This window comes from Felis catus, chromosome C2 (assembly GCF_018350175.1).
Source record: "Felis catus isolate Fca126 chromosome C2, F.catus_Fca126_mat1.0, whole genome shotgun sequence".
Classification (NCBI taxonomy): domain Eukaryota; kingdom Metazoa; phylum Chordata; class Mammalia; order Carnivora; family Felidae; genus Felis; species Felis catus.
Genome location: NC_058376.1, coordinates 88,600,742 through 88,672,830, shown reverse-complemented (window position 1 = coordinate 88,672,830; position 72,089 = coordinate 88,600,742). Strand labels below are relative to the sequence as shown.

General features: G+C 37.9%; 1 protein-coding gene and 1 long non-coding RNA gene across 2 annotated transcripts; both read left to right on the top strand.

Moving 5' to 3' along the window:
- Positions 1-12,596: 12,596 nt before the first annotated feature.
- Positions 12,597-59,696, top strand: LOC123380018. Its single transcript, XR_006585234.1, has 4 exons — positions 12,597-12,930; positions 21,592-21,759; positions 57,140-57,286; positions 59,434-59,696. It is a non-coding gene; the product is annotated as an uncharacterized LOC123380018 (long non-coding RNA).
- A 181-nt stretch (positions 59,697-59,877) lies between these two features.
- LOC101100407 (ras-GEF domain-containing family member 1A-like) lies at positions 59,878-61,774 on the top strand. Its single transcript, XM_045037325.1, is given in 2 exon segments — positions 59,878-60,427; positions 60,430-61,774. Coding segments are annotated over 2 exon segments (1,194 nt in total). The 3' UTR covers positions 61,074-61,774.
- Positions 61,775-72,089: the final 10,315 nt, after the last annotated feature.

The window sequence follows — 72,089 nt, the reverse complement described above, 5'->3', positions numbered from 1 at the left end:
CTAAGTACAATTGGTGATCTGCCTCTTCCTATTTTTAGAAAAATAGGAAAGATTTTTGTTTCTGGTTAAATATATACCATGTACTCGAATCAACTTTTGGTGTGTCACAAAATGGGAAATATCCCAGGAGAAGAGAGACATAATCTCTTTGCCAAACAAAGAGGAAGCAGAACAAAGATGTTCCATAGATGAGTTTATGGAGGGAACAAGTGGGAGGCAATCCACAGCAATGACAGAGTCTACCTCCAGGTGAAAGCAAGAAGTATAGGACTTTGGATGTTAATGATAGGGCATTACTCCTCATGACTAGTGAGAACTTGGAAGGGTAAGGAACCTTCATTCTAAAATACAAATCATAGAGGAATGGAGCCCAGGGGAGTGGTTTCCCCCATAACCTGCACTAACACATATGGAAGACACACGTATGTAAGCCTGAAGCAACTCCAACCTCTCCCTGTAGAAAATCTGGGTGAAAAGATGTAAAAGATAATTTAAAAGACAGGCAACTTCAAAATACAATCAATTTATATATATCCAGAGAAATATAAAGGATAACATTTCAAATATAAAACAAGAACAAACCATTACAAAACAGAACTAGAAATCTTGGAAGTCAAAATTGTAATTATACCATGCAGATATTCCTGCTGTTAATGCTTAAGCATGTATCATTCCCGTCATTTTCTCTGCACATTTTTTTCAAAATTCTTATGATATTCAATATACTATTTCTACTTGCTTTTTTCCCCCCAGAACAGTTTAGGAAACAGCCTATTAAACATGCTACTGGATATCTTTTCCACTAATTAATATATTTTTATCCATTGATTTTCATACATAGTACTTTTTGAAACTTTTTATTATAGAGGCTTTCATTAATAAGTCCACACTTAGGGCTTGCGCTTGGCTCTTTAACAACTTGGTGGCTTCTTCATTGTCTTCTTTTTCACATTAAGTTTGGCAAAGATGGGAGCACACACTTTCCCTTTAAATGCAGAGTGTTACTTTCATGCTTAATATTTATGACTCTTATAATTACTCTTATAAAAGATCCACTATTACTAGAAACTTCAGCTCGTGGGTTAATAATCCTGCATTTTAATGAGCTCTAGGTAATCATACTTTGAAGTCCAAGACTTCTTTTCAAAAATTGTAAACCGAAGTTCTTCTTTTTATAACCATGTAATTTTAATTTCATGTTGAAAAGCAATGAAAATTTGCACATTATAGCACAACTGTAATTTTAGAGGGAAAAATCAGTAATAGACTAGGTAATTTTAATTCAGGTCACTTCTGTACAAGGGTAGTGAAAATAAACTGAGAAAAATTTTCTTCACAAGCTAGAGAATTAATCTATTACTCACCTTGAAAAAAGAGCATATAAATAGGAAGACTCATGGAACAAGCTGGTTTCTGCTTTATGAAAATGGTTTTGTCAAAGTCAAGTGTCACTAACATCAAATAGAAAATAAAGATTTTAATTGCTAGCTTTCCTCTAACCAGGTCATATAGCCACACTGACACTACTAGGACTGTAGGAATTTGAGTTGTAGAGTGGACTCATTCAGCTATCTTTCTCGTGTTAAGCTAATTCCCTGCTGCCAGTTGACCTCCTCTGTGGCAAAGGTCTCTTCCACTTTCCTCCAAAACCTCACAATATTCTCCTGCATACTCCAGACTCAGTATTAGGCAGTTTCTAGGTATGTAAAACTGTGATCACGGTCCCGGCAAATTTAACTTTTCAATATGGCCTATTATGAGGGTGAGGCAGTTGAGTGCCTCCATGTTTCCTTTCCCCAAGTGTCCAAGCACCTGGCTTTGGAATGGGTGAGGGAGCCTTGGGACAAACTCAACACACCTGGTATGGTTCTGTCTTAGATTGTTATCTCCTTCTACTAGAAATGACATTATAAACAACTTGAGGCAGGACCTCAGGCTTAGAGATTTTTTTGTCTTTCTCTTAGCTTTGATCACAATGCCTTGCATATAACATGGTGGATAAGAGCAAGCACGGGGCGCCTGGGTGGCGCAGTCGGTTAAGCGTCCGACTTCAGCCAGGTCACGATCTCGCGGTCCGTGAGTTGGAGCCCCGCGTCAGGCTCTGGGCTTGATGGCTGGGAGCCTGGAGCCTGTTTCCGATTCTGTGTCTCCCTCTCTCTCTGCCCCTCCCCCGTTCATGCTCTGTCTCTCTCTGTCCCAAAAATAAATAAACGTTGAAAAAAAAAATTAAAAAAAAAAAGTTTAAAAGAGCAAGCTTGTGGGTACAAGTTCCATGGGTAAGTCTTGTGTCTCTTAAACTTGATTGTGTGATCTTAGGTAAATTAACTTCTGCAAGCCTCATTTTTTATCTCTGTAAAATTGGGATATGAATCCTCCCCATGTAATCATGATTGGACAAGTAATATAATCTACATAAAGATAGTGGCTTTAAAGACTTGGTAGTTATTATTAAGTAATAATGGTATTGACTTGGCTTCAAAATACTTGTTGGTGTATTGGAAAATTATTCTTTCTTCAAAGGATTTCTGCTCCTTAAGGGTGAATGTGAGTCAGAAATAGCAGTTATCTTTTGTTTAGACACTGTTGTTAGCATACTTTCCATATGTAAGTATTGGGAAGATTACTTATCACAAGAAATATTTGGGGAAGTCCATTTTTAACCATCCAGGCAACTGACAACATTCTCATCAATGCCTATAGTGCAGGATAGGAAGAAAGATCAGGTTCACAGTAAACAGACCTTTTCCTATATGAAGCAGCTGAAATCTTTAGACAGTTTGCTAAATAAACATTTTTTTGAGGTCAAATTCTAAAAGACACACATGTTGTGTTACCTTCTACTGAAAATATATGTTTAGTTTCCTTGAGCAGCTTCACTATCGGTTCACACATTATTTACCTTTTGGGGGGGGAAGAGATTTATGGAGAAATTAAAGCAAAATATTTCTACTTCAGGAGTACTAGATTTATAAATTGGCTTTTTGGTGAAAACTAACCTCTTGTCCCTAGTTGTTATGTTTATGATACTTAATATAGGGTGATTATAGCTTTGTGGCTTTCTTAAACATCAACAAACTAAACAAAACAAAAAATACATATAAAAAAATGAAGCTTACCGTATTCCTAAATCTCTCTGATGAGTTTGTGGTATGAATGAGACTGGATAAGGCTGTCACACATATATTGGAGATGGTAGCCCCTTGAATTAACACTCTCAAGAGGAGTGTTTTTAAGGTTTTAATTAATAATGAATAATTTACTAATGCAGGGTCTCCTATTTCTAATTGTTTCTATGTTAATTAAGTCCATTTAAAAAATAACTATTCTCATAGGATACAAGGGAAAGCACAAACATGAACGTTTATGCAAACTTTAATTAGACATATGGAAAAACACGTTAGCATTTTAAAAAGGGAAATGTACTTAAGGAATAAATACACAATTTCTTAAAAGCTTACTCATGTTGACCCACTAAGCAATGTCAAGAGAAAGTCAAAACTCAAACCACTAGAAAATTGGGTCTGTGCCACTAGAAAATTGGTGCAATTCAAAGTGTCAAGCAAGCAGCTATGAGCAAAATCTGTGCTTCAAATGCAATTACACCACAATAATAATAATAATTACTTGTTTTTATTATAATGTAACCTGAATTTCTCCAGACCTCACCAGCCTATGGATATAAATGAGGTCACCTTATTAGTCATTATTCAAATTACTCTGGCTCATTGCCTTCACCTGTATAATAGAGTTCTCTGAAAAGTCTTCCTCACTTATTTCTGCAAGTCCCTAGACGCGCTCACCTACAAACTTGCCCTTGCTATATCCTGCTGCTACTTTGCTGTTAATGATTCTCCAAGGACTATAGTCTCTTTCACCATCCTTGTCTGCTGCTGTTCTCCTGGGCATTGTGGGTGACTCCACTTTTCTACCAAGTTGCATTGTAGAGGCATTGAGCCAGTGCTGTACTCAAGGTCTTTGCTATTCAATGACAAAGTGTAGGGAGAAGAATGGCTCTTTTCCCATTGGATCATTTTCTCTAAGTGTGGGATCCATAGTGGCCTTGACAGGGAACAGCTCTTCTGTGGGACTTTGCTGCTCCATGTGGAATACAGATAGGAGTCTGATGGGGGCAGGGCCAGGACATAAACCTAAGTAACAGATCTCTTCAACATTATGGATTTCTTCTAAGTGATGTTCTCATGCATGTTGGCCCTCAAATATATTGAACTTTAAACATACCCACTATATCATCTTGTCCAGCCATCGTCATAATCATCATAACAGATAACACACTGAGCATTTATGGGGTGTCAAGGACTGCTGTATAGCTCACCTACTTCTTACAACTTCATGAGTAGGGAATTATTATTATCCTCCCTTTTTCACATGAGAAAACTGAGGCCTAGAAAATGTAACACATCCAGGGTCATGGAGCTAGAAGCTGGTGGAACACCAGATTAGGGAAATATGAATCTTAAATTTGACTCAAGATGGGGAGCACATTAGAATAATAATGGTATGGGGCGCCTGGGTGGCGCAGTCGGTTAAGCGTCCGACTTCAGCCAGGTCACGATCTCGCGGTCCGTGAGTTCGAGCCCCGCGTCGGGCTCTGGGCTGATGGCTCAGAGCCTGGAGCCTGTTTCCGATTCTGTGTCTCCCTCTCTCTCTGCCCCTCGCCCGTTCATGCTCTGTCTCTCTCTGTCCCAAAAATAAATAAACGTTGAAAAAAAAAAAATTAAAAAAAAAAAAAAAAAAAAGAATAATAATGGTAGCTACCATTATTATTTCCCCCTTATGTACCAAGTGCTTTACAGGTACTATCTTATTTAATCATCATGAACTCACGAAGAGGTATTAATCTTATGAAATTGTAGAGATAATCGGATAACATAGAATAAGTCATTTTCCCAAAGTCCCCCACCTAGAAAATAGGAGATCCGTAATTTGAATTTATGTATGTCCAATTCTAAACATCTTTGCTATATGTGAAGTTCTTACAGAAATTACTTTCACTGCCTTTATGTATGCTTAGGGATTGGATTTTATCTTCTTCAAATGTTTGAATTTCTGAGTTCAACTCTTAATGTAGCAATTCACTGCTCTGTATTCTTGAACAAGTTACTCAAGTGTTCCAAACTTCAGTTTCTTCATCTGTGAAATGGGGATGATTATAACAACCCACCTCCTAGGGATGTTGTGAGGATTCAATGAGATAATTCTTGTAGAGATCATAGTTTCTGGTACATAGAAACTGCTCAGTGCATCTTAGCTGATATTGGTATTATTAACAAAATAAGACACTGGGTAGAATGGTGCTAAAGCAGTCAAATTTTAAATATCACTTAGAAAGATCACAGCCATCCTATGAATCTTGTAAGAAATTTCAGATCTTCAATACCAAACAAATAGTCATCTTTAAAGTTAGTTTCCATACAAAGAAAGCAATTCTATACTGCTGAAGAATGGGGATTCTCTTCACAGGTTAGGATTGAGAAGGCAGGTTTGTGACCCTGCCTCCAGCAGAGAGATGGCTCAATAATAGTTGTAAATAGATGGTGATCCTTGTGGATGAGGAGGTCATGAGCTAAAAGAAAGACTTTGTAGATAATATTTTAGCTAAATGAGGAGAGGCAAGATATCTCTTGTGATCTCAGAAAGGGAATTTCAGCGACTCTAGTCTTTTTGATATTTGAGGAGCTTAGAGACATTCTTTACATTACTATGAAAACCAACCAGACCTGAATAGAGAAAAATAAAGGTTAAATTCACCTTTTCCCTTTTCGCCTTCTCTTTTCAACTTCTTCAATCATCTGTGTAAATATGATTGGCAGGGACTTCAGTGTTCGTGAAGCTATAAACACAGAAAGGGATGATTCTATAATATAAGCATGTGTATCAAAAAAAAGTGTGTATAATTATGTAGTTACAAGTGAATGTAAAACAAAATCTCTGACTAAAATATTATAATAAACTATAATCTAAAAAACCCTGCTAAGATAGTACTATTTCTTTTTTCTTTGTCTTTCCCTCCCTCCTTCTCTTCCTTCCTCTCTTCCTTCTTCCTTCTTTCTTTTTTTCTTTTTTGCCCAAATCATATTATCCTCTTTAAACTGACCTCACACAAGTTATTCAACTTTGTCTCTAGTATGTCCATACAAAATCTTGCCTCTCTAGTCTGGCTCTCATCTGCTTCCCACCATATTCTGTTCCCTTTACCTGGGATATGATTCTGCTCCCTCTAACCTGTTTACAAACTCAAAGACCACCAATTCTTCAAAGCCCAGTTCAAGTCTCCATTCCTCTAAGAAACCTGCTTGACTACTTTAAATGTTGTGGTTAGTAGGAAAAATATAGTCTGCGAAGTAAAACTTTTCTTGGTTCAAATCTTGGCTTTGTCATTTACCAGCTGACCTCAATGAATCTCTCTGTCTCAGATTTCTTATTTTTGGAATGACAATGTTTCATACAATTTTGTCACTATTAAACATAATACTAGTGACTATGTTTCTTAAAGACCTCTTGTGGCTCTAAGTTCTTATCTCACCTTTAGTCACAACTATATAGTTTAGATCCAGGCTTCCAGTTCTAGCCATAATAGACTAATATGTATCATACTTACCCTCCAATGATTATTACATTAAAAAAACTATATGAAACAAATATTTTCATATACATGGACAACATATAGTGCAGAACTGTGATCACTGGTAGAAGAGGTACACATGTGGTAAGTTCCATATTTACCCAGATTTTTCCATGGAGATACTTTCAAAATTACAGCCTCAGGTTATAGAGGCCAAAGAGAGAACAGTGGTCTTATGAGATATGGAAAACAGAGACCATAACATGGGGTTGCTGAGACAGAATTTGTGGAGCAGGGCTGTGAAGAAAAGGAATATTCTAGGGAAAGAGCTCCAGAATTCTGCACTGGGTGTTCTTTTGAGTCTTTGGCTGAATACTAAGATGTATACATGTAAGGCTTGACTCTATGAGGTCTTGAAAAGAATGGTTATTACTGTGTTTGAGATGAACAGTGTGATTCTAAAGATTTCCCTGTGCTAGGAGAACTTGGAGTCCGAGTAACCAGGTTGAAGCTTGGGAAGTCACCTGAGATCCAGGAGGGCCTTGCCTTAGGAAGAGTAAGAACCACTCTAGACCCAACCTAATAAAGTATAAGTGTAGGTTTCAACACGATCAAGATAATCTACCAGTATATTAATTTGCTAGCAACACAAGACTTAAAAGTCTTTAAAGAAGACAGTAAAAATCCAGAATCTCAACAAGATTGCTAGACATGTGAAGAATTAGGAAAATATGACCCATAACCAAGAAAAAAAAAAAAAAACAATCTACCTATGCAATTCATAGTCAAATCCATGAAAACCAAACATAAGGAGAAAATCTTAGGTGAATATGGGAAATAAAAACATTATTTTTAGAGAGTAAAGGTAAAAATGAACATGAGCTTCTTATCTAAAAGGAAGCAAGTCACAAGATGGGAGTACCCCTTCCTTTGTTAAGCATAGGAAGATGATGAAGAAACATCTCTAATGTATTGAAAGGAAAGAATTCCATCCATCTAGAATACTACTTGGAATAAAACAGTTTTTTGAGGGGCGCCTGGGTGGCGCAGTCGGTTAAGTGTCCGACTTCAGCCAGGTCACTATCTCGCGGTCCGGGAGTTCGAGCCCCGCGTCAGGCTCTGGGCTGATGGCTCGGAGCCTGGAGCCTGTTTCCGATTCTGTGTCTGCCTCTCTCTCTGCCCCTCCCCTGTTCATGCTCTGTCTCTCTCTGTCCCAAAAATAAATAAAAACGTTGAAAAAAAAAAACAAGAAAAAAAAAGTTTTTTGAAATTAAAGGTAAAAAAAAAAACAAAAAACAAAAAAAACACAAAACCCCCAAAAAAACCTGACAGAATTTATCACAAGCAGGTCTTACAATAAAAAATATTAAAGTTTTTCAGACTGAAAGGTAAAGAATTCAGACCATACAAAAAAAGAGTACTTGAAGTGATAAATATCTAGAAAATAAAAATACATTAATTTTCATTTATTTAAATGACAATTACTATTTAAAACAGACAAGAAAACCAAAATATAAGGTAACATGGGTTGTATAACATCTGTAGGGATGAAATATATGACAACGGCTATTGCAAAGAATGGAAGGGAGTAAATGGAGGCTGTCATGTTGTAAGGCTCTCATAAAATATGTGAAGAGGTATTAAATTCAAGATAGATTAAGTTGAGGATGCGCGCTGTAACCCGTACAGAAACTATTAAAATCCTGATTAAATTAGAAGCGATAAATGGGGCTACATAATATTTAATGTGTCCAACAGAAGGCTGGAAAGAAAACTAAGTAATAAAGAAGTAGAAAACTCAAAAGGTAGAATACTAAGAAAATAAGTAGTAAGAAAAAAGACACAAAACCATATTCATATTTATATTAAATGTAATTGGAGTAAACTATAAATGGCAAAGTTTGTCAGACTGGTTAAAAGAGCATGACTCAACTTTATGCAGTATAAAGACATAGATAGGTTAAGAGTGAAGTAACATAGCATGAAAAAACTATAAGAAACCTGGAGTGACTATATTGATATTAGACAAAATACATTTCAGGACAAAGAATATGACTAGAAATAAAGAGAGACACTTAAAAGATCAAATCACCAAGAAGGTATAATAAGACATAACAATCTTAAACGTTTATGCATCCAGTAACAGAACTTCAAAATATATGAGGCAAAAATGGACAGAATTAAATGGAAAATAGGGGTGCCTGGGTGGCTCAGTTGGTTAGGCGTCCGACTTCAGGTCATGATGTCGCCGCTCATGAGTTTGAGCCCCGCACTGGGCTCTGTGCTGACAGCTCAGAGCCTGGAGCCTGCTTTAGATTCTGTGTCTCCCTCTCTCTCTGCCCCTCTCCCACTCACGCTCTGTCTCTTTCTCTCAAAAATAAATAAACGCTAAAAAAAATTAAAAGGAAAATAGATAAATCCACAATTTGACTTCAAAATTTTAATAGTCTTTCTTTTAGTAACTGTTAGAACAACTAAACAAAAATAATCAGTGATGATATAGAAGATTTAAATATTAATTGAATTAACACAACTGATATTTATAAGAAATTGCAACCAACTCCTGTAGAATACATATTATTTTCCAGAGATCATAGAACATTCACCAAGATAAAACATGTACTGAGTCATAAAGCAAGCCATAAATTTAAAAGCATCTTTTCTCACTACAGTGAAATTGAATTAGAAATCCATAGAAAAAACATTTCCAAACATTTAGAAAGGAAGAAACATCTAAATGCCTCATGAAAGAAATCAAAATTAATATTTGAAATATTTTAAATTAAATTAGGGTATAAGTACAATGTATTAAAATTTGTGGGTACCACAAAAATAGTGCTTATTGGAAAATTTATAGCTTTAAATGTTAGATTAGAAAATAGCAATGATTTATAATCAATGCTCTAAGCTTCTCCTTTGAGAAGCTAGAAAAAGAAGAGCAAATTAAATATAAAATGAGTAGAAGGAAGGAAATAATAAAGATAAGAGTAGAAATCAATGAAGCGGTAAGCAACAAACAATAGGGAAAATCAATGAAACAAAACACTGATTCCTGGAAAAGATCAATAAAATTGATACACCACTAGCTAGACTGTTTAAAAGAAAAAAGAAAACACAAATTGCAAATGTCCATAATTAAATAGGGGACATGTCTCCCATCCTATTGACATTAAGAGAATAACAAATATTACAAATAATTTTTTATAATACTACAATTTAGATGACATGGAAAAATTACTATAAGATGTAAACTACCAACACTGGTACGAAAATAATTAGAAAATATGAATAGATCAGGGTGTCTGGGTGACTCAGTCAGTTAAGCCTCTGACTCTTGATTTTGGCTTAGGTCATGATCTCAGGGTTGTGAGATCAAGCCCAGGACCAGCTCTGTGCTGAACATGGAGCCTGCTTAAGATCCTCTCTCTCCCTCTCTCTCTGCCATTTCCCCACTTGCTCTCACTCTCTCTAAATAAATCTTAAAGAAAAAAAGAAAATCTGAATAGATCTATATATACCAAAGAGAATGGATCTGTATTTAATAACACCCCATGGCATGGAATCCACAGTGTAAGTTTTGGTCTGAGTCCAAAGAGCTGAGAATCAGGAGCCCTGATATCCAATAGCAGGAAAAGATGGATGTCCTAGTTCAAGAAGAGAGAACAAATTCACTCTTTTTCCTTTTTGTTCTATTAAGGCCCTCAATGAATTGGATAATGCTTACCCACATTATTGAGTGTGATCTTTATATGGGCTATCAACTAAAATGCAAATTTGTCCCAGAAACTACCTCACAGACACCCCCAGAGTGTTTTACCAGCTATCTGGGTACCCTGTAGCCCAGTCGTGTTGATACATAAAATTAACCATCACACCCTATGAAAATATAAAAGCTACAACATATAAAGCCTCTAAAAGAAATCATAGGAGAAAACACTCATGACCTTAGAGTAGATACACATTTCTTAGATGGTTACGGAAAGCATTACCTAATAGAAGAAAAAGCTGGTAAATTACACTTCATCAAAACTGAAAACTCTTCTCAAAAGGCATGTTTTTGAAAATTAATAGATAAACTACAGATGAGAAAATATTTGCAGTCCTATAGCTATCAAAAGACATATATGAAGAATTTCAACAGCTCAATTAATGAACAAAAACAAAGCCCAAAATAGGCAAAAAGCATGAACCAACACTCCAAAAAAGAAATATGTACAAATGGCCTGTAAGCATGTGAACAAGTGTTCAACATCATTTTTTTTTCAGGGAAGACTAAAATGAAAATATTGACAAATCAAATTTTGCCAAGGATAGGGAGTAAACAGAATTCTTAAACATTGCCCATAGAAGTTCACCACTCCTTGGCAGTTGCTTATAAAGTAAACGTATACCTACATTGCAACTCAAGGATTTTCCTCTTAGGATTTTATTCAAGAGAAGTAAAATATATACAAAAAAGATTTTCATAGGATACTTATGACTTCTCCATTCATATCCTCTTAGGATTTTATTCAAGAGAAGTAAAATATATACAAAAAAGATTTTCATAGGATACTTATGACTTCTCCATTCATAATAGCTCATAATAAGAAATGACCCATATACCACCAACAGAATAATAGACAAATAAATTGTCATATATGCATACAGTGGAATATTATTCAACAGTGCAAAAAAACTGCTGATATAGGCAGAAACATGGATAAATTTCAAAGCCACAATATTGAGCAAAGAAACTGACACAAAAGAGTACATAGTATATGATTCTATTTATATGATGTTCTAGAACAGATTAATACAGAGTAAGAGAAATTAGAACAGTCTTTGCCTCTGAAGAGAGTGAGGATAGGAATTGATTGAGATATGGCCAGAAGGAACTTTCTGGGGTGATAGGTCTCCAACTTGTTAGGAATGTGGCATTTCTGCAGGTCTATGCATTTGTCAAATTTATCAAACTTTATACTCCATGTAAATTATATCTCAATAAAAAGTCCATTTTAATTTAAATAAATAGATATCACATTGTATTTTAGTATGTTTAAAAGTAAATATTGCCTTGCTTTTTGGTACATAATTTAAAAATCATATAGGTTAGCACCTACATGTTTTGTAGAAATACCAGGCACATATAAACTGTGCCTCTGTGTTTTAACACAGCCAGGCTCATAAAATTGTAGTTGCAAAATGAATACTCATTGATTGATAAAGAATTTTTAAAAAATCGTATTTTGCATTATGGATAATTCTATTATATATTGGATTAGTGAGAGAGGAGAGGTCAATAGCAGTTTTAAATAGCCTAACAATTGAGTCCTTTACACATTTGGAGAAATAAAAGTAGAGAAGGTAAGTGTAGGGTCATTTTATTAGGTGGCAAGCATAGTATTTTTGGAATAGGTGCATGTCTTACTCATGGTGGGTTTTTCTGTGTCTAATATTGCCTGGCACATTGAAGTTTAGTGTATATTTGGGGAATTGAAATAACCAGCTTTCTATTGCAAACACTGTTTAACAAGACCAAATTTTATACTGCAATTATTTTTGCCAAATTTCTGGTTTTGTGTTCCAGAGTAAGTTCTTTAAAAAATAAACTGACTCCCCAAAAGCACACCCAGTTTTGAAGCAGGGAGATTTAAACTACACAGTGATAAGAAATAATCTTTTGGTAATTTTTTGGTTTCTCAACTCAAGGAGTGTGCTTCTACCTAATTCTTGTACATCATAAAGGAGTTAAGGGCAATTGGCCTGATGCTTTCCTCTTTCTTAGTTATTGAGTATGGTATGTGAAAAGGAAGAGGAAAAGACCTAATGCACAGATACATGGGTTCATGTTGAGTATGATTAGAAATGACATCGGTTAGCATAGTTTGAAGTTATTTCCAATTCTTTCTCTCCTTTATTGCGAAGTGAGCTATAAATAAGACAATATGCTCAGTGCTAGGGTCATAAAAAATGAGCAAAAGAAATTTCCGCGCTCTAAGAGATCACAGAGCAGTGGGGCGGGAGAGGGAAACAAGATGAATAACTGAACAGATGATTATTCATAGTCAAGTCTATTATTTTTTATAAGTTAATTTCTGTGTTAATAACTATTACCATATGTAAGGCATCTCTCTGAAACTTCACAGGTATTATATCCTTAAGGCAAATATTACTCTTAGAACAGTGGAAATGAAGACTTGGAGAGCACATGTCATAGACATGGGGGGATGGAATCAAGACTCGGACCGATTCTGCATGACTTCCTAGCTTATGATCCTTCAACCAGAATCCATTACCCAAGATGGACTTCAGCCAAGCTTCTCAGCCTACAGCACTAATGTGTAACTTCATAAACCATGCCCAAGGTAAAAACAACAACAACAATAACAACAACAACCACCAAAAAAAAAAAAAACAAAAAAACAAAACAAAACAGAAAACCTTCAAAGGAGCTTGTAGCTCATTTTCCCTTCCTTGGTAATTTTTTATTTTACACTTTCTTAAACTCCAATACATAAATAATCACCAGACACACAGAGGAAAAAAGTCAGGTTCATTTTGTGCTAGCCATATGTTTCCATTTAGAATTTCCGTGTGAGGAGACGATGGTGATTTAGAACAGCACACATGTGGTGATTTTGCGCATAATGTCACATGCCGAGTTCGTGTTCCACTGGCGAGCCTCAGCTGCTCATGAAGCAGTGCTTGCTGCTCAGTGGAGGAATGCAAAGGCTTTCTTTATCCCACTTCCAACGCCATGACAATTAGAGTAGGGGGTTGGCTTCGGCACTAAGAGTCTTGGGTGCTATTCAGTGTTACAAACATGCTGGCTCTCTACTCTGTTCAGAGGCTGGACAGGGGGTGGTTCTGGGCCCTTGGCTGTCCTGTAGCTTGCTTTCTGGTGCAGGGAGACCCTCTGATGACTCTGGGCATAGCTACGGCTGAGAAGTCAGAGTGCAGTGCTATTAAGAAAGTGACCTACAACAACTCCGAGGAACAGAGTTTGCAAGTAGGTGGGGAGTTGACTTCCTGGTAGAAAAATGAAGAGGCTGAACTTACTGATTCTGCTATCCAGGTTTCATTTACCTAGGCAATATTGTTTATTCCTCAACACAACAATGTGATGGATATGTATTTTATATATATAATATAATATTAATATGTATTATAATATTAATACATATTCTATAATATATAGAATATTCATAATATTATATAATGTTTATATATATGTATATATGTATATATATGTATATGTATATCTATATCTATATCTATATCTATATCTATATCTATATCTATATCTATATCTATATAGTTTATGTATTTATTTTGTGAGAGAGAATGAGAACACAAGCAGGGGAGGGGCAGAAACAGGGAGAGAATCCCAAGCAGGCTCTCTACTGTCAGCACAGCGTCCTATGCAGGGCTCGAACCCGTGAACCATGAGATCATGACCTGAGCTGAAATCAAGAGTCAGACACTTAACTGACTGAGCCACCCAGACGCCCCATATATATTTTTAATTTAAAAAATAATGCAAGGGTAATTAACAGTTAAAATCCTGTTGGAACATATACATCTCACCTCACACTGTCAGCTTCCATCCCCAAGAGAAACCAGAGTAAGTGGTTTATTCTATAGTGTTTTCTGTTAATTTTCCAGTTAAATGTGTGTACACTTCTTTGTGAATGCATCGTTTATTTTTATACAAATGGGAGCACACTAAATACCCTGTACTGGACCTGATAGTTTTTACTTAACATATCCCAAGATAATTTCCATGACAGTAGGTACATAGGGCTTTACCTCCTTTTTTTTTTTTTTTTTTTTTTAAATTTTTTTTTTTTTAACGTTTATTTATTTTTGAGACAGAGAGAGACAGAGCATGAACGGGGGAGGGGCAGAGAGAGAGGGAGACACAGAATTGGAAGCAGGCTCCAGGCTCTGAGCCATCAGCCCAGAGCCTGACGCGGGGCTCGAACTCACCGACCGCGAGATCGTGACCTGAGCTGAAGTCGGACGCTTAACCGACTGAGCCACCCAGGCGCCCCTTTTTTTTTTTTTTTTTTAAAGAGAGAGCCTGTGAGCAGTGGAGAGAGGCAGAAGGAGAGAGAGAGAATCTCAAGCACGCTCCACACTCAGCATGGAGGCTTACACGGGGCTTGATCCAATGATCCTGGGATCATGACCTGAGCCGAAATCCAGAGTTGGTCACTCACGGAGTTACCCAGGCGCCCCCTTTTAAAATACAATATAGCTTTCAGTATATACGTTGGAGTTTTGAGAGGATCCAATAAATAGCACTCCCCTTCCCCTGTTCCTGAGGTTCTGAACAATTTGAGAAGGAAATAGAGGCCACAGATAAAATTTTACTGCAGATAGAACCTGGGATTTATGTGACTAGTCAAGCAGGCTCGTTCATACCGAGCTTATGTATGTGGAACCCATTTATGTAGCTGAGCTCAGTTCCCAAAATGAAAAGGATAAAGCCAAGCCATGATCTACCATGCAGATAAGTTATGCTTCCTCCCCCAGGGGTAGAATGACTCAAAGGCAGGAGGGAGGCCACAGGGATGCTTAAAAATTCCTTTTCCACAGAAACCAGAAGTGGAACCAGTGCTGTTCTCGGACAGTCTGGACAAAGCATCCTTAATTTAGCTAGTCCCCTGCTGATGGATGTTTACGTTACTTGTGTCCCTGCTACTGGGCATGCATGTTTGTATTCTCTTTTAACACAAATGGAAAGAGGCTCCAGGAGGTTACATGTTCAAAGTGAGACCTAGTGAGAGGCAGAGCCAGAGATGTGACTCACATCTGACTTAAAGTCCAGGACTCTTCATTTTCTGCAGCCTGTAATTGTTCACCCGATTCCTAACATCTGTATGGAAAATTAGTAATAGTCTATGAGTCAATTTTAGGTAAATCCTCTTACTACTTCCTTACAATTCTCATGTGGGGAGGTTGAGGCAGGAAATATTCTCTCCATTTTATAGCAAAGTAAATGAAGTTTCAGAAAGGTTATTACATCCTTACCTAGCATCACTAGTTAATGGCAAGGTTTAAGACTCAACCTCTGTTTTTCTCCTTCTCCTCTATCTCAGAGAGCCCCAGGCAGTGACCCATGGAGTGCAGACCAAGAGGAGGGGGCAGAGTTAACAGATATATTGATGGCCAAATACAGGATTTGCTCCAGGAATGCCAAAGTATCCTCTTTCAATGATATGCAGATTATGTCCTTCCTAGGCATGCCTGTGTGTGATCTGTGCATAGCAGTGGCTGGGAAATGTTTAAAATAGATCCTTATGTTCTACTTAGACCTACTAAGAGAATGGAATCAGGAACCCGCATTTTAACGTGATACCTGGGGTATTCTGATGAAACATAGACTATGAATTATGGATCAGAGAAACCCTGCTTTGGGGAATTTTTTAAAATTTAAAACTTTTGGGGATGCAGTGAATGACTCATAATCACAAGAATTGCTTCTTGAGCCTATGTGTTATTGTAGAAAGAACATGGGCTTTGGAACTAGCTAAGGCTAAATTGATTTTTCATTCCACCATTCATTGGGTAGGTCTATTGGAGAAAGTTATGAGCCCACTGAATCTGAGCCAGCTTATGTACAGTACAATCTGTTATGAAGATTAAATGAGATGATATATGCAAAACCCTGCCCTTTAGATCTTCCATAAATGTTACTTGCTCTCCATTTCTTCTAACATTTTTTCAACAATCCTTCTCCTCTCCTCCACCTGTGACTTCTCTGAAGCGCATCTTCTTGGTCTCATTTATCTTCCCATTGCTATAGCTTAAAATCCCTGCTACAGAAAACAGCACAGATGCCCAATAGTGCAAGGCTTGCATTAATCGGGCTGCTACACTGATGGGCCTTATTGCTTGTTCTAGAAGATCCATGGAATGAAATGAGTAAAGCACAATTACCATGCCCCTTCTCACAGGACATGTGCGCTGACTCATTAACAAAATGTTAAATTGAAAAGTTTGTGTTGAAATGGGATTTTGCTTATATTCCCTAAATGTCTTGAAATGACCTGGGACTGTTATAGGCAAACTTTGGAAGTAGGCCTTTTCAGTTTTCTTCTGATGCCTCTGTTTTCTTTGTTTTCAGTCTACTCTGTAGCTATCGGCTCCAACTGAGCAGCTCTCCAGGGGGAGACCTTTCCTCCTTCTTGCCTTGGCTTCAACATGGTACCTCCTGTGTCTCCTAACCTCAGAATGCTTCTCTAAGAATAGGATGAGATTAAAAATAGCCCCCAAAGGGTTTTCATACTAGTAACAGCTGGGTATGCTAATTACACTCGTCTTTTGAAATGAAGCTTTTCAAGTCCTAGAATAAAATGAAAAGGAAAAGTAGAAATTTTTCATATCTTAGTAGTCTTAGGATGATATCAGGGGAGAGACTGAGGTTCAACTACTACCTGAGGGATTACATAACCTGGTGATGGAGGAGATGTCTTACAACTGTAGTCACCACTTTAACAGGCAGAAAAGCAAGCAACGTGAATATAAACAGACAAACATTCTTTGGGAAACAAAGAAACAGTGGAAAGAAATACTTAAAATCACAAGTACTAGATATATGGTCCTAGAACTTACTGATGTGAAATTATACTTTCAATTTTGCCAACCTCAATGTCTAATTGACCCAAACTTTTATCTTACCCAAAAAATTCATTCACCATGATCATTTTAAAAGAACAACAGAGAAAGTACATTTATAAAAATTATTTTTTTTCTAATATCAAAAGTAATATATATTTGTAATTGAATATTTAGAAAATATTTTATTGTTTTTTTTAATTGAACAATTTTTTAAATGTTTATTTCTGAGATAAAGAGAGGTAGAGCACCAGTGGGGGAGGGGCAGAGAAAGAGACACAGAATCCAAAGCAGGCTCCAGGCTCTGAGCCTGGAGCACAGACCTGGATGTGGGGCTCAAAACCACAGTGAGATCATGACCTGAGCTGTAGTCAGAGGCTTAACTGACTGAGCCACCCAGGTGGCCCTGGAAACCGTTTTTAAAAGAGAAAGTAAAAAGCAGAGTCCCCAGAGATAATCACTGTGTACATTTTGATGCATATATATTCACTCTTTTTTCCAATCATCAAGTCAAAGTTTGGGGAGTGAAAAGGGGAATTTTAACGTATATATTTTTATTTTGCTTAAAAATATGGAATATACAGGTGCTTTTCCAGATTTTATGCACATAGGAATCACCTGAGGACTTTGTTTAAATGTAGATTCTGCTTCAGCAAGTCTGGGCTGGGGCCTGAGAATCTGTATGTCCTCATGCAGTGTACGTGGCACAATGTGAAAAGTAGCAGGTGTGTACAGCATTCTGTGCATTACTGATTTCCTACCAACATATTTTTAGTCACTACAAATATTCCATTTACAATGTGTGTAACTCAACAATGTCATACCAGTGGCTGTTCCGTTTATTCGTTTATTTTTATCATATTATAGAAGGTACTATGATGAATTAAAAAAAATTTTTTTTACATTTATTTATTTTTGAGAAACAGGGAGACAAAGTGTGAGTGGGGGAGGGGCAGAGAGCGAAGGAGACACAGAATCCGAAGCAGGCTCGAGGCTCTGAGCAAGCCGTCAGCACAGAGCCTGATGCGGGGCCCGAACCCACCAACAGAGCCTGATGCGGGGCCTGAACCCACCAACTGTGAGATCATGACCTGAGCCCAAGTCCGATGCTCAACCGACTGAGCCACCCAGGCGCCCCTATGATGAACTTTTACACGGAGAAAACTTAACACACACTCACAAAGATTTCTTTGAAATAATTTCCTTGAAACAAGAATCATCAAAATTACTCCAAATTTTAAGGCATTTAATACATATTGCCACTACCTGATGGGGGGAAACGCAGTTTTGAAAAGTAATGTTAACTAACTAGATGTATTATGCTGACCTGATTTTTTTTGTTTGTTTGTTTGTCTCTGTATCTTTTCCCTAGGGAGAAGGCGTTCCTGTCTCCATGGTAATCTCACTGCCTTCTCTTGTATCTTTCTCAGTATTCTGCTACTGGTATTTGCTGCCAAGGGTGTCTGCCCCTCACTGGCCAGTGTGTTAGCCTCAGTACTGAGCACTCAAGAAATGATATCGCGAGTGGTGAAATGAAAGGATAAGTCTTTCAATATATAAATACTTGCTACAGCATTAGAGTAGGGGCAGTATCAACTTCTTTTCTAATACATGAGATACTGTGTCCACTAATTAAAACCCGAACATGAAAAATTGTTTGCTGCTTCTTAGAGAAAATCACCCACAACAGGCTTTGGTGTTAAAATGTTTCATTTTATAAAGCAGGCCATGTTTGTGCCTAGCTGGTTACGGTTTCAAAACGATGTGCACCAAAACCTGCGGGCTGGGGCGCCTGGGTGGCTCAGTCGGTTGAGCGTCAGACCCTTGATCTCAGCTCACGTCATGATCCCAGGGCCATGAGACTGAGCCCTGTGTTGGGCTCCACACTAAGAGTAGAGCCTGCTTAAGATTCTCTCTCTCTCTCCTTCTGTCCCTCTCCCCCAGTGGAGCTCTCTCTCACTCTTTAAAATTAAAAAAAAAAAAAAAAAACCCAAAAAGCAAAAAGCAAAATTCATTCTAAAACAAAAACCCCAAAGCCTACCGGCTGTCATTATCATACTGGGCCCTTTATTAACAGCATAATGTAACACTCATATAATAGTTTGTTATGATACTGCTAATGATATAATAATGCTAATATGTTTTACAAATCCCATGTGGATTGTGTTCTTATAATTATTCATAATGGATTTTTGCACTGTTTTTTATATTTGAAAATATTATATTAAATATTATTATCTTGATCATCAAGGATTTTTGACTCCCTTAAATTTCTCACCTGAAGTGGGAGCCTCACTTGCCTCATCATGGTTCTGGACCTAGAAGTTAACTGTAAATTCTTAAGATTTTTGAGCAGGCAAGTAAAATTTATAACTTGAATTTTGCACATTTTCAAGTGATATCACTTAACCAGGTAATATTTGCTTGACTTATCATTTGTGTATTCAATTACTTTTCTCCTTGGTGTTCATATCTAATCAGGTACCTATTTAAATTGCTGTACCTGTGGGTCTCTCAGGAATTGGTGCTTGCTTTCTGCAGGCAACAAACCGGAATATTTTTGAGACAGAACTATTCACACGAATACCTACTTTCTCAATTCAAAGTTATTCCTTTTGTTCAATTGCTGGCTCGAAATAGTTTTTTGACTCCTGTTGTGTGACAGGAACTGTGATAGGCAAGTGCTATGTAGGAAAAAATGAGTAAAACATGATATGTGCTTTCAAGTTGGTCCCCTTTGATAGTGGAGGCAGTCAATACACTAAGATATAATTAAATCCAGGTTTTAAATGGGAGCAGAGAGGAAAGACAGGGACACTTGGAACGCAGGGACGATGTGTTGGTCATGCGTAAATTGTCTCTTCCAGGAGTGGGTTTTATGCATCTGTTATATTCACAACACCCTCCCTCTCTCCCTCACTACCTCCTCTACCCCCTCCTATCTTTCCCTCAGTCTGTAGCCATTATCCTGGGAGGACTTAGATGCTTTGGCCAATGCTCATTTAATCTAAGTTAAGATTTACAAAACAAAACCTGGAGTGTATTTGTATGAGCAGGAAGTAATTCTATATTGAAGCCCATATGGTGTCACGTGTAGATTGAGAATCACCATGTCTGCTGAATTATGTTATCACTGACTTCGAAGTTATCATTGTGAAGCAGCAGCTATTGCCAGGAATAGTAAATCATATCTCATGCTTTATAAGAAATGGTATTATGGATTTTCCAAAGAACATGTTTTTAATAGAAGGCACAAGTCGTCGCCCATACCATATACAGGCAAAGTATGGATTTATTTGTATTATTTACTTTTGGCCATTTTAATTTGATTTCAAAATATTTATTGAACGCTCACGACATGAAAATGAATAAGCCCAATCCCTATCTTAAATAGCTTGAAATTTATTGGGGAAAAAGCCGTGTCCACAAGTATCTGAAGTCTGAAGCCAAGTGTCCTGTGTGTTAGGATGGATACAAGTCATTTGGAGGCAGTGAGGGGAAGGAACAATTAAGTTCAGACTGGTAATGGGGAAGAAAAGAGGACTTACCAGAGGAGGGGCATTTGACCTAGTTTTTGACAACTGTGCAGGTTTGGTTTTGTTTTGTTTCGGGAAGTAAATAAGCAAAGACATTTGATACCAGGAAAGTCATAAAAATAAATGTCACTTTGGGGAATTGGGAGGTAATTAGGTGTTGTTGTTGATCGGTGCTTCTTAATCCTGGCCGCACATTGGAATCACATGGGGAGCTTTAAAAATACTGGTGCCTGAGTTTCACCCCCAAAGATCCTTCGGTATGGCTTATACATTGGGAGTTTTACAAGGTCCCCAAATTATTCTAATGTGCGGCGAAGGTTGAGAACCTCTGCTGTAGAGAGTACTATACTTCATATGGTACTATGAAGCAGGAAAAAAAAAAAAGGAAATGAAACCTATTTTTCTTGGGCTGAATTATCCTTGTATAATTATCCCTGAATTATCCCTGAAAAAAAATGAGATCCTCATTTGCGATTACAGGAGACTTGCGATTACAGAAACATGACCAGTGTCCAGGACTCACTGTGAGAAAGGACAGGGTTGGAGGTGAAGGGGAGGGACTTAGAGTCAAGAAGCAAGGGAATAATATTTAAGAAAAGAGAAGTCGGTACTTCATTTTTCCTAATGGCTGTATTCAACCTGGATTCTGAAAGTATGGAAACTTGACCTAAAACTACTCCTTTTCCCCCTTTCTTCCCACCAACTATCAAATGTGTACGTGGGATAGGGTACACACATGGGAAAGCGAGTCCACTGAAGGGGGGCAGGGTTCTTTCAGGGTAGATGGAGGGAGAGGACAGGCACTGACATCATCCCTCACCCCTTCGATCGCCCAAGCTCAAGGCTTCCTGTCATCTTCCTCCCCAGGCACGTCCTATCAAGTCTGCCTGACAATAGCTCCCACGTTCTGTCAGATGATGGCCTTCTTCAGGAAACCTCTCCATCCAAATGAAACCTCTCCATCCAAATGAAACCTCTCCATCCAAAAGTTGGGTGAATAAAAGTGCCTGTGAAAGAATCTTCTTCTCTTAACAGGTAAATACTTGCAAGCCAGTGTTTCCTACCTTTTTGATGATTCTAGCACAACATGCTTCCAATCCATGCTTTCACACCCTGTTCTCCCTATTTCCCTCCATCTTTACCAAGTATCATGCTCGACGATGATCTATGTAAGGGTCTGGATGGCCATCCTTGTTTTATTCTCACCAGCATCTAGCACAGTGATGGATATAGATTTGTTAAATGTTGATTGAATAATTATCCTACATGCTTTCTAGCACATAGTTCCTATTTTCTTTGCCTGTCTGTATGCCTTTTTAACATGTGACCCCTGGATAACTCTTTGACATCAAAACCCTGGCATTTTGTCTCAATAGATCTGTAGAATCTAATTAAAGGTCAATCCTTTTGAATGCTTAGTTTTCATTAATGTTCTATCTCTCCACATTCCATAATATCTTCCCACCTCATTGTTTCCTAAAAAAGAAAGACTTACTGTGTGTGTGTGTGTGTACATTTATATATAGTGTATATATATATATGTATGTGTAAATGTGTGTACATATATATGTAGTAAATACATGAGCACTAATGAGTAAGCGGGCCCTTGCAGGAAATGTATCAACATGAACGAATTGATCTACCTCTGAAATATTCCACGATGAACCATCACTCATGTGAACCATCTTATTTCTACACATAGAGAAGTACTTTGCCAACCACAAGAAAACGATGCACTCACCATGATAAAGAATGAGTATGCATTTAGCTTCTTTTTTCTAATCTCACTATTTCTCTTCAGGCCCTACACAATGTCTCCTTTCTTAATGAGATAATGTTCTAATTTCCCTGCTTCCTAACTTATCATGTCTTCCCTCCCCATCTCTTTAAAATATACGAGTGCCAGATAAATTTTTCTTAAATATGGTTGTGGTAGTCATTCTCCTACTCAAAACTTCGCATTGGCTCTCTCTTTCTAACTCAAATATGTCCATCTGCCTTGGGTGTTCACAGGGACCTCACACCCTGGCCCAACTTTTCCTACCCAACTCTTCTCCTGCTCATTTCTATTACATCATGCTCAGCCAAATGTGCCTATGTGGTTGCACTCTCCCTCTAGCACACCCTTTGCTCTCACCTTGGCTTTGTCTTTGCTACTTCCTCCTTATGAACTGTCTGTATTTCCACTAAGAACACTTACCCATCCTCCAGGTTCGAAATCTCTTTTGTGAAACATTCCCCAATTCCTACAAATGAACATAATTCCTGCATTTTTTCCAATCTCTTCATTCAACTGTCTTTGTATTTCCCCAGATCCCTCAGTCTGGTTTGCTTTATAAATATCTATAATCATCCAACACTGTCTTCCTGGCTGATTCCTCTAGTACCATGAACTGAACTCAGTAGATGTATCACAGGTATTTGAGAAACATTTTGTGAAAATGCAGTGAAGGATTAGGGATGAAAATAATGGTGTACATTTTCTTGCGTCCACAGTATCAAAAAGGAGGCTGGATGGGGAGGCATAACAATTGGCTACCTAATATTTAGAGAGCTTTAATCCCTATAATTTTTATCTCTAAACTTTTTATATCTTTCCCTTGTACTAGCCATCGCCTTCCCACACCCATATACGTATTCACATAACCACATGGGTATAGGTAGGACTTCTGTTCAACATGAAAGATAAGCAGGACTAAATTCACTTTGATCATTCTGAGGTGGGCAAAAAAATCTAACATCATTTAGATGCAAATAGTCTTTAGTAAGGGAGAAAAAAATCATTAACATTTCTGCGTAGCAAACAAGTTATAATCTACTTAATATGCTACACAATTTTGTGCAGAGGAAATAAAAAATATATATGATTATATATTTAAGAACAAAAAAAATGTGTTCCAGCTATACCTGGTGGAATATGAAACAAAAAGTAATCTGGGAATACTGAGAGAGAGAGAGAGAGAGAGAGAGAGAGAGAGAGAGAGAGCACACTCCTGAACAGCCTCTGTTCTGTACACAGCAACACTATGAACATTTGAACATTTAGTGACATCTGGAGAAAAAAAGAGTAAGCCGGAAAAACAATCTGTCTTTTGTGACACATTTTTGAGTTGGATCCAAGGAGCAACTTTTAGGCACAAAATAGCAAATAAGTGTTTTATGTTGGAGAGATTATTTTGTTCTTCCGTTTCCAGGCTGCTCCTCTGTAACTACACCCCCTGTAACTGCCTGTGTTTGATTCAGAAACACTCCATGGGTTGAATGGCATGGCTCATCTGGAAGCTTCCCCTTGACAACCAACATTGCCGTGACCAGTTTTGCTACTTTTAATGATAGTCCTAGTGAACATTAGGTATTTTTGATGTGTAAATGTTAACTACTATCTTCTGTATTAATAATGAAAGAGCCAAGGGGGCTTCTTTATGTTATCCCGAGTAAGTCAAAGACTCTCCTTTCCAGCTTTTGGTTATCGATTTCATTGTGATAAAAACAGAGTAGTGAATCACCATAAAAACTAAAAGTTCCTCATGCGCACACACCTTTTAGGCTGCCAAATGAGACCAGGAGAGAATGAAGCATTCTCCCTATACTATGACTGAATTTATAAAGTGATTTCACTTTTTAAATCACCAGTACATTAGCTGAATAGACTTTTATACTATATTCCCTCCTCTTCACCGGTGTTCCTCTGACTGCCTTGATTCAAGCACTTGAACGGTGACAGTGACTACCACAGCCTCTGATGCATCCCTGCCTTCCCCCCTCGCCCTCCTTGATCCACCCTCCACCCTGCTGCCGCGGATGCCTCTGAAAGTAAATTGAATCATATAATCTGTTGAAATCATTCTGAACTTTCTCCGTAGCTGGCCATATGAAGCCGGTGAAGATCTGACCCTACCTTAGCTCTTACCATTTTCCCTTTCGCTGCCCTGGCATCAGTGCATTGTTGTGCTCTGCCCTTAATCTGTGGTGCTCCCTTCAGAGTTTATGTCCTCTCCCAAATGTTCCCTTCTCCCCTTGCTCCGGGCTTTTCCCACTCAACCATCCAGTCTATCCATCACCTCTTCAGAGATGGCTCCTTGCCTCCCCCACAACATGTATCCATAGCCTCTGTGGTTCCTCCCTCGGCTCTCACCCCACCACACTGTCATGGCACACTTCATGTCTCCCCAGCTAGACAGTGATCACTGAGAGGGCTATTTGCCGTACCTTTTTTATCTTTCTATCAACATTCCCTCATACAGGACCATTTACTACGGAGGTGTTGATTATGTGTTTGTTGAAATAAGATCCATTCTAATTGCCTACAAGTAACTCACATATTTTACACAACACCCCCCTCCCTGCCATTTCTCTTTTGAACTACCCCTTTTCTGCCAAATTAAAAGAAATCAGTGTGTGTGTGTGTGTGTGCGCGCGCGTGCGTGCGTGTGTGTGTGTGTGTGTGTGTAAACAAAACCATCCAGGGAGAATATATTCAACATGTTTATACAGGGTACAAGATCACAAACAACTCACTGTTTAGGTGATTTTTCTCATTTTCTCTTATATGACAGATATTGCTGAGCTCCTTAGAAGTACCATTTTGATCAGTTAATTTCAGTTGTTACTTTCGATTAAATTGATCAGCACAGACCATGCTTCATGGAGGGGTGATCAGGAAAATTGGTGCTTGTGGGTCTCTGATGCAAAACAGACTAACCTCTTCAGTATGTGATCTGGAGGTACCTTAAAAATGTTTTAGAAAGTTGTTCTGTAGCTGAGTTTGCAGTCACAGTCCACAGACTGGTGAGGAAATCACATACTTGGAGACTGTGCTCCAAGAAGTATTATTGATGGTGATGAAAATGTACTCAGAGAGAGCAATAAATCAGGGCCTATTTGACCCATTTCATGAGCTGCACTCCATGTTAGGTTTCTACAGTAAATTCCTCAATGCGTTCACCATCTTTCCCATTCTCCAGGATACATATGCACATGATACACACACACACACACACACACACACACACACACACACTTCAGCAAGATTTTGGTCAGAAATAATCCATCCAGGTGATATGGATACAGTCAGAACAGAGATTTTATTTTTTAACAAAAGTCCTACAATTTGCAGTCAGAACTGATGCAAATTGGGGAAAGAATTGTTGCTCTTTGATTGGGCAAGTCTACCACCAAATTAATAAGAAAAGCACTGTTGGTATTTTGAACACGGGGTATTATTATAATTAGAACAGTTGCCTCATTTGCAAAGGAAATAAAACTGTAATTCTTAGCAGTGAGTTATGGTTGACGGGTGAAGGAAGATACGTTTTCACATTCCATTATGAAAAAGATAACTAAGGACTCACATTTGTTATTATATATGTCCTCTCTCTTGGTAAGCCCTTCCCTTTAGGCACTAGGCTCCTTGAAGGCAGACATGAAAGTGTCTATAGCTACTGTACTGACACTGGTCAAAATTCTGTGCCCCATGCAAGTGGCTTTGTCTAGACTGGTACATTTGTTATCTTAAAAAAAAAGTGTGAACCTGGCTCAAATATTGTTTTATTTGAAGCACAATCTCCTTTGGAGTGGATCTATTTCAGAGAGGTTTTACTGAAGTATTGAAAAGGATCCTTTAAGGCTGTCTGATCTTCCCTTGACATGGCAGAATTATGGGGAGCCTTTGATGAACTGAACACCTGGCTAAGTCAGGCAACTGGGGGAATAGAAAAGAATGAAGGGTCGGGTGGGGCACAGAGACTGGAGTATGTGAAGCAGCCAGAAGCTAAAGGTGCAGGTACCTCCTGTGTTCCAAGCACCAAGAGAGAGGAGCTGTCTCATGCTTTATTTCATTTCATTTAATCCTCCACCAGAAGCTTGCAATGGAAATTATTCTGTCCCTTTTATATTTGAAGAAACATTCCCCTGGAGATTGAGAGATTTGTTTGTGTAGGCCATGCATGGCAGAAGCAGGATTCAAATCCACCTACTTTGAAGTCAGTGCTTTTCCTAACATCCCACAACATGTGGCATTACCCACAGTGACTTGAGAGTCACTGTGCTTGGGTTTCTCTCACTTAGTGTGTGGCAATGGACAAGTCACTTCACTTCTCAGGGTTTGGTTTCTCAGCCCTCAGCACAAGTAACAATGCTTATCTGTGTTCATCGTAGGGGTGTTGTAATGACCCCACAAAATAGCACATGTTAGAAATCATTTTGTAAATTACAAAGCACCAAATGTTATAAAGGGTTACAGCCCTTGACCCACACCTCTTTATTAAGAAAGAGTAAGGCAATTTGGGAGACACTGGTTTTGTGGTCTATGAACTTGCATTCACAATTACGTAAAGATCTCTGCTGCTAGGGTCGATTAATTATAGCTGCCATTTTGTAGTGCACGGCTTATCTTGCATACAATTAATTATTCCATAAATCAAATAAGCAAGATGTTGGCAAATGACATCTGCAGTCTTTGATCTGACAGAAAAATATATTATGCACCATAAATATCACAAGCCAACTTCTATTTTTCAGACATTTTGATGCTGGTATGCAGGAGCAGGTTGTTACTGTGAATGCTGCTGGTGATGGTTGAATGTGCCTAGACCTCTCAACAGCTCAGGGGACAGCTCTTTAAGTTCTGACCTCAGGTTAGCAGGCTCATTTAACAATTCAAGATGAAAGTGGGATAATTGAGACTTCATTGAAATAATTGCATCAGGACAGCTAACACCCTTTGTTCTGAGAACTCTGGTCTCTGAATACTACTTTACTTATCTTATGTGACCTTGATTCCTTCTTCATTTTTCTTTTATTTAAAACTTTTTAAAACAATTTCATTGAGGAGTAGTTGACATGTAACATTAGTTTAAGACACACAACACAATGATTTGATATTTGTATATATTGCAAAATGATTACCACAGTAAGTTACTGACCATCACTACACATAGTTACAAATGTTTTCTTATGATGAGAATTTTTCAGATTTACTCTTTTAGCAACTTTCAAATATGTGACACAGTATAATTAACTATAGTCGCCATGCTTTACATTACATCCCTAGGACTTACTTATAACTGGAAGTTGGTACCTTTTGATCCCCTTTCTCCTTCTGTTAAGAGTACCTGGAATAGTCCCTGGCACATAGTGGGTACTCAACAAATATCTATCTCAGGCTCCAATCTTAGGCCATTTACCTTCTGTTTCCTTAGCACTACTGACTGGTTGCCTCTCCCCTTGCAATTTCACTTGACCCTCAGGGTCTTACACCACGTACAGGCCCTGCTGTATCCCTCTGGATTCAACCTTAGCCTAGGATCCTGGTTATCTCATAGGCTTCCAGTAGGCTCACACTCTAAGAAGTTACAGTTCTGTACATATTCCTGTATCTTCACTGCTCTCTACCCTCACCTGGGAGCACTCTAGCCAGGAAGAAGAATGACCCTTTCTGTAGCAGTTGGACTTGGTTGAGGTTGACAGAATACAATCTGGATGGTTTGGTTTAGTGTATTTTAATGACACTCACAAAATACCTTTTTCCATTTCCCAATAAGATCAGAACTTCTTAATAGGTAAATTTATAATTTTATCTGTTGTTGACCTAGAGATGCACAAATAGTTTTCATTTCTTTAATTTGGTAAATTATTCATGGATTGGTGAGTTATAAATGATCTCTTCCAGTCTTTTACCATTCTATTATCCTTTGGTTGTTTTCTTTTATGGTTTATTTATTTTGAGAGAAGAGTGGGGAGGGGCAGAGAGAGAGAGAGAGAGAGAGAGAGAGAGGGAGAGGGAGAGATAGAGAGAGAGAATGAGAATCCAAAGCAGGTTCCAGGCTGTCAGCACAGAGCCCAACCCGGGGCTTCATCTCACGAACTGCAAGATCATGACCTAAGCTGAAATCAACAGTCAGACACTCAATTCATTGGGCCACTCAGGTGTTTCAGTTTTTTTCTCTTTACACATTAGCTTGTCACTTAAAATGGAAATTTAATTTATTTGAATCTTTCAATATTTCTCCAGAAACAGTAAACTTCTCTGTACAGCCAAGCATACCACCATGAAAAGGTCATACCATTACAATCTATCATGACATGTATACTGTATTTCATTGATTTCATTGATTCTAACCTGCACATCTTTTTACCAGATAATATCTCTAAAATTGGCCACATTTTACAACTGCAAGCCTCTTGTACCATTTCATGATCTAATGGACAGTATTTTTTTAGTTTTTTTTTTTAACGTTTATTTATTTTTGAGAGAGAGAGAGAGAGAGGTGGGGGAGGGGCAAGAGAGAAGGAGACAGAATCTGAAGTTGGTGCCAGCCTCTGAGCTGTCAGCACAGAGCCCGACGTGGGGTCTGAACCCACAAACTGTGAGATCGTGGCCTGAGCTGAAGTTGGGCACAACCAACTGAGCCACCCAGGCGCCCCTATTTTTTCTTTTTTATAACTATATGAAATAATGGTATATCATGCAACCAGTGGTGCCTTAGAATTGATGGAAAGTAACTTAAAGCTAATCATAGCTACAACTTTTAATTCACATTTGTTAGACATTGTATAGTATCTGATTCAATCTCATTCCATCCACCTTTTGCTGTGCTTCTCTGCACTGCATAAGCTGAAATGTTTAAAAGTTTCCCAGGCTTCAATACAGCCAGAGTTTGGCCTGAGAATGGGGTTTGCTAAATAAATGAGCACACAAAACTTGGAAGATGAAAATAAGAAAAAGGGTGTTTTCTTGATCCCTTTGAACGTGTATTTCTGGCAAACAGGGTCTTGAGGACAACATATTACCCTGCAAGAACATTCCAGTGGACTTCTCAGATGCATCCTGGTTTCCAGAGGCAGCTGTGAAGCAGCAGCAGAAGCTTCAGTGGGTTTCTGATTATAGTTTGTTGGTCTCTAAATCACTCTTCTGCAGTGTGCTCTCTGACTCAATAGCTATAGTGGTGGGATCAGAGATCCCCTGGTAGGTAAGTGTTGTGTTGTTCTGAAGGTAATTTCTGGAGGCCCAGCCTGTAATTTATTCTTCTATCCCCTCCAGTAATTTTATAAATACCCAATTCCCTGTATTGGATAACTTCCTGTTTAAAATACCTGGAGTAGTTTTTGTTTCCTTTATGAGGGTGACTAACAGTTATACCAGATTATTAAATACACTCTAAAACAAAGAAAGTTGTCAAAGACATTTTCTTTCGATCAATTATAGCTATTTTTTAGACCTGAGAAACAGGCGTCAGGGTTTGTCATCATGGTTGAAGTAAACAATGCAATGCAAATGATTTCCTTTAGAGAAATGACAGCACTTAGTATTTTTATAACCTCATTAAATGACTGTAGAAGAAGAACTATTGTTGCAATAACATCCTCAATTTCTTTATCGAAGGCAGAGGAGCGTAAGCAAACAAGTAGGTGGACACATAAATAAATCATTGTTAAATTATGAGCAAAGAACTACACAAAATACTTTCACATTTATCTCTTCATTTGTCACTTGAAGAAATAGAGTTTAAAGGAAAAAACTCTGCTATATAGGATATCAACATAAACATCAGTCTGACCTTAAATAAGTCATTTCATTTTGTTCTGACTCAGATCTTCTTCCTATAAAATATGGAGAATAAGACCAGTCACTTGCCTGGATTTCAAGGATATTGTCAAGAAGAAGAATATTAGATAATGTTTTTGCATCTATTTGGAAAAGCCCTTGTAAGTTTGGGGTGTTATTAAACATGGATTAGGTACCCTAAGTGTTATTCTCATTGCTAAGACTTCATAAAGACTCATCATAATTTGAAATTAAAAATATATAGGAGATTGGTCTAATTAAATAGAGCACATCTCTTTTAAAATTGTAGTTTCAGTCTGCACTGTGAAAGAGCTCTGTCCATAGACGCAATAATGAAATATATCCCAAGGTTAAACCAGGACTGTTCTGAAAGCCATTAGGGATCAGTTCAAAGCTAAATATAATTCACTAATAAATGTTCCTCATTTCAAGTTCCCTCCTCAGAAATGATTAAAAGATACATCTTAGAAGCCAATAATTTTCAGGTTAACTGTCACTTTTTATCTGAGATTTGTTTTCCATTTTTAGTTTGTAGATCTGTGATTTTTAAGCCACATATTAATGTGCTCAGTGAAAACTTTCCTCTAGGATGTATCTATAAGGCTGAACAAAGAGAGGAAAACTAGCAACATGTCTTTTGCTTAAAATGTTTTCATTTCTATGAAATCTATTATAGAATCAAACCGGTGCCTCCTGCTAGTACCTCCTGTGCGATTTTTTCATTAGTTGAACCAGGGCTGAATGTCAAAGGAGTTGATTTAAATATAAGGAGAAAAATAATGTAAACTTGAGTGTTTTTTGTTTTTTTCTTTTTCCAAGGTGAAAACAAATGTATTCCTTTCAATCTGCAGTTATGCAAAAGACTTACATACTTGAGTTATTATATCCATTTTTAAGTAGCAAGAATAGAAATTCCCAAAAGACTGCATTTCTATTGCTAATGCTTGCAAGGTAGTTTAATGTGATGGTTAGATGCACAAACTCTGGAGAGCTCAAATTCTGCCACACCAATTTATTAGTTGGGTGACTTTGGACAAATTACTTAACTTTTCTGTATTACTTAGTTTGGAAAAGGAGAAAATAATAGTATCTACTTTTTAGGGTCTTTGTTGGTGTTAAATGAATTAATACCTTTAAGAAGGGTCTTAAAATATAACCTGCTTCATGCAGGTGCTCAAGAAGCTATGATCACTTCTGTAATGGTATCACTTCCTACAATTTACAATACTGTCATACTTCCTTGTTCATAGAGCCAATCCTATGATCCTTGATCATGTGAGAAATGATCAAGGCCAAACAGAAATTCTTTTTTCTTCTTCAAACTCAACAGTTTATATTAAATAACAGAAATCAAAACAATATGAAAGAATTACGAATCACTAAGCTTAAGGATTGAGCTTGTCCTTAATGTTTTTACAAATATACTCCTATGACTTGATATGTAATTAACATATATGAAAAGGCAGTCATAGAAATCTAGACATCTCTAACACTGCAATGAGACGGATTTGTAAACATTCAACCACCTGACTATATTCCTCAGCTTTTATGCAGTGGGTTGCTAAATTGAACAGACGTGGATACAGCATTTTCCCCAAAAATTGTGTCCAAGAAAAAACGTATGTCCACCCCTTTTTAAAAAATATTTTTAAAGTTTTATTTTTTGAGAGACAGAGAGAGACAGAGCATAAGCAGGGGAGGGAGAGAGAGAGGGAGACACAGAAGCCAAAGCAGCCTCCAGGCTCTGAGCTGTCAGCACAGAGCCAGATGCAGAGCTCGAACCCACGAAGGCGAGATCATGACCTGAGGTGAAGTTATGTTCAACCAAGTGAGCCACCTAGGTGCCCCAGGTATGTCCACCTCTTCAGATGGCCCATAGGGGAAAAAGAATGGTAGACGGGATTCCACAGTCAAATAATTTAATTGAGGAAAGTTGCATATTAATGTTCTTTCTTACAAATTCACATTAGTGATGGTATATTAAGGTCTTAAAATAAAAAGACATATTTAATTATGTTTAACCATTTCTCCCAAATATTTGATCATAAGATTTTCACCCTTAATACTTTATTGAGAGTTATCAAAATATTGTTTTATTGGGTTTTCAAAATTCATGGACTATTTGGTTGCTAGATTAAGGCCCTTGTGTTGTTCCCTCCAAGGCTGATAATTCCTACTTCTGGCAATGAGATGTTTTATTTTTAGTTTCTTTTATTTTGTTTTTTATTGAGTGATTGACTAATATTTTAAACTGCTTTCTAATTTCCCTTAGGAAATTAGGTACCAGGAAGAAAGAAACTAATCATAAGGTATTAGAGGAGGAAAGATGACAGGGAATGTCCATACTTGGGAATCAAACCCTTTCAAATACTTTCTCTTTAGGACAATCTTGCCTATGATTTGGGACTTGAAGCCTGAGTCCTTTGGGCTTTGCTTCTTCATGGTTTTTCTTCAATTCTCTCTTCCTCACAGATGCTTTAGGATGAAATGAGGTGATAAATGTTAAATTCCTTTATTAGTAAAGAATTGATAAAAATATTTAGACTAGAGTTGCCATTCTTTTTGTTGGGATTTCAAGGACAGTGGTGAACAAGGCTGTGTCATTTGGGAAGTGACAGTAATTGCTTTATAGGGAAGTATTTCCCAGCATGGCTACAGTAGAATCAACCATTAAAGGGATGTTCAAATCATCCCAGGTGTGAATATAAAACCTTTCACTTTGCCTTTTTAAAATGAAAAATATTAATATGTTGCATTTCTCTAGATGGCTTTAGGTATGTGTAATGATTTTCTAAAATTAAATGTATCATCTCCTTTTCTCTTAGTTCTCATGGTTGAGTGGTTTGCTGCTCAGTGGTTCAATTTCATTTATATGGGAGTGGTGTTTCTCATATTCCTTTAGAGTATTTTTTTCTCCCTCCCATTCAGAGGCTGTCCATCTCATTACGGGGACTTCAACACCTGAGATGTCCAGAAAACCCTGGATATCATGTCAGAAATATTAAATACAGGGCTTCTGTCTGTGGCTTGCCCAGGTTCATGTATTTTGATAGAATGTAATGAAAGAGCACAATGAATTTCAAAGTGCCATAGATATTTAAAGTTTTAAAAACCTTCAATATTATATTCTAGATCCTGCCTATATTAACTACTTCTGGATAGAAATCAGACAGTTTGGAACATTCACTAAGTCTTTTGGCATGCCATTTAGAGCCTGGTCTTAAACTATAGTACATATTCAAAATAGTATGCATGGTAGGCCTGATATAATCTATTCAGTATTTAAAAAATATAGAAAGAAAAATGAAAATGGACTGCCACATGGTTACACATTGGGAAAAATAAAGAGTTCTAGTTGCCAGGCATGTATCTTTGGTGAATATCCTCTATGTGCTGAACTAGTCCAGGTATCGAGGACATAAAGAAGTATAAGACTTGTACTTGTGTTTTGAAAAAGTAGGTCATTAACAAGCATATAAGGGGAAAGGAGGAGAGAGCCCCAGATGTGGATAGAAGTAGAGAGGTGGAGGGGCGCCTGGGTGGCTCAGTCGGTTAAGCAGCCGACTTCAGCTCAGGTCATGATCTCACAATCCGTGCGTTCGAGCCCTGCATTGGGCTCTGTGCTGATGGCTCGGAGCCTGGAGCCTGCTTCGGATTCTGTGTCTCCCTCTCTCTCTCTGCCCCTCCTCTGCTCATGCTCTGTCTCTCTCTGTCTCAAGAATGAATAAATAAATAAATAAATAAATAAATAAATAAATAAATAAATAAACAAACAAACAAAAACATTAAAAATGAAATTAAAAAAAAAGTAGAGAGGTGGAAATACCTATGCACCACTCAGACTACATGGAATAAGGTAGTAGGTTAGAGAGGAATGGGAACTAAGTCAGTGAGTATTGTCCTAGGAGATGATGAAGGGTTTTAAAAGCTCTTACATTAATATGACGGATACTTGTCTGTGACAGTGCTTTAGGTAAAATTTAAAGTATAAGTAGCCTAGCTATTAAAATTTGGTTGACAAGTCATTTAGCTGAATTTAGAGGATTCTGAAAAAAATTTCTTTTTAACAGTGGTCTAGCAAATTCAGAGTAAATCTTCCAGTGCTTTTCAAGAGAATTCAGATATTATTGGAAACAAATATTTCTGCACATTAAAATAAAGCCAGTTTTTTTTGCAACATCCTTTCTAAATTTATAAACTTATGAAATCTTCATATTGCAGAGGAGTTTGAGGGCAAACTTTGTTGTTTTTACGTACTCACCCAGAATGTACACATCCACAAAATTCCTTAAGTTTCTGACAGCAGAAAAGAAAATGAATAATTAAATGCAGAGAATCATAATTGGAACATATTCAAGAAGTGGAGAATCTGTTTAAAACCGACAACTCATCAGATGTAGTCTACTCAATGGTTATATTTTTGTGTAAGCCTGAAAGCCAAACAGGCATGTCTGAAATCCCATGGGTAAAACACTACAGTTTAAAAAATGTTTTTTGGTTTGGCAAAAGCTCCTTTCTGGATTGACTGCATCCCCCAATAGAAGAACTGACTCCTAAGGAAATTCAAAATACATCCATGAAAATGGAAAATTATAAGGTGCCAAGCATGAGGCAACCGACAGCGACAACACATGCCTCCAGAGACCTTACAGCCAGAGGGGAGGAAATTCCAGCCAATGCTTCTTTTTCTTTACAGCCATTTAAATTCCAGTCTTGACCAGCAAATGATCCAGGGCTGTGTGAAGTGGAGAGAACACCCCTCTCAATTAAAAAAAAAAAAAAAGTGTTGACAGTAGAAAGATTCTTCTTTACAGGCAAACATAATTTTTAGGTGTTCCTTTCCACTGAATAAAAATTCCCAACTTTAAAAATAAAAATGCTTTGATTTGTAGATGAATCCAGACATTTTCATGTTCTGTAGACCTGACATACACCTAACAGAAGCCTCATGGGGTCAGGAAGTGATGGTATCTGCCCCTGGTGGCCAAATGCCAGAGGTGGAAAAGGAATTTCTCCCCTGCTCCTGCTTGTTTAGGTCTGAGGGAAAGGCAATGCTACAATTTGTGGTGGGCTTACTACAAGGCATTTAAGTCAGAGCCCATACGTTTAGGTTTTTTTTTTTTCCTTAGGATTTATTTGTAATAAATGCCTTATACTCATTTTGTTGTTTATTTGGGGAGAGGTGATTTTTTCCCCCAAACCTCTTGGGCATCATAACAATAGTAAAAGATTCATGAGGTACTCATGAACATGGTTCAGAAGCAGAAATTTTTTAAGCACCTGCAACTTAACTTCAATTGACAATAGCAAGGGGCGGCGTTCCATCCCAGCATTTCTGCAGAAATGGGAGTCATGGGCAGGAGAGCTCTAATTAAGGAGGAGCAGTGCATTGGGATGAGATCCAAGTTTTATATTAAGAATAGCATTCTGTTTCATCCTAATTAGTGTAACGTCTTCATTCCACAAACATGTATCAAACATCTTCTGAAAATAAGGCTCTCCTTACCTTCACTAAGATCTCCCCACATAAAAGAAAAATCCTAATACTAGTTAGATCAAAACTTATATTGAATTAACATATATCAAGAAAGGGTGAGAAAACAAAGCAGAACTCTTGGTTCGAATGGGCATAGGCTACAGCAAGTCCTTGAAGGCTCATATTGGAGGTTTCCCTATAGATTATTTTACTCCAGTGGCCTCACTTTAAAGACAAGAACGTGGAGCCCAGAGAAGTGAGGCCACTTCTTGAAACTGATATGTTCGAGTGGCAGAATCAGTAACAGACTCATTTTGCTGGATGTCTACCCAATTATATATTTTTAGTAACAAGCAAAAATCCAGCTGCTTAATACATGTCTACCCAAGGCAAATCTTCAGATCTTACTGTGTGCAGGGAGGCGAAGGGGCCTGGGAAGCAGGGAAAGATGGCGGAGGCCTGATATTTCTGTACATGTTGAGCGCTGGGTGAGGAACTTCCCTTCTTGATCTCTTAAAACCCTTGTAACAGCTCTGTGAAGTCAGTTCTGTTGCCTCCATTCTTCAAATGATGAATGTGAGGCCCAGAGTAACTACAAAATTTACCCAGACACACACATTTTTGTGAGTCACGGACTTAGGATCTGAACTTCTTTCTGCCTCCAAATTCTTTGCTCTTTTCACTTTTCACTGGACCTTAATTATTGCCTGTTAGAGGATGTTGTGCATTTCTTCACAAATGAGTCCAATTTTTGCCAGCCACCTGGTTTTCATGACTGTCCAGATTGATTGTTTCTTTTAAATTTATGTTTCGCAACTGCGGGCTTTTTTCCTTTCCATTTATCTCTCAGTCATGAGGTTGGAAAAAATGAGAACTATGCTGGCTTTGTTTGGACTGAGAACATTCCAAAATATTTGGCTGTGCCTCAAAACCCTGTTAAAATAATATTATTTATAACTTTCTGCTTGGTCAACTTTATTTTAGGTTTGGCTATTTCCCACAGGAGGCTGTTCTTTCTCCTTGAGGGTAGGTTTGCTGCTTGAAAGCCTTGGTCACACAACATTTTCCAAGTGCAGCTCGGATCCTTGCCTTCCTGATGAATGGAAACTTGTTAGACAATTGTCCCAACCACTCTGAAGCAGCTAATCACAGGATCTCACTGTCAGGAGCTGTGGGGTAGAGAACTGGTGGGGAGAATGCCATCTGTTTACACATGAGCCATCAACGCTAGTCACAGAGCATGGCCCGTCCAACCCCACGGTGGGTTCACATTTTAGAGCTGGACTTTGGTGTGGCATGCTGTTTCCCAGAATGCCTTCTGAGGAATATAGTTAATTTCTTCTACATTTCTCCTCAGTCTGGCTATTATTGTTAAGCAGATTCGTTTAGCTGCCTTAGCAGCTTGGGACCTTTCATTGACTTTGAGCAGATGATTTGATTTTCAGGCAGAGATGAGGGAAAAGGCAGCTAGCTGAATCATTACAATGGAACACCCACCACAAATAGCGGGGAGGCAGTCTTTTGACAGAGCGGATCTGAAAAGGGAGACCTGTCTTTGCCTCGATGTGTAATTGAAAGATGGCAAAGCGATGTGAATCACAGAGGCCAAGGATCTGTTATTTAGATATTTAAACAAATACGGTTTTTCTGAAAGACCATTCCCTTTCAGACAAAAACTATGGCCAATGAAGTGACGGTACCTTGCTCCCTGGAGCAGCTCACCTAAGGGAAACATAGGTAAAAGAGAGAGACTGAATAGTTAACCCCAAAATATGGTTGCATAACTGCTTAAATTCCACAACTTGCAGACTTGTGGCCTCATTTCAGTCTTTACAGACATTCCTATCCCTGCAGTTGCTAGTGGCCACCCTTTTATATTTCTCCCATCTCCCTGGATCCCTGGTAGCTAAATACCTATTTGATTTTCCCAGAACCCCAAGCTCTCTCCATAATAGGAAGATTTGGTGGACATCCTGTCAAATGCCAAGGAAAGCCTCTGCCAGACTGAGCATTAGAACATGGTGTTTTAATAGAAATGTGAAATATCAATGCAATTATAAATCAATGAAAACCCAGAGGGAAAGAGAATCTCATTTGAGAGAAGATCTTTAAGTTTTTTTCTCCCTCCTTTTTTTTTTTTTTTTCTTGTAAAGAAAAATGCAATCAGGGAAACAAATGTATGAGGTAAAAAAAAAAAAATCAACAAAGTATTCCTAGCTATTGCTGGAGCTGAGAAAAAGAGAGCCGAGTCATCATTCAGTGTGAGTGTGTGAAATGACATGTTTTGATATACTAGCTGGGGGGTCAAAATTACCTCCCCTCTTTCACTGATGTATTTGGACGTTGGCCAAAATTGTTATTGTTTTAATTCTTTTGCTCGTGCTTTTCTCTTATGTCTCTTTTCAAATTCCATATTTTCTCCTACTTTTGCCTTCTGCATCCTAGATATTTGGGAACTGCAGGGTACCTTTTGAGGTCTGAAAAGCTCATGCTAGTTCGCTTAACATAAATGCCATAATTCATGATGCAGAACCACATGGAGAACTGTTGTAACAAGGCTGCAGTGCCTCCACTAAGGCACATTGCCAAGTTGAGGACTAAGTCAGAGAGCATCACTAATGGGGGTAATGTGGTAGGGCATAAAAAGTTGCACAGAGATCAGAGGCAGCAAGTACATTTATCACTTACCATAGCCTGGATCCATTCCTCATCCTGGTGGGGTCATTTTTTTTTTTTTAATTTTTAACCTTTATTTATTATTGAGAGACAGAGAGACACAGAGTGTGAGCAGGGGAGGGGGCAGAGAGAGGGGGAGACACAGAATCTGAAGCACGCTCCAGGTTCTGTCAGCTGTCAGTACAGAGCCCAACACGGGGCTTGAATTCACAAACTGTGAGATCATGACCTGAGCTGATGTCGGCCACCTAACCAACTGAGCCACCCAGGTGCCCCATGGTGGGGTCATTTCTTAATGCTGGACATAGCTAATCTTTGCCGACCTTTTACAGAAATTCTGAACTTGCTTAGTGAACGTGCAGAAGCATGAGAGAAGGAAGGGCAGACGTTTGGGAGAAAAATGGACAATGGATTGAGACTTTTGAGCGAGAGAAAAATATGTTGGTTTTGACATCATTGTCCAAGAATCATAGTTATTGAGATAAAATGTTCACAGCCAATTACCCAACATTATGATGCAAATTAGGAGATGGTTTTCCAAGTGATGCAAAGATAGGAATGTATGAATATAAACAATCACATTGGTGGAGGTGGTAAAGGGACAGGGTCAGTGCCTCATCATCAGATGCTTTGTGCCAGTATGCTCATAGCTTTTCTCGATTCTTTTTCTGTGTCAATATGTGTTTTACAATAATTGCTCAAGACCAATAGTGATAAAGTTTCACAATTTATTTATCTGATTTCATTTACTCTTGAAATTTCTCTTATGTATCCAACTACAACTTACTTTGGACTTCTAGAAAGTTCAAAGGAAAGGAGAGTCCATGTGCTGACCTGTCACTGACTCTCACAACCTCACCCCTACCACCATACCTGCCTCTGTACATCACTTGCTTTTGGTTAATTAGCTTCGTGGAAGATGGAAGATGGTAGGTTCAGTTCTGGAATCTTCCTTGGAAATTCAGCCTTCCTGAGAAAATAAAAAGATATTTCTCAAATCAGGAGTTTGGTAATGTGAAGAAGTAGTACTTTTATTCTTCTTTTGACTTTTGCTCAGTTAGGATTTTTATATATTATTTTCTTTTACTAGAATTGTAATGTACTATAAAAACTGTACTAAGTGATTGTAAGCTATGGACTGTGAAGGGAAAAAGAGAGCACTGGTTTGATGTAAGAGAGATCCTCAGGGATCTAAGGAATGGAATATTCATAAAAATTATAATGTGTACTCATCCTTAAAAACAGCATTAGTGAAAGAATTAAACATTTTTAATATCGTATACGGACTTGGTTTTAGAGATTTGTTCTAAACTGCCGATAGAAGCAGGATGTTCCTTCAGCATAAAATGGACATAATCCTGAGCCAGGATGTTCCTACAACCTGAAGTGGACATAATCCTGAGTCTACACTAAAATTTGAAGTAAATAGAGCCATCCTTAGGGTGGAGGCAAATGGAACATAAGGATTGCTTTATATTTGTAATTTCAAATGGAAACATCACTTAATGAATACAAGCTTTGCCAAAGGACCACTTAATGATGTTTACTTGGCTTAAGAAAATAGTGTAAGAGACCCATTTGCCTTGGAAGGCTGGGAAGGAATTAAAATAGAGAAGCATTTGCCCTTCCAAAGGAGGTTTTCCACTTGTCTATATCTGGAATTTTTAGAAGATGATGCTGTATTCTCTGAAGTGACTGAATCATGCAGATCAAAATTCCCCATGGAAAATACATTTAGACATGTCCTAAATTATTTATAAAGAGGCTCAATATCTTTATTACTAAAGAGAGCATACAAGGGTCCTTACATAATCAATACAGATTGCAATAGTAAGGTGTCCACCAAAAAGTTAGAAATAGCATCACTTTCAATGAGTTAGTCTGAAAAAATCTACACATAACATTTGATTTGCACTCTCTATGGCTAAACCAAGAGACACCTGCAAATGTAGCACTGGAAGGTCTTGATAGCTCCTAAAACTCCAATCAAGGAGACCCATTAGAGAAGCAGAACCAGAGTATGATTGTGATATTTTAACCAGTTTTATGATAAACTTTTATAGAAAGACAGTATTAAAAGAAGAGAGATGGTTAACCTGGAATAATTACAAAGAACTGTCAAGAAGTAATATTTGTCAGAATATCTTCAGTACTCCCAAGAGGGAAAGAATGTTCTTACTATTCCTGAAGATTTGGCAGGCAAATTCTAGAGCGTGGAGAAATGCATCTGGCCTTTGTAGTTTAATGATACACATCAAGAACATCTATCTGAAGCAAGTTACTGATCATAATTTAGCTTCCCCTGCATATGTCTTATAGGAGAAGAATGTCTGACTGATGTAAACTTTCTTGTTTCCTTGGTAGATCTTTTTCTCTGTAGATTGGTAATTGACTTGCTGGATTTTAATGGATTAATTAGTGAGAGTTGGTTCCCCTGAGTCAGATCATTTCTAAATACAGTAACAACGGTGCATTTTAAAGGTAATGTGTTGGTGATCCCACCACACTCTCTGGTCTTCCCTAGGTGGCCTCCCTAATGTTTGTGTGATTTCATCTTGCCCTGTGCACTGAGTATTCTCAAACTCAGCAAAGTAGTTTCCAAGTGAAGAGAATAGAGATAGAGAAAGACTGGGGTAGCATAAAATACTGTTTGAGAAAAAAATCAAATGTGAAGGAGAAAGACACTGTGATATAAAAAAAAAGTTGGAGAAAATAAAAGAAGAAAAGGATTTTTATTACATACTTTATACTTTAATATTATATTTTTATAATTTCTAGGCTGCATATAATGAAAATTCATTGCAGTTGGAATACCAAAATAGAATACAATCAGAATATAAAAATAAAAATATAAATGCTTGATTCCTTCCAGTTCTCTGTCATCCTAACCTTAAATTTACATGAACAATCACTTTGAATGATTCAGATATGAACATTTAATCGGTATCTAGCATGCACAGGTACTGTGACAGATATTTTATGCACTGTATTTCATGGAATTTGACCAAAAAAAAAAAAAAAAATCTGGTTACTTCAGTCAAAACAGTATTTAGAAGGACTAGTTTCCTTTAATCTTGAGACTTTTATTTTTTTAATATTTATTTATTTGTGAGAAAGAGAGAAAGTGTGAGCAGGTAAGAGGCAGAGAGAGTCCCAAGCAGTCTCCACAGTGTCAGCACAGAGCCTGACATGGGGATCGAACTCATGAACTGTGAGGTTACGACCTAAGCCAAAATCAAGAGTCGATGTTTAACCAACTGAGCCACCCAGGTGCCCCTGAGATTATCTTTTAATTGACTTCAAAAAGACTACTTTAGTTCCCCTTCCCTCCCAACCCCCACAAATGGAATATCAATTAATTACTTATTTTATTTTTAATTTTTTTTTGTAATGAAAAAAGTAAAAGGTTTCACTGGATTCTTCACTTTACAGGAGAGTGACTGGTTTAGGGCCTCAGTGGACTTGGCCCTAAAGAGATTAAATACTTACCAAATAGCCCAAGACAATATCTCAAGAGCCTCAGGCAAGGGATAGTTTTTTTTCCCTAATAAAGAAGCAACATTTTTCCTTTACCCTTCCTTTGTGTCAAATATTTAAATTTTTTTTTTAACGTTTATTCATTTTTTGATAGAGACAGAGTGTGAGTAGAGGAGGAGACAGAGTGTGAGAGAGAGAGGGAGACACAGACTTGGAAGGAGGCTCCAGGCTCTGAACTGACAGCACAGAGCCCTACGCGGAGCTTGAACTCACGGACCCTGAGATCATGACATGAGCCGAAGTTGGACGCTTAACCAACTGAGCCACCCAGGCGCCTCTCAAATATTTTAAATTAATGTTTGTTTTTGTTTTTGTTTTGTTTTGTTCTGTTCTGTTTTAATATCTCTTGCAAGTTTTGTCAGTGCCTTCCTTCCCCCTGTTTAGCTAACTTGATTCCTCCATGGGTATTGTCTTTAGTTTCCTAGCAGAAAATCCCCCTGCCAGACCCAGTGCCTGGGGTCCGTCTCTGCCCTAGAGCTTTATGGTTCTTTTTGAACCATGCTGGTTTCTTTCTCCTAGTGCTACTACTTGTAGGTAGACATATCATATTTTATGTACTGATTGCTTTCTTGGTGATTTTGTAAGTTTTGTGTTTTCATTATTTTACATCACAGGATTCTTTTAGGCCAAATTATAGTTGTTGGGGAATGAGACCAATAATAAGATATTATTAATTTACTTTAACCAACCGTATTGTTTTAACAAATATAGCCTTAATTGTGGCAATTTCAAAAAAACCACATAGCTTTTGAATTGAAGTTATTTTGCAAAAAAAATAAGACTACTTATTATGGGGGGAGAAGCAAGGAATGATTTCATTCTCACTTTGAAACATAGTCAAATTTAAATTGCATTGGTAAAATAGAAATAGTGTGGTTTGTGAGTCAGATATCTGGGTTCCAATTCTGGCTTTGCTCCTAAGTAATATTAAGGAGATCACTTGAACTCTGGTTCTTAATGTCCTCCTCTAAAAAGGAATTGAACTAAATGGGATTGAGCTAAATGATTTTGGGGGTATCTAGAATTTCTAAGACTCTAAGTCACTGTGTAATATATCAAAGTCCTTTTAGACACATAAAATTATTCTGAAATTATAGTTTTATATTTCAGAGGCAACAATATGGGTCTAGTATCAAATAAATTGGTGTGGAGAAACATTACTATCTTGAACTCATGTACTGTAGGTCCAAATATATGCTAAAGTGAGCTTCAAATAATATCAATAAACCTGTCTGAGAAGACACACCTGTTCAATCTTCTGTTGAGAACAATGCTACCTAATAGAAATATAATGTAATACACACACACACACATACATATATATATATATATATATATATATATATATATATATATATAAAATTTTCCGGTAATCATATTAAAAAAGTAGAGAGTGAGATTAACTTTACTAATTGTTATTTAGCCTATATATTCAAAATATTACTGCTTCAACATGTAATCTACATAAAATATTTTAATGAAATACTTTGTATTCTTTTTAAAAAATTGACTCTTAGAAGTCTGGGAATACTTACATTTCTAGCACACCTCCATTTGAATTAACCACATTTCAAGTGTCAATAGCCATATGTGGCTAGCAGCTACCATATATTGGTCAGTACTTTCTAGACAAATTATTTTATTCTAATCACAACTTTAAAAAACATTTATTAAAAATGTATGAAAACACCTCTCCACATCTTTGTATTTAACTAAATCTCAATTCGAGAAGATCGTGTTTGTCCAGGTTTTGACAATGTGGCCAGTTTCACACAGCACAAACGGCAGGGATGTCAATCATCTTTTAGAGAATGTAGGTTGTGCAACGAATCCCAATTATCCAGCCTCCATGACAGGGGCTGTGATGGCTTTGCCTGGAATTTCAAAAATGGACTCAACTTGAAAGTGACATATTTCATCGTGTTCATTGCAAAACTGATGCCTTATCAGAAAACCTATTTTTCTACTGCCTCTAGAATACTGACCACTGACTGCACACAGATTTATGCAGGCTTCATATATCCTGCAGACAGTTCTTTCTGCAAGCCTCAAAGCAGAGAAAGTTAATCCAGATTTATGCTTTATTGCAAATATTTTGCGTGATGTGGAATGAGAGCTTGAATAGAGATGTTACATAATAATTAGCTTTTTGAGCAAAAACATTTAAACACACTTCTTTCCTTTTTCTTCCTTTTTTTTTTGTCTCATTTCTATCTGAAAATAGAAATGGGAGACAGTTTGTAAAGTTCTCAGTAGAGAAGGGTTATAATTAGGTTTGAATCAGATTCGAAGCTTCCATCCGTGAGGTCCCAGTCAATTAAACAGAGCTTGTCTCTGTGAAATATCTTTTAAGAGGAGGCATTTCAAAAGGAAAGATGTTTTCCTCACCAACTTTCCAAGTGTATCTGAGTCATATAACTTAGATTCATATAAAGTTCTTTGTAGAGACCTTAGAGACCTTCTAAAGGAATTAGTCTTCACTTCATAGCCATGAACACTTACAAGGAAATGCAAATGTCATGCATCCAGGGAGTGAAAGACTTCAGGATTCCCACCCTTGAATCTTGATCCGGTGCTAATTTTAAGACCTCAAATTCTTCAGGTACTTAATCTCTGGTGAGGTTATAGTTTCAAGATGCTTAAACATCAAAAGAGTTAAGCAGACACAAACTTTTAGAGTTGTCAGACTTGTAGATTTCTTCTGGTCCACAAATTCCTAGCTTTGATGAACTGTCCTGGAATCGTCTCTAGTGCTGATCATAAATATAGATTTCTGGATCCTTTCCTCATCCTCACCTTTGGATCTCTCAGAGTAGGTCTTGGGATTGTAGTTATCAAAGCCCTCAGGTGATCTCTGCTAGGTCAGGTTGGAGAACCTCCATCGTTGCATCCTGCAACTGAGAAAATGGAAAATGAAAGATTTTCAAGTATTTGCCTTGTATCCCATGGCTAGCAGATATCACACCTAGGATTCAGAGCCCATTTGTGCTTTCCCCTAAATGAGCCAGTATCTCTAAATCATATTCCATACCATACACTGAACTGATAAAAGGAAGGGGGAAAATCGGGCTTATTTTATACATATTGCAACAGTGAGGATTTTTTTAAAAATGGATTCACTTGAATTAAGCAGATTCCCTTTCCTCAATTATTTAATCAAGCTCTTCCTATCAAACTTTGTTATAGTGTTCTTCAGAGAAACTTACAAGCAAGTTCTCCTAAGCCCTTCTCTCGTTTTTAAGGTATATGAGGTTTAAGATAATGTAAGAAGATGCCCACATATTTTTTTGTGGCAGCTGGAATCATTTAGGTAGGTTTATGTAAATTTTATGCAAATTTAACACATTTTATGCCCCTAAACTTATGGCGATCATAACTATTTTATTCACCAAAAGTTGGCCTTCAGCAAGATCCTACTGAAGACTGATGATCTATGCGGCCTCCTTCTGCCTGGCTTTCTGTGACATTTATCATCATCATCCTACTTGGATACTCAAAGACTTGCGGTATGAATATAAGGGCTGAATATAAGACCTGATTTTCTTCCAACCCAGGCCAAACTATCTATAGTAGGCATTTAGAGGCTCATTCCTCGGAGCTGCCTTTCCAACTCCCCAGTACAACTCATCTTGATTCATTTATGCCACTGTTTAGATTACAATTTCACCGAGTAAAAAGACACACCCTAATATGTATGGAAAATATTACTAAATTGTATTAGATTTAAGAGTGACTGTTTGCCAGCAGCTAAATGTAGAAAGAATAAGTTCCTGACAATGCAACTGTAGAGAAAATTTTAAGGGGTGATGATTTCATTAATTTTCAGAGCTTTACAGCCAGCTGGCAGAGGTTTGTCTATACCATTGTGGCTGACTGCCTTTGAAATTACTTTCTTTTCTTAAATTAACCTGTGTTAAAATGATACAATAGCAATAATAGTGAAATAAAATTAGCCTCTTTATATAATCTTAAAGCATCTTAACTAACTTAAATAATAGTACCCTGAGTTTATAACTGCTGCAATGTACTCTATAAAAAGAGATTGGTATTAGGAACATTTATAGATCCTCATATTTTATCAATAGATAAATAACATTTAGAAAATTGAATCATATATACATGAAGTACAAAGAAGCCTCTAGCCTAAAGAAAGAATTCCTCATTTAAATCCTATATCCTGTATAGGATCCTGTATATCTCTGTATTAAATCCAATACCTACTTGTCTCACTTGTGGTGGAAAGAGCACCAAGCCTGGAGCCACCTAGCTCAGGTGAAGGTTCTGTCATTTTATGTATGTGATCTTAGACCAGTAACAGAACTTCACTGGGCCTCAGTTTGCTTATGGACAAAATGGGGCTATTAACTTTAATGTTGCCTTCTTTACATGGTATTATAAAAATAAAATAATAAATGCCATTGACAAGGGAGGAAAAACTTGACTCCCCTGAATTCTAAGGAGTTTGTCTCATGTAGAGAAAAAAAAAAGTCAGAGTAAGAAGTTATGCTGCAGTTTCTACACTTTTTATAGTGCCTGCAGAGGAAGGTCCTAGATTAGGACAATTGTGTCTGAGAGGTAGGAGAGAAGGGAGAACACGGGGGGAAAGGGGTGTCAGGGCATCATGAGCATAGCATTCCTCAAAAAAAAGGTGAGAGAGAACATTCATGTGAAATGGATGGACGGATGAACAGAGGGATGATAGATGGACAGACAGACAGACAGATGGACTGAGTAGGCAAGTCCCTGCACCACTTTTTTAAGACAACCATCAGTCAAGATCTACTTTGGGGTAGCTGCTCAGTAAGTCATGAGGGTGGCCCAGAATTCTTTCAGTTTATCATGTAAATTTTTATCATTATTAAGCTTTTGTACAAATGCCAAGTATTCCTGTTTCTTTTCTTAATGACATTTTTTTAGTGTATATTTATTTTTGAGAAAGAGAGACAGAAAGAGATCACGAGAGGGGAGGGGCAGAGATAGAAGGAGACAGAGAATCCCAAGAAGGCTTTGTGCTGTCAGCACAGAGCCCCACATGGGCTCAACCTCACAGATGGTGAGATCATGACCTGAGCCAAAATCAAGAGTTGGAGGTTTAACTGACTGAGCCACCCAGGTGTCCCCAAGTATTTCTGTCTTTTAAATATGGTCACTGGTGGGCAACCTGGCCACTTCAGGAGGAGCCCCATTCCACTACTGGTAAGAGTGACCTTCTTTAACTTGCACTGAAATCTTTTCATTCTGGTGACTGTTACGTTGGATCCTGACTCTAGCTTCAGACTCACAGAATACTTTTTCTCCCTTTTTTTTTTAACGTTTATTTATTTTTGAGACAGGCAGAGACAGAACATGAACGGGGGAGGGTCAGAGAGAGAGGGAGACACAGAATCTGAAACAGGCTCCAGGCTCTGAGCTGTCAGCACAGAGCCCCACGCAGAGCTTGAATTCACAAACCACAAGATCATGACCTGAGCCAAAGTTGGTTGCTTACCCGACTGAGCCACCCAGGCACCCTTCAAATTCTTTATCATAAGAGGAAATAGATCCTGGAGACATATAAGGCAAGGCAAGATCTCTTCAGTGTTTTGGTGTAATTCCAGATCATCTCATCTTGTTAGTGGAAGGCATCACGCAACCGGGGACTGCCTATTCACTGTAGAATTTTGTTTTATTGTATTCTGATGCCATTTATAGTAGCTTGCTTTTTATTTTCTGTTATAGACCTCTAATCTCATAGGATAATAATTGACTCTTTCAATTGCTCATTAGTTGAGTCTGGCCCTCTCCATATGAAGAAAAAAGATTTTTTTAAATCCCTGTTCTCATAACACTTTCTGGAGGGCATTTTTAATTTTCCAGACTAGCTGTTCACTAATCAGTAGCCCAAGAGTTTATGTGTTCTAAATGGTACCTTACTAATTTTGAAAAACTAGGATGGCTTGCAGAATTTCCAGAGTCAGGTCTCACAAAAAATCCAGCAAAGACACTAGTAAAAATGAGATAACATTCTATGCCTAAATTTAGTGACACACATTTAGCCAAGTTTATTTTTCACCAGATACTTAAGTTCACAGATTTTTCTAACAAAGAGTGGTTAAGATCTAAATTGCCGTACAACCAGGAATTTAAAGGAAGAGATTAAATAAAGTGACCTTTCAGTCTAACCCCTATTATATCTATTTGAGCATCAAATTGGGCAAATCCTTTTTACAAAGTCCCCATTCCCCCCCCCCCTCCCTTTAGGGCACATATTAGCTTCAGCATATCCACTAAGGTGCTAGACCAAAGGGAATTCCAGTCTTTTGATTCTTGGCCTAATTTTGTCCCTATATTGCTGGTATGGACATAGGGGTCCCTTGTGCACATTGAACAGAACTTAATAAAGATTTAAAAAAGGAAAAATAACAAGGAAACAAGGAAAGAAATTTGAAAAAAACAAACAATGCAGTATTTTCTCCTTTGGGGAGCTCTGGATATAAATCAGGGCGTGGTTAAAAAGTGAGTCATTATACTGCTGCCTACTCCTTTTGTGCCTAAGATGATGATACCATGGAAATAATGCTACCCGAAAGGCATTTATGTAACTATTAGCCTCTGAAACAATAGACAGGAGCAGTGTATTGTTCTGGAAAATGTTCAAGGAGGAGGAATCATTTTGTCCTTTTTAAAATTTAGTATCTATTTTCTTTCTGTATCATTTGGAGGAAGCTCCTTTTTTTCTTTTCTTAAGCAAAATAAGTGTTTTGCACTAGTAGGTAGTGAGTGAATTCTTCTTGCCAGCAGGAAGAAAAGCAATTTTTGAATGCCAAATATAGCTCCTTTGTGTGAAAATATCACATAGCCAGAGACATTTTAGAGAAGAAAGGAAAGATACATGTTCTGAATTAATATTTTTAAAATGTACAGGCAGAGGAATGTTAGCAATGGAACAGGAAGAAATTGACATAAATAGACTGAGAAGAAACAAATAATCTTATCTACAGTCACGGCAGCCCCAAAGTCTGAATGTTTATCCTATCTGCAATGCTCTTGGCATTTTCTGTGATCTCAGAATGATAATTTATCTTCCTAGTCCGTGTCTATAGGAGATAGGTGTTTCTAATCATCCTGTTTAGTTCAAGACATCTCTTCCTTACCTTACCTTCCTCTTCTTGTTTCTATGTAAGATTGCCAACTAGGTAAAGCATGAGGCACCCTGGACATAAAAGATGTCCCTAGCACTGGGGACAGAAATAGAACGATTTCCTACGTGGCTGTCTTTAGGTCTAAATCACATTGACACCTTTGGAATTCCATGCACCATGAGGAGTCTCTTCACTCATTATTTTCATACAGCAGGCAATCAGCCAGTTACAAAGAGTTTTGATAGAGATGGTGAGCATCTATTACTTTTATCCACCCAATATCCTTTCCTGCTTCATTTGGCAATGACATATGTTTTTCCTTTGACAAACTAACCACCCTGTCTCACATGATCTTGGTGACACTGTCAGTCCAGTTTTCCTGCCTTTTTGTGAGTGGACCTGTGACCCAAACTTGAAGAGTAAGACACTGTTGCAAGAATTTGAGTCTTGAGCAGAAGATTTTGACACAAAAATGGACCATGGCTAGTGATTCAGTTTGCTGGTGGCACCCTGAAAAGAGTTCTCACTGCTCCATTAATCCTCTTAAGTAGACCGTGTGAATTGTCCTGATTTCTTCTTCCCTTAGGCCTGGCTAATCAGTTTCTTTGATTTCATCAGTGACTTCACATCACTGCAATGAATTTGATTTTGAAGTTGGCCAAGATAGTTGCAGCCAAAAAAATCCTAACTGCAACAAGCAGAAATATTTCCTCAGTATGACTCATCTGTTAGTAAGATATGTAGGTGAAAAGCTTGTGGGGAAATAGTGTTCTTCCTTTCAGAAACTCATCCATTGGCTTATGTCTTCCTATTATGTTTGTTTCCATCTTATTCATTCATTTGTTCCATTGTGTTGTCTTTTATACATTCATTTGTTGACTATCTACCATTTTCTAGGCAGTAAGGGTATTCCCTTTAGATACCTGCATGGTGTACTTCTTCATCTCCCTAACTCTTTGCATGAATGCCACCTTCTCAATGAGACCTCTGACCTCCTTTCTCAGCCTACAGTCCCAATCCCCTTATCCTGATTTTTATAGCATTTTCTGCCTTTTCAGGTAGCATGTAATTTTACTTATTTATTCTATGTTTTGTTTATTGTCCATCCTCCTGAAGTAAAGAACAAATTCCAAGGAAACTGGAATTTTTTCTTTGTTCTTTCTTGTGTTCCCAGCACCTCACTTAGTGCCTGACATTTATTGAGTAGGTGAAATGTACAAAATTTTCTTAAAAGTGTGAGATACATGCATTACTAAAGGAGTGTCCTGTGGCTTTTTAATATATCCACTTGGCTAGGCTGAACTACATTCCTTAAAATTCCCTTTGCTGTTATGTTTTCCATGAAGATGGGACACAAGGGAAGTTCTTGTGGGGAATTTGGAGGGTAGAAATGAAGCAATTGCCATGTCACAGTTAGTCCATGTGTTGCTCATGTTCTGGCTCACCTCATTGATGTGACACAGCAGCCAGGCCTGCCACAGCTCCACCTCATATGGCTTTTCCTTTAGCTTTACTTGACTCCTGGACCAGGTGTGTGTTTTATCTGTATGACCAAGAGCCCTCACTTCATCAGTGTATTCACACCACCAAAGTCAGAGGTAATAAGAACACACACATTTTGTAGTTTCATGGGCTCAAAACATGTTTGCGATTCCAGCTTGTCTTTGACTGACTTTAAATCAATCTTCCCTTTCCAACTGGTTGCCTTAGACTTCAAGTTTCAGTGTCAGATTAAAGACAATAGCCTTGTGGAGGCTGATTCACCATCTCTTAGGATTGTATAAGGTCTAATCCTTTTTATTTTCCTTTTTTGAAATCTGTCTACCTGCCTAACTACCTACCCACCCATTTTAATGTCTAAATACTGAATGAATTCTAACCCCTGTCTGACACAGACTTTGGTACCTGGAAATGGGCTAAGGTGCTGCCATAGCAAAACCTAAAATGTGGGAGTGGCAGTGGAATGAGGCAGTATGCAGAAGTTGGAAACACTGTAACATTTTTGAGGGGAATATCACTAAAAGTTTTAAGTGCCTTGAATATGCTCTTTGTAGAATTTTGAATTACGTGGTGGCTGGCAGTGAGAACTTAAAAGGAGTAGGAGGAGAATCTTACTGGAAACTGGCATAAAGTACAGAAAGGGTTCAAGCTAAGGAGATTTCCAAAGTGTTTCCTTACCACCTGATTTCTTCTTGTTTGAAGTAAAATGTGAGATGCAGGAGAGAGAAACTCAGGTAAGGGGTTGACACAAACAAACAAAAAAGCTGGGAATTGAGGGTTTGAAAGCTCTAAGATGCTTCAGGTGGTCCAGGATGATGCTAAAATTAAAAAAAAAAATAAAGGAAGGAAGGAGAAAAGGAGAAAGGTCTGAACAAGGATTTAATCCAGGGCTATGCCAGAAAAACACTGTGTTAAAGAAGATAAAGTGCAAAGTACGGCCATAGAATATCTTATTCAAATCTCAAAAAGGTCTAAAGTGGTGCCTCAGATGAACTTCAGTCAGATTGAAGGCCCTCTAAAGAGATTAAAGTGTACCACAGAGGGTCTCTCCATCAAACTACTTCTAGAAACTTTCAGGGCCTTGTCTTTCAGGCATCTCAGCAGCAGCCCAAGATAGAGAGGGGTTTATCCAGAAGAGGTTATGGGTGTGGCTTTTGTCTATTGGGTTTGACCCCAAGACATCATAAGGGACTCACAAAGTTCTCAAAGGAGAAATCTGCACAAACATCACCAGCTTGGGCTGAGAGGGACAGAAACAGTACAGAATGAGGAGAGTTGGCCTTTGAATCCTCAGAATTTTAGCACCTTCTACTTTTTGTGAAAATGTTAAGATAGCTAAGAGGGTGGAACCAGGAGCCCAGAGGGCAGAGTGGGAAAACATGAAGAATTACTTCGGATAGGAGAACTAACCAAAGACTTTCAACATCAATTTGCTTAGCTGAATTTCAGAATTGCATGGGACCAGTAATTCTCCTGTGTTTCCTACCTTGGTCTTTGAACATGACTGTCTATAATGGCTATCCCATGCCAGGCCTACCATTGCATGTTGCAGGGGGTGGGGGCCAGATAATTTGTCTCTTTTGCTCTCCAGGTCTGCAGATCGCAAGGAAATATACTTGACAAGTTATGTTTGAGGAATTATGCTTGAGGTACCTCATCCATACTTGGACCTGATTCAGATGATGAGATTCTGGGGTTTGAGTAGATATTGAGAATTTTGAACTCTTTGGGAGCAGGACGAACATTTTACATTGAGAACCAGAGAATGGACTATGGGTGCCTCCTAGTGATCCCTGCCTCCTGGGATTCACACTCTGATGTAGTGTCTTCCTGCTGAGTAGTGTTTGGGTTTATTGACTCACTTCTAACAAGCAGAATACAGCAGAAGTGATAGGATGTCAGTTCTGAGCTGAGGTTATAAAAAGTTGTGGTTTCCATTTGGGAGACTCTCTCACTATCTGTTCAATGTCTCAATCTGGGAAAATCCAGCTGCCATGTCATGAGGCAGCCTGTGGCAAGTTCCATGGGAGTGAACTTGAAAGTGGACCTTCTGAGGTTTGCCAACTGCCATGTGAATAAGGTTGGAAGCAGGTCCTCCCCAGTCAATCCTTGAGATCACTGCATCCCCAGCCAAAACCTTGATTATAGCTCATAAGAGATGCTGAGCTAAAACTAGCCAGGAAGCTGCTCCTGGATTCCTGATCCACAAAAACTACTGGACAACAAATGTTTCATAATTTTCAGCCTCTATGTGTTGGGATAATTTGCTATACAGAAATGGGTAAAAAATACACTTCTATTCCAGAGGATAGTCTTCACTCTAAAATTCTAATTGCTATTATATAATGTTTTGTGAAGGGGCAATTCCAATCTTTAACAGGATGATCTTGTCAATGAACATTTATGCACCATTTGAAGAAGGCTAACCCCAAGTTTCTGTCTCCTATCTTTCCACTGTCTTACTTGAACTTTTGATTAATTGATTCCTTTAATTATAAAATGATAGCTAAAAATGTCATTAGAGTGTGATGTTCCGTTGTGTCCTTAGACTTCTCCCGGGTTAGAATGCTCAAAGATAAATGGGCTGCATCAATACCTAACAATAGCTCACTTGTTGGCTTGTTTTTTCTGTACCAGGAACTGTGAAAATTGCTTTTTATATAATCCTTTTAGATAACTCTTTTTTTTTAAATTTTTTATTAAAAAAATTTTTTTTAACGTTTATTTATTTTTGAGACAGAGAGAGACAGCATGAACGGGGGAGGGTCAGAGAGAGAGAGGGAGACACAGAATCTGAAGCAGGCTCCAGGCTCTGAGCTGTCAGCACAGAGTCCGACTCGGGGTCGAACACACAAACCATGAGATCATGACCTGAGCCGAAGTCAGATGCTTAACTGACTGAGCCACCCAGGCACCCCTAGATAATTCTTACATCAAGGTATTGGTATCATTATTCCTACATTAAAGAGACTAGCCCAATGCCATTATTATTATTTGAAGTAAGGATCATTACTATTCCTACTTTAAAGAGACTTGCCCAGTATGACACATTGGTAAGAGGTAGATCTGAACTTTGAACTCAGGCCTGCCTTTCTGCAAGGCCTGAGCTTTTTTTTTTTTTTTAATGTTTATTCATGTTTGAGAGAGAGAGAGAGAGAGAGAGAGAGAGAGAGAGTGAGCAGTGGAGGGGCAGGGAGAGAGGGAGACACAGAATCCGAAGAAGGCTCCAGGCTCTGAGCTGTCAGCGCAGAGCCCGACGTGGGGCTTGAACCCACAAACCATGAGATCATGACTTGGGCCAAAGTCAGACGCTTAACTGACTGAGCCACCCAGGTGCCCCTGCAAGGCCTGAGCTCTTAATAACCCCAGGCAAAGATGATCTCCTGTACCTCTTATAAACAAGTTAATATGCTGTAATGAGTAGATTCTCCATGGCACAATACTTATGGAACAGAACTATGGCAAGCCCTTTCCATGTCTTCATGGATGTAGCTGGAGAGGGGTTTGGAATCTAAACAGACTACTTTGTCAAAGCTGAGCTCATGATGTTTTTGAAGAGAGGGGTGAATGCCCAAGATGAAATAAACTTTGTCACCAGGTTATAGCCTCTGCCCCTCAGAAAACTTTAGCATCTGAAATGTTTAGAACGTGGGAGATATTTGAACTGGCAAGTTATATTGATTTTCAGAATCAGGAGTCCATGATCCTGAGGGATCAGTCTCAGGGTTCACAGAGATATTTGGCTGAATGGAACAAAAACTCCCTGCCTTTGCCTGAAACTAAGACTGCCACCTCTTTGTTCCTCACTAAGGAAAAGGGAGCTTGACATACAGTAAACTGTCATGTGCCAGAACACATGTCTTAAGTTATGCACCTAGGGTCATTCTGACAAATACCATTGACTCATTTCTTCATTTTTTTCAAAAGATAATTGAAGTATAAAATATAATTGATTCCTTGATATTAACAGGTGTCTTTGCTCTATTTGAAAAAAACGTCTCTTTCGTTAAGGTTTTGGCATTAGTACAATTTTTAAAAATGGAATTTTAAGTTAAGGTTCTTAACTAAATATTTGTTTCTATTTGCTTTTCCTCTCACTAATTTTCCCAGACTTTTTTTTTTCAAGACCAAATTCCTTCTATTTCTCACTTTTAAGTTTCAGTATAATTAAAAAAATAATTGTTGGAAATACAGTCGATGGTTTGTCTCTTTTTTGGCTTTTGGTTTTTTTGTTTGTTTTTTCAGTCAATTTTCTCATTCTCAGACTATGCATTAAGTCACGGGGTGATGGTCAGGCCAAAGTTTATCTTATCACACCAGAGTTTTTAGGTCATTTCCAGTTTTCTTATTTTTTCTTTTCAGACTTTCACTTGAAAAGAAAATTAATTGGGAAACACCAGTAAAGCTTTTTTCCTTCCTCTTTCAGCTACTCACCTGCCAACTGCCAATTCTTTCTGAATTCTTTATCTGATGTGCACAAGAGACAAGGAAATTGTGGCTGTTCCTGGAGCTGGCAATAGTTAAATGGAATTCTAGAGAGTGACTCAAACCCACATGTATTTTGTAGAGTCTTTTGATTACACACAGCTTTCTTGGAGACATAAAAACCTCTTGAAGGATTAGCTTGCTAGAGAGAATTACCATTTTGGAAGATTTGTGTCACATTTCAATGACAAAATTATTCAAAAAATGCTCTCTGTAAATAATCTCTAACTTCTCACAAACATCTGAGCTCTTGGGGGCCAGAATCAGGGCATGATTTGCATAGATTAAATACACACACGTACATACACACTCACATTTACTAATCCAAAGGTCTCATGGTTGTGTTATGATACTCTCTGGAAACTTTCATCAGAATAACTGTACCAACTCTTTAAAGGAGCCTGTTATACAGACCATGAAAACACTGTTGTAGAAACCTTATTAAAATCACTGATGTATTTGAGTTATATTAAGGCCACAGCTGAATTAACTTGGTTAAAATCCAAGTATGTTATATCTATCTTTTCCCCAACAGACTAATATGAAATATAAAGTTTATTTTTTTCATTTAACACTTTAAGGAACATAAATCATATATTATAAACACTTATGATGACTCTTCTGTTAGATTTACATCTCATTTTTTTCAAAATGCAATCCTTGACATTGCTATTATCTGTGTTAGCTACATCAAGTTCCCTGAGATTAATTATTTTTACCAGAATACTGGATGTGTTGGTGGAATATTTTGTTTATTATGCTTCTGTCTTCTTAGACTTTCATCAAGTATTCAAGACAATATAAAATATTAATGCTGGACAATAACTTAAAATTTTTTGCAGTTGATTAAATTCTCATCAGAAATAGTCCACAGAGGTTGAGTAATTTTGCACATTTGATTGATGACTGACCACTGTCAGTGGCCAAGAAACAAAATGCCACTCAAAATGCCAACCTTCTCTGTGAAGATGGAGTCCATGTCAAGTGAAAATGTAACTCACTTTACAAATCAGCCCAACAGTTGTCTTGGCTTTCGGGCTCCAGTCAAAAATTTCATGGAAGAAAGGTAGTAGAGTGACTCTGTGCCCTTCCTCCTTATTTAAGACTTCCCTAGGTCAGGCTCCCACATTCTAACTTTCCCATCCCAAAGTAAATTGCAGTGAGAAGTTTTGGAGAAGTTATCTCTGAGTATGAAATGTTCTCTGACAGGAAAATTTCAGAGAATGTGCTCATGCTTGTATGAATATAAGCAGGTGTTTCTATGGCTGGGATGGGGGTGGGCAAGATGGAGAGGTAGATGAGGGGTGGGGGAGAGAGCTGTGATATTCCTGGAAATAATTTGCTCTCATGTCATCCTGGTAAAAGGCATCTCCCTTAAATCAGGCAGGCATAATGAATGGTGTGATACCTGGTAGCCTGCACAGTTATAAATACATGGCCTTTCATCCTAGAGATGGCCCATTACCACTCGCTGAAACAGTCTGTCACAGTGGTGCTCTGGGGCCATTCATTTTTTATGACCCCCTTGGCGACGTGACTGGGATTTCCTGAAACCAAGCTCAGGTCCCTGCCCAGTAAGTGCTCCACATTAATACCCTCTGATTCCTTTCTTCCAAAGGTTATCATGTCTTGGTTTTATTTGTGTGTGTGTGTGTGTGTGTGTGTGTGTGTGTGTGTGTGCATGTGTTTTCCAAAGACAAACACACACATAGAGCCACAAGCAAGCTTGGCTTTGCTGGAAACACAGCTTATTCACAGAGTGAAGCTTGGCTAAAATTCAATCTTATAATATTCGGAAAGTTCAAAGTTTCCAGTTTAATGCATAGAAAGTAAGAAATTTTGAAAAGCATTTGAAAAATTATCTCTCCATTCTGAAGGCTCAGATTTCACATTGTGAAAGGCAAAACTTTCGCATCGCAATTGCAGCAAAACAGAGCCTTCTGATTTGCTGGCTGCTTCAAATAACAGTTGTCCCTTTGATAGTATTGACACCTATCTCCTTTCACAATCTAGTGCTTCTCCTGCACTTTGTAACATATCCCATCTGTTTTTTAGGGCCCCTGTCATAAGGAAACCTGGGAGAGCGAAGAAAGGCCTGATTGATCACAAGGTCCTATCAAATGTCAAAGCTGGCCCTGGCTGACCTCCCATCTATTCAGAGCTGCTTTGATTTAATCTCCAAACTGGCTGCTTCTCTAGGCTGTGAGTTCTGTCTGCAACCCATGTGTCAGCATTGAGATATGACCTGCTTCACGCTCCATTCATCTCATTTGAAGGACGGAAATTAAACTGGAGGGTCGAAGAGGGGAACTGCTCAAAATACACACACATTAACTGAAGGCTTTTGTGTGGGTGCATTATGAGTTTGAACAACCATTAAAAATTATATTAAAATGAAATTGATCTTTACTCCACTGAAATGGTTTAGAACTTTGCCCCCCTCCCACTACCCTCTCATCTATTCTTTCTGATAGTAGTCATGTGATCCTGATCTCATTAAGGTTCAAAGTAAAGGAGAGAGAAATTTACAAATTTTCAATTTGTTTTAAAAGGTGTCCTTTAGAAAATTAACTTATTGCCTGTGATTTGCACAGTAAATATTTGAAAAAAAATAGAGATCCTAAAAGCTGATAACCAGACTAACAGAAATGTAGACTGCTATGTTTAGCACTATTGATTAAAGTAAGTTTCACTTTCCAAGGTTTTTTTTTTTTTTAAACTCATTTAAAATTCAAACTTTGGGAATTGTCCTCTAACTATCCTGACACATAGCTGTAGTATAAATCTATGTATCCTCGGTTCCATTATTTCTTTCTCAACTTGCCTTGCTCTTTTTATTGGCCCTTTTACACTATTAAGCAAGGTTAGTAACTACTGAAAGCTTGATTTCTTACAGATTTGTTATAATCTCAAAAGTAGACTCTATTTCATCTACTAGTGGTGTTCCAAAATTATGACTTAGGATAATAATATTCCAAATGTGTTTGGAAAGGGAGTTATATTTATTTCTACATGTATTCATTAGCTCATACATTCGTGCACTTGTTATTTGAACTTTCTACTATAACGATACCCAGGTAGGGAAAATGCCTTCTACTCTTTATAAAGTGTATTGCACGTTTCCTGTTATAATAGTAGTGCATATCCACTATCAATAAACAATCAACAAAGACAGATGAGGAGAGAGAATGAGACAGAGACAGAGAGGCAGAGACAGAGAAGGACAGACAGTATAAGAACACTTTATTTTCCTTTGTGGAATCACATTGTTCCTTTTTGGGAGAAGACTACATTTTCAGTTGTTTTGGTCACCCCCCTTTATGTATATATAATATCATTTTGTATGGAAGTGATGATTTTATTTTGTTAATATTTTCCTGAAGACCATTTAAGTTTAAAAAAATTTTGCCACTATAAATGTTATTATATAAAAATATTTTTATGCTTCCATGATTTTCTCCAAAATTCTCTAATATGAAAATACGCTGTGCCCAATTTACTATTTTCAGTCAAAAGTGTTTTCTTTTGCAGTTCTTCATTTGAATATTCACTTGGAAATAACTTTCCTTCCTAAATAATCATATGTGTTTTCTTTAGTACATATTACTTACTTGTTTTATATTTAATATGTGTAAGAGAATGAATACTATAGTGAATATTCGTGTTATTTCTACATAAACCATTTCACAGGACTTACGGAAAAGATTTCAAATCTAGTTAAATGGAGGAAAAGATTCTGAGCATCTGAGGCATTCAAAGAATGCCACTTAAGCATTTAGTTTGCAAGCAGGAAAGCAGAAGAACACAATATGATTGTATCTCTCTTGTACTGCTTCTCAGTAAAATCTCTCTTCCTGCATATCCTTATGTAAATATCTTATTACTCAAGGCAGAATGTATTAAAAAATGTATTTTGCAATTTAATTCATTCCTTACAGTGCCAGGTGGGAAGCTGGTTCTTTGTTTTAATGTGATACTTTGCAATAGAGCTTTTTGCAATGATAGAAATGTTCTATATTTGCACTGTTCAATATGGTGGCCACTGGCTACATGTGGCTACTGAACATGTGAAACGTAGTTACCGCAACTGAGGAAGTGGATAATTGTATCTAATTTAAATTGTGGCCAGTGGCTCTCTTATTGAACAATACAGCTTTGGTAGTTTTGCCATTATTTAAAGTATGACAATAGTTTGTTAAACATTGTAGATGTTTACCCAGTTATTCAGGTTCATTTCATTAAAGAATAAATGTTAGATGGTGAAGAACTAATTGTCTTGGAATAAAATAATAAGAAGAAAGATAAAGCCTACTTGTGCACTGAAAGACATTTTTCGCGTTTTCTTTCAGAGAAGAAGATTGAAAGTTTCAATAAAGAAAGGTGATGATAATGTCTTCCTGGAACCCTTGGCTAAGATGGATTGGCAAAGAATAAAATGATCTAGGTTCTAAAATTTGGCTTTGATACTAACCACCTATTGAGTAAGTGACTTTTGGTGTCTTAGTTACTTGATATTCATGACAAAGGGTTTGGAATAAATAATTTTCTTTGTTCTTACTGTGGATAAATTGTATGAATCTATTCTGTTTTATATTTGGAATCAAATACTACATTTTCCCTCATATCTCAGTAATGTGTTTAAGTACCCAGTGCCAGATGCCTTGTTAGTGCTCAATAAGTATTGGTTGAATGAATGGCCATACTTAGCTGTCTACTTGAATCAATAGCTGCTTTCACCATCCATCCTTGTAGCTTGCTATTTTCTACACTCAGACTGAGCAAGATTTTTAAACATGGATGGTTTCGATGCAGGAGAAATCCTTTGCTACAGAGTGGTAGAGGATCATTGGCATACCTCTTTGGCCAAGCTGAAGTCCTTCTCAGCCAAGATTGTGCAGCTGTTAAAGGAGTGGACAGAGGCCTTCTCCTGTGACTTCCAGGATGAGAAGGCCATGGAAGGTCACTGTGTGACCATTACCCACCGGGTCACACAGTGTGACGAGGAGAATGGCACAGTGAACAAGGCTATTTCCCAAATGACACAGAGCCTGCTGCTGTAGCTGGCTGCCCAGAGCCAGCTTCAGGAGCTGTGGGAAAAGCTTCACTCACCAGCCATGGACAAAGGGTCTTTCCTCAAGGCTAAGCCGCCAGCCACTCAGAAGGACATCCTGGGTGTGTGCTTTGACCCCCTGGTGCTGGCCCAGCAGCTGACTCATACTGAGCTGGAGAGGATCAATAGCATTCACCCTGAGGATCTGATGCAGATCGTCAGCCACATGAACTCTCGGGACAAGCACTGGTGCCAAGGGGACCTGACCAAGACCTATAGCCTGGAGGCCTGTGACAATGGTTCAACTGCCTTAGCATGCTAGTGGCCACTGAGGTGTGCCAGGTGGTGAAGAAGAAGCACTGGACCCACATGCTAGAGTTCTTTCTTGCTGTGGCCCAGAAGCACTTTAATATCGGGAATTTCAACTCCATGATGGCCATCATCTCTGGCATGAACCTTATTCCTGTGGCAAGGCTTAAGAAAACATGGTCCAAAGTCAAGATGGCCAAGTTTGACATCTTGGAGCACCACATGGACCCATCCAGCAACTTCTGCAACTACCGCACGGCCCTGCAGGGGGCCACACAAAGGCCCCAGATGGCCAACAACAGCAGAAAGAAGATTGTTATCCCTGTATTCAACCTTTTCGTTAAGGACATTTACTTCCTGCACAAAATCCATACCAATCACTTGCCCAATGGGCATGTTAACTTCAAGGAATTTAGGGAAATCTCCAGACAAATCCATGAGTTCATGACATGGACTCAGGTAGATTGTCCCTTCGAGAAGGACAAGAAGATTCAGAACTACCTGCTCACGGCACCCATCTGGAGCGAGGAAGCCCTCTTCATCATCTCCTTTGAAAGTGAAGGTCCTGAAAACCACATCAAGAAGGATAGCTGGAAGACTCTTAGGATGACTCTCCTTAACAGAGCCTGAATGCATGGATGCAGCCTGCAGATCCTGGATGAAGTACACACATGCACTGAGTTTTAATCTTGATTAAAAAGGTTGAGATGAGGAGGCCTTACTCATTGGGGTCCATTTTGTATATGACCTTTATGGAAAAAAAAAGGTAATTATTTCATGCATTAAAAAAAAAAGTTTCTACTAAACCTTCGCTAAAAGGTTCTACTTCCAGAGATAGACAAGGAAGTGTGAGGTTCCAGAACTTGACTGACCTTCATAAAGGAAACTCCTCAGGATGCTCCTGAAGGCCTGAATAAAGTACACTGAGGTGATAATGGGAAGGCTGGAGAAGGGCCAGAATGCAATGAAGGCTTAACTTCCTGATACTTATCATATATAACTTCTCTGAAAAGGAGTTTCCATACCTCAGCCATACTGACTACTCTGATTACTCAAGTCCAGAATAATTAAACTTTCCTTCTTTTATATTTTGATATATCATATATTTTACTTGTTAGATATTTAATGTTACCTTTTTTGGGACATAGTTTTTAATGTGATGATGTATTTTTAATCCAATGAGACTGTTAACTTCAGTAAGAACAAAGGCACAAATCTTATCCCTGGCACACAGTTTTCTGTATCTCACAAACCTCATTCCAGTGTAATCTATTCTTCCCCACCCAAGATCAAACATATGGGAAGAAACTGTCTAAACAGGAAAGCATTGTACAGGCATTATTAGTTGTTATTATGGTAGGAATTGATATTGTAGGTAGTTTAATATTTACTGTTTTTTCTGTTACCTACTCTCATCTGGAAACTTGGTTAACATTTTTCAGAGCTCACTATAGATACTCTGAAATCTTCCCAGAATTTCTAGGATTTCAATCCTATAAGAATGTCTAAGGAAAATTCATTATGCTCTTCCCTGAGAAGAGATAATATTAAAAATTAATGACCATTTCAGTCCTCTCGGATGTAATATAATTCAGGATAGGGGAGGAGGTCTGTCACTATCCTTTTCAAGGGCAATTCACAACAACAATTTGAGTGATAAATCCCTGAAGCTTGATGTTCTTCCCATTGTAGAATGTGAGTGTTGACAGTGTCTCCTTTTAAAAGTAGCAATATTTCATTTTAAATTAGTGCACCTGGTTGAGAAAAAAAAAGGGTCAGTGTAGTAAGAGCTATATAGATACTCGTATCTTTTACTCCCATGAATTTCACAACTAAAACTATATCTTAAAGAAATAGCTCAATAGAAATCAAAATCTAAGGGAATGAATACTTTACTTATGCCTAATCAATGATGAAAAGAATTTGGAAACCATTTAAATGCCCATTACTAGGTAACGCTTAAAGAAATTAAAGTATACTACCAAGAAAAAGCATTAGAAAGATGTTAACTTTTAACATTTTAGAGCCTATATGCATAAATGTTCATGCCATAATGTCAAGTGGAAAAACGATAGAATGAATATTTTTACTTAAGTATATGAGATGTTTATATATGTATGGGCACTAACATTCCACAAATAGAGTTGTTTCTTTGGGTAGAAGGTTTCTATTATGTAAAGAACACAACTTTGGGATTAGAGCTAGGTTTGAAGTCCAACTCTGCTCCAAACTGACAGTGGCAAATTATGAAACTTTCCAAATATTAGTTATTTTTTTCCTTATTAGTGTGTGTGTGTGTGTGTGTGTGTGTGTGTGTGTGTGTGAAAACTAAATAAGAAAATCCACTTAAAGAGCACAGGACATAGTAGGAGCTCAATACCATTATTTCTCTTTACTAAATACCTGAGACTTCCTTAGGATGACAAATTTACTCAAATTTGTTTTTGTAGAAATTTCAATATTCTTGTTTTTGACACAAATAAGAATTTTTAGAAGGCAATTAGAAATTAAGGATTAACATGGTAGCTCTTCTATAATTGGTAATCTTTATATTTCAATGGATTTCAGAAGGATATTAAATATCCTGAGTTGGAGGTCAATGTTTATATGCAATTGAAAATATAAAGCTCAGAATGGTATATTAATTTGTAATAACTAGTTTTATGTGTCAACTTGACTGGCCACAGGGTGCCCAGATTAAACATAATATCTCGCTGTGTCTGTGAGGGCATATCCAGATGAGATTAGTATTTGAATCAATGGACTTAGCAAAGTGAATTGCCCTTCTCAACATAGGTGGGCATCATCCAATCCCTGGAGGGCCTGAATAGAGAAAACACTTGAGGAAGGAGGAATTCTTCCCCTTTTCATACCTTTTTCCTGCCTTACTGTTTGAGGTGGAATATCTCATCTCATCTCATCTCATCTCCTCTCAATTCATCTTCTCTGGCCCTTAGACTAGGATTTACAACATATGCTCTCCTGGTTCTCAGGCAGTTGGACTCAGACTATCAGGTTTCTTGGATCTCCAGTTTGCAGATGGCAGATCATAGAACTTCTCAGCCTTGAAAATTACATGAGCCAATTCCTCATAATGAATCTCTCTCTCTTGATGATAAAATTTTATAGATAGATATAATAGATACGTCTATTATTAGATAAATAGATGGGTAGATATATCCTATGACTTTTGTTTCTTTGAAGAACATAGACTAATACAATTTTGGTACCAAGAGTATGGAATTGTTTCTCTAATCTAATTAGGTTTAAAGATGCTAATGACTCTCTTTCCAGTATGGAGAGAGCACTTATAATCCGCAGTGTAAACTGTTTATAGAGATATGCAAAACATCTGCATAAATCACTTATTTATAAGAAACAAGGAGCTAGGTGACATAGTATATGGAACTTCTGAACATTTTTGAAAAATTAATGAATATAATGACATTGACTGATTGCTCCTAATATTATTGACAAAGTAGCAAAAGAAAAGGAGGAGTTCAGAGATTTAAATTCCCAGCTCAAGCTCTTCACAAATGACCTAAGAGCTACTATGCATTCCTGGAAAGACCCTTATCACCTGTAGCTACAGAGCTGAAGCTGCTAAAAACCAAATGTAGAACCTCATCCTGTGACTTGTTAAATTACAATGCAACTTGAACTTCCAGCCTCACAGGGTGTCTACTATTAAAGTGAGGACATTGAATGGGCAAGAATGGGATCATAAGCTGGGATGAGGTTGTGTGAAGATTCTGCTGAAGCTGAGGACATTGAGTCTCTAAATTCTGGTAATTCTTCCTTACCAGTGGAGGAAGTCTCCCCATCTCCAGCAGAGTGGGCCTCCTCACCCCCTCACTCCTCACAGTGGCATTCCCACCTCTAGTGGTACTGGCCTTGTCATCCACAGCGGTGTTGGTCTTTCCACCCCTGACTGACCAGATTAACCCTACATTCCCTGGGAAAACTGTAATGGCCTCCCTTAAGGTATTTGACATGCATGACAATGCTGAATCTCCTCAGAACCCATCCAACCACCCCTCTTTGCTTCTAACCTATAACTAGATTCAAGTACCAGCAGGTCCCAAAGATGAGGTATTCTGTGTGACCAATGAGAAGGTGTATTACATCTGGCTAACTTTTCTAATTTATATAGACAGAAATCTAGGGGACATGTGGGAATAGATACCAAAGATGTAGGACAATGGTGGAAGGAACAGAAAGTGGGATCAAGCTATATTTATTGACACAGGTTCATAAAGCAGATTATGCATTTAATGTTGTAATTCAGGGAGTTTAGAAAGGACTCTAATAGTTTCTTTGGTTGGTTGGCTGAAACACGGATCAAGAGATGACCCCGTGAGTGAGTGGAAATACCAGACATGCTTTGTAGAGGAAGGGATCCAAAGGCTTAGGGACATTACAGTGTTAGAGAGTAGATTTACCATTTAAGAGTGACTTACCGAAATTAGGAGGGTCCAGAAGACATACATTTCAGCAGGACTGTGAAGAATAAATTTGTAAGGGGAGCCCTGGCGTCCTTGAAAATCTCTGTGATTAGTCTTCTCTGTACACCAGACCTCACAGTGGGCACTGCAGTCACTGAATTGGGAAACCTCAATGCAAGGTCATTAACTAGATCCCAGGGTAGAAAGGGCCAAGTGGTGGTACTCAACCATCACAGGCAAGGTAGGTGTGGTTACTATAATGGACACCAGAGTCAAAGCAGCAATCAGAATATTCTGACTCACACAGACCTATGGTACTGGCTAATTGATCATGATATCTCTAGAAATGAAATAGCCAGAAAGCCTGCTAAATTCTTACTTGATCTGTACAAGTGGAAAAGTTCTAGGTCAAGTAAACAAGTCTAACCTGAATCATAAGAACAGAAAGCCATGTCCCTTCAATCAATTCCCGGACATGAGCCAGTTTCCACACCCAGAAAAATTTGAATGAAGGGGAAGCTGGATCCCCTTGAGGTATGACTTCAGTACACTACTGAAAATGTATACTACTAATATTTCTCTCAGCCATCCCCAAAAGGAACTATGGCCTTTTACCAGGGTAACCCTCTATTGGTGAAAGGAAATAATCAGACATTTGGGGATTATTGGACAAAGGCTCTGAACTAACACTAATTCCAGGAGACTCTAAGCCATTACTGTGGCCCCACCAGTCAGAGATGGAGCATTTGGATATCAGATGATCAGTGGAATTTTAGCACAGGTCTATCTTACAGTAGGCCCAATGGATCCCTGAATCTATCTTGTGATATTTCCCCAGTTCTAGAATGCATAGTTGGAACAGACATACTGAAAAGCTGGCAGAAACCCCACATTGGTTCCCTGACCTATAGAATAAAGACTATCATGGTGAAAAAGGACAAGGGGAAGCCACTAGAACTGTCCTTCCCTAGAAAAATAGTAAATTAAAAGCAATACCATGTTCCTGGAGGGATTGCAAAAGGTTAGTGCCACCATTAAGGATTTGAAGGATGCAGGGCTGGTGTTTCCCACCACATCTCCCTTCAACTCTCCCATTTTGCAGAAGACATGCACAAGACAGGTGGATTGTGGAGAATGACCAGTGGGTTATTGAAATTTAACCAATTGGTGGCTCTGATTGCAGCTGCTTTAGCCAGATGTAGTTTTATTGCTTAAAGAAATTAACACATTCCCTGATACCTAATAGATCACGATTGATCTGGCAAATGTCTTTTTCGCCATCTCTGTCCATAATGTCTGCCAAAAGCAGTTTTTTTTTTTTCAGTTGGTAAATCCAGCAATACGGTGCACTATCTCAGGGGTACATCAACTCTTCACTCTCCTGGTGTCATAATTTAGTTTTCAGGGATCTTGATCTATTTTCCCTTCCGAAAGATATCACCCCCAGTCCATTACATGGATGATAGCATACTGATTGGGCCTAGTGAGCAAGAGGTAGCAAGTACTGTAACCTTGTTGTAAGACATTTTTTGTCAGAGGGTATGAAATAAATCTAACTAAAATTCATGGGCCTTTAATATCAGTGAAACTTCTAAGGTCCAGTGGTGTGGGGCATGTAGAGATATTCCTTCCAAGGTGAAAGGTAAGTTTTTGCATCAGACACTTTTACCACCCCAAAACAGGCATGTAACCTATAGTGCCTCTCTGGATTTTGGAGGGAGTTAACAGGTTGGCTCAGGTGACTGATTCTGATTACCAAAAAGAGATTGGACTGCTATTCCACAACAGTGATAAGGAAGAGTATGTCCGGGCTATACAACATCCCTTAAGGCATCTCTTAATATTGCCAGTCCCAGATTAAGACCAATGAAAAATTACCACCACCCAATCCAGGCAGGACTGCTGATGACTCAGACTGCAGGAACAAAGATTAGGCTCACCCTACTGGGTAAAGAACCATGACCAGTTGAGGTGCTTGAAGGCAAAAGGAATACACAACGAGTAGTGGAAGACAATAGTTCTAAATAGCAGCTATGACATATGACCCATTACAGAAATGAAGACTGTGATTTTCATGAATATTTACTCTTTATTTTTCTATGAATACATTTATGTGGTGTGTGTGTGTATGTTCTTTGAATCTGTGTGTGTGTGTATGTGTGTGCGTATATATATATATATATATATATATACGCACACACATACATATATATATAATTTTTTTCCTTTGTTCTTTTATTTACTTATATAAAATAAGATATATTAACTTTATATCATAGCATTTAAGTATTGCTAATCTTAAATCATAGTATTTAAGTTATAGGATGTCAAGGAGAATAGAAAACATGAATCAAGGACTTTACCTTCTCTTCTGGGGCAGGAATTTGTGAGTTTTTGGTTGTGCACAGGATAGTTATATAATGTTAGGTGGAATTATGACCTTGTTATTGTCTTTATTTGAAGATTAAATATGGTTTAAGAAGATGCACATGGGTGTCAAGTTGACGAGACGTGGACTTATGATTGTTAATTTTGTGTGTAAATTTGGCCATGAGGGGCACAGATTAAACATTATTTCTGGGTGTGTCTGTAGCAGTCTTTCAGGTGAGGTTAGCATTTGAACCAGTGGACTCAGTAGAGTGGAATATCCTCACCAGTGTGGGTGGCCATCATCCAATCTTTTGCTTCTGTTCCTCTGAAGAACCCTGACTAATCCACGCTGATCTTGACTATAAACTAGAGAAGTTTGCATTTGTTTTCCCCATACTGTTGACGTTAAATTCTGGAACACTTATATATACTTTCCATTAGCCTTCTGGGAGCTCCTTTCTGTTGATTCAAGGATGGAATGTCCCCCAACTATAAGGCAATTTCGGAATACCTAGAAACTCACTATGTAGTATATTTGAGTATTTAAAGGAAATTGGTCTTATAAATGAAAGAAGATGGGCAATGATGGAAAAAGTGACCTTTGCCGCTTTGTAGTAGAGGCCAGAGAGGACAAGGGAAGATCAAACAAGGGGATTAAAGTTCTTTGTCAAGTGAAACTATTCCTTGTACCCATGCTTAATTACAAAAGGAAATTAGGAACAAGTGCATGTGTATTACTGCATGTATTAATGTAGAGTTTAATTGGTTTGGAGTAAATTAATGGCTGCTTGCAATATTTCTGGCAATTTGTTATAAGCTGTGTAATTTTAAATTGGTTTCTTGAAAATGCTGGGTAAAACATTTTAATTCACACATTGCTTTAGGAATTGATTGGGGGATAATAAAATATAATGAAATGTTTTACCTCAGATGGATGTAAGTTCTATTTGCTCTGCAATTTTTTTTTTAAACTTGAACGCAAATAATGAGTACACTGCTAGGATCTTTCGAAGAGCTGTAACTGTTTGTAAGTTACTTGTCTCTCTCTCCATTGGGCAAACTATAGCTATTTTAAAATTCTATTTTCTTGAAGCAGTAGAGAACAAGGAGAATCCTCTAGGGCTTTCCTCTTTTATCCAAGAAAAATTATATGTGAAATTGAAAAGCAAGGAGGTATAAAAAATCTGGCAACTCAGCAAGGAAATTATTATAAGAGACTAGAAATTGGGACACTTGCATGTGGGCCACTAAAGAGAAGTTCCATGAATTCTTAGCTGGTTTGTGGTAGCAATAGGATTCCATATGACCAACTGTGAAATGGAGGTGATATCAGTGGGTTTTACCTGATGTGAAAATTAAGTGCAAGTCATCTGAGAAAAATGACAGTTATTCTTATAAGATTGTCAACCAAAAAGAAAGCAGTGGTGTTTATTAGCACCAGTTTTTTGATTTTTGAAGATTATTTTCCTGCTGTGACCATAAGTACCTGGGAAAATTTCAGGCAAAAGGAGATCTGGGCATTTGAACCCCCTTAATGAACATAGGGCCCCTCCGTGTTATGGAAATTGGGCTCCTCTCCCTTCCTTGCTAGCCAGGCATTCACTTCCTGTTGGATTTCTTCATTTCAACTAAAATTTTCAGCTTTCAGAAATACAGTTACCCACAATTTGCCCGCTCTCCTTTTGAAAACTTTTTTTGCCATTATTTTCTTTTGTGGCTGAGCAGGCAGTGATAGAACCTAGAAAAGAACTCTGGAATAGCTTATAACCTAAATATTCCAGAATTTATCCTCAAGTTACCAGTGATATTACTACTGACAAAGCGATGTCTCCCCCCACCCCCGCCCAAATGCTCTGTTTTCCCTTTCTGTTACTGTCCTACATTTTATGGATTCTTTTCTGAAATATCTAATTTCCTCATGCCAGTTCCTTTCTTTCTCTTACCTTCAACTTGAAAGCCTATTCTAAGAAAAGCTTCCCCCGGCTCTGCCTCTCTTCTGCTTGTCTTTCTGAAGGTTGTACTTCTATTATAGAGTTTATCGTATTACATATTGTAACTTTTTACATATGAATTTGATTCTCCCATTGGGCTTGTTAGCTCCTTGAAAGCAAGAACTGTATTGTATTGTTCTTTGTAGCTCTTTGTAGCTTAATTATGTTCATGTGCACAGTAGGCACCCAACAACACATACTAACTTATTTAAGTTGTAAATGACTAATAAAGGTTATTTCTTACATTGGCAATGCATTTTAACAAGTGGGTGTAGATTTCATCCTGGAGACTTGGGGAATTAGTAAGTAAGAAGACAAGGTCTCCTTTTCTTATTTTGGTTTTAATCAGAGGAGACACTTTGGCACATCTGAAGTAACATCACAAGAGCTCTTCCTTTTCTGTCTACCTCTGTAGCCATTTGTGGATCCCCAGTTTTGTTTGTTTGTTTGTTTGTTTGTTTTTTGTTTGTTTCCATTCTTATTTTCGAGCAGTTTTAGTCTTGGTTGTTAGCTGGAAACGTAGAGACATTTTTGGAGGAGGGGCTCTTCTTCTTTCTTCATTTATTTGTATTTGTTTCTCATTTTGGCAAAAAGCTTTCCCCAGTGTTATTTGGCTTCCTCACTGCACCCTTTTAAGGTGGGAGGAAAGATAATATAATCTTATTTAAAGAAATCGAAGTTCAGAGAGTCGGGCTGCTTGAACTCATTATGACTGAAAAACTAGAATTTTTATCCTTACTCTTCATTACCCCAATTCAGTACTCTTTCATCCTAAAATAACTTTACATAGCATATATTCATCTTAGGATATTTTCTCAGTAAACTTAGAGATCAAGTACATAATATTAGACCTATGAAATGATCTGGTTTAACAACACTTTATCACAATGATTCTTCTTCACTTAAAGTCTAAGAGATGTTTTTGTCCATCAACAGACAATATCCATTTATTTAAGTTTAGATATCTTATTAACTTTATTGATTTGTTACTACAACTGATCACCTTAGGTATTCTCAGCACATCAACATAGTGGTTAAAATAACAATAATCTCTAGGAATGAAGATTAAATACATGTTGATATTAAACTTCTCCATAGTCCACAGAACTATTTTGGTCTTCTTAGTACCAGACAAATTTATACGACAAGATTAAATTGGACCGTCTGTGACACATACCTTCAGAGACATGTGTTATCAATGACCACTTTGAATCTTCAAGGTCCATCCCTAGAAGGCTGCTAATAACTCCTATGCTTTCATTATCCTCCTATCACCATGTTCAAAAATAGACGCAACTCAATATCAACGAATACATATGATACCACCAAGTATCTTTTTTATGTGTATATAAAAAAAAGAGATAGATAAACCAAAAGATATCAGCCATAGCAAAGATTAGCATATAAACCCCATATGGGAGTTTCTTCTTTCTATTTTACTGGTATCAAGAGCTTCTAAAAACTGAACATAGCACATTTTCCTCTGCTCCAGTCAGAAGTTGTGTGTGGATTTTTAGATGTGGATGCTGAACCTTGCTTACCTCAATCAACTGTATGTATCTGAAGCCTTTCAAATCTGGCCAACCCTTTGGTAACAAAACTTCTTAGTGTTGATTCCCCATAAGTGGCTTCACCCTGATTATTCCTTTTTACTTTCCAGTAATAATTTTACTTGACATTTGATGTCAGTCCTACTCAGCCTACTTTGTTTAGGAGTGCAATTCTCTGGTAATTTCAGAGTCCCATCTCTTTCCTGGGCATTTGACTTTGGTCTCTTTGGCCCATCCTTTGGCATTTCTCCTCGACTTTGTTTAGAGATCTCTTGATTGCAATAATGAAAGACTAATAGAGACTAGCATGAAGTAGAATAGCATGTCCAAACCTGAAGAACAATTCGTATAGGGATGTATATTGCCAGTGACATTTTTTTTGACATTTTGTCTTTGCTTCTCTTTTCACATCCACATCTTTCTTTTCTCATATCACAGCCTTCATTTCTCTGTTTTCTAGTTGTGATGAGAAGTGGTTTCTGTATTCATTTCTCAGGAATTCATCACTTCTTTTCAAGCAAGCAGCTAAAATGAGCAAGAATCCCAAAGACACATTCCAAATACTCAGAATGATTTACTCAGCTTGGGTCAGATGCCCACCCTTGGACCAATCACATGTAATCAGGGGGCAGGGTAATATTATACCATCAGAGAAAGCCTGTAGTAACTATGTGGATATAGATGGGTTTAGCAGGTTGAGGGAAGGGAGTAAATAGCAGTTGCAAAAAAAAAAAAAAAGACAATTTCAGGGGAAATTCTGTTCTCAATAGAACCCTTTTCTCTCAACTGCTGCATCATTTTTCCAAGAATAACATGACTTTACAGTCTATGCCAAAAGTAACCAAAAATCAAGTGGTTTGATGCTCTTTTGCTTCAGATCTCTGCTCAGTGAGCTTTTAATATCTGTCTGGCCCTTTGAAAATGAAATATTATTTATTGTGTCTTCGGCTCTTATAATTAGCTCAAGAACACAGCTACCTTGGCCACAGCATTTCTTTCTTTCAGACAGAAAAACAAAAGTCTGTTTCCTGGCTGTCTCCCTCTCCCTCTGCTTTACCATCCCCTCTTAACTGAGGAAAAATTCTAAAGAAAGCCAGTGGTCATTACTGGTGTCAACCTTGCCACTATCTTCTCACTCCATGTCACTCATTTCCCCCCTCCTAATGAAGGCTTCATTATCCTACAGGGAATATGCCATGTGAAGTCTACACTTTACAATTTGGCATTTTGCTAAAGATCACACTTTCACTGGGCCTTGGGGCTGCCAGGGGTTCTTTCCTTGGATCTTGT